The 72089-nt window shown below is 46.6% G+C and overlaps 2 protein-coding genes and 1 non-coding gene across 3 annotated transcripts in view; 2 read left to right on the top strand and 1 right to left on the bottom strand.

Moving 5' to 3' along the window:
* Positions 1-30682: 30682 nt before the first annotated feature.
* On the top strand, positions 30683-53410 carry LOC130360471 (keratin-associated protein 10-4-like). Its single transcript, XM_056562961.1, has 9 exons — positions 30683-30803; positions 32113-32253; positions 32359-32502; positions 34635-34781; positions 34869-35009; positions 35160-35306; positions 52402-52566; positions 52793-52927; positions 53085-53410. Exons 1-9 carry the CDS (start codon positions 30683-30685, stop codon positions 53408-53410), a joined length of 1467 nt encoding a protein of 488 aa, XP_056418936.1.
* A 12085-nt stretch (positions 53411-65495) lies between these two features.
* LOC130360470 (vomeronasal type-2 receptor 26-like) overlaps positions 65496-72089 on the top strand; it is a 24158-nt gene continuing 17564 nt past the window's right edge. Inside the window, exons 1-2 of the mRNA XM_056562960.1 lie at positions 65496-65614; positions 70049-70340. Of these exons, the coding sequence (XP_056418935.1) occupies positions 65496-65614; positions 70049-70340 (411 nt within the window). The remainder of the gene's footprint in view (positions 65615-70048; positions 70341-72089) is intronic.
* Positions 71755-71841, bottom strand: TRNAY-GUA (transfer RNA tyrosine (anticodon GUA)). Its single transcript is given in 2 exon segments — positions 71755-71790; positions 71805-71841. It is a non-coding gene; the product is annotated as a tRNA-Tyr (tRNA).

Below are 72089 nucleotides of genomic sequence, written 5' to 3'. Positions count from 1 at the left end.
AGGGTGGAACACCTGTAATATAAGGGCCAGTCACCAGACTGTAGAGGGGGGAACACCTGTAATATAATGGCCAGCCACCAGACTGTAGAGAGGGAACAACTGTAATATAAGGGCCAGTCACCAGACTGTAGAGGGGGGGACACCTGTAATATAATGGCCAGTCACCAGACTGTAGAGGGGGAACACCTGTAATATAATGGCCAGTCATCAGACTGTAGAGGGGGGAACACCTGTAATATAATGGCCAGCCACCAGACTGTAGAGGGGGAACACCTGTAATATAATGGCCAGCCACCAGACTGTAGAGGGGGAACACCTGTAATATAATGACCAGCCACCAGACTGTAGAGGGGGAACACCTGTAATATAATGGCCAGTCACCAGACAGTAGAGGGGGAACACCTGTAATATAATGGCCAGCCACCAGACTGTAGAGAGGGAACACCTGTAATATAATGGCCAGTCACTAGACTGTAGAGGGGGAACACCTGTAATATAATGGCCAGCCACCAGACTGTAGAGGGGGAACACCTGTAATATAATGGCCAGTCACCAGACAGTAGAGAGGGTACACCTGTAATATAATGGCCAGTCACCAGACTGTAGAGGGGGGAACACCTGTAATATAATGGCCAGTCACCAGACTGTAGAGGGTGGAACACCTGTAATATAATGGCCAGCCCCCAGACTGTAGAGGGGGAACACCTGTAATATAATGGCCAGTCATCAGACTGTAGAGGGGGGAACACCTGTAATATAATGGCCAGTCACCAGACTGTTGAGGGGGAACACCTGTAATATAATGGCCAGCCACCAGACTGTAGAGGGGGGAACACCTGTAATATAATGGCCAGCCACCAGACTGTAGAGGGGGAACACCTGTAATATAATGGCCAGCCACCAGACTGTAGAGGGGGAACACCTGTAATATAATGGCCAGTCATCAGACTGTAGAGGGGGGAACACCTGTAATATAAGGGCCAGCCACCAGACTGTAGAGGGGGAACACCTGTAATATAATGGCCAGCCACCAGACTGTAGAGGGGGAAACACCTGTAATATAATGGCCAGCCACCAGACTGTAGAGGGGGAACACCTGTAATATAAGGGCCAGTCACCAGACTGTTGAGGGGGAACACCTGTAATATAATGGCCAGCCACCAGACTGTAGAGGGGGGAACACCTGTAATATAATGGCCAGCCACCAGACTGTAGAGGAGGAACACCTGTAATATAATGGCCGTCTTCTTCCCCGGGATCCACGCTCTCCATCGCCGCCATCACGTCGCTCCGCATGCCGCTCCTATTGGATGAGGGGGACGGCGTGCGCGACGACGTGATGACGAAGGAGAGCGCCGGCCATGCAGGGGATCCCGGCACGGAGCAGACACCGAGGAGGCAGGTAAGGTCCCTCACGGTGTCCTGTACGCTGTTCGGGACGCCATGATTTCACTGCGGCGGACCCGAACAGCCCGACTGAGCAGCCGGGTTAGTGTCACTTTCCCTTCAGATGCGGCGGTCAGCTTTGATCGCCACGTCTGAAGGGTTAATACAGGCCATCACCGCGATCGGTGATGTCCTGTATTAGCCGTGAGTCCCGGCCGTTGATGGCCGCAGGTACCGCCGCGATAGGTGTGTATTCGCCGTATAAGACGCAGCAACTTCCCCCCCCCAGAAGAAAAAGTGCGTTTTATACTGCGAAAAATACGGTAATGTTTATGTTCCCGCACAGTAAACTGCGTAAACGTTAAACTGATATGATGTAATGTGATTATATGATGAGAATTTTTTTTTAATAAAAAGCGATCAAAAAGTCCCATCAAAGAAAAAACGGTCACGATAATAACTAGAGATAACGGCGTAAAAAATTATCCTCATACCGCCGCTTATACGGAAAAGTAAAAACGTTATAGGGCTCAGAAGAGAATTTTATGAATACTAATGTTGTTTAAAAAAATTAGCAAGTAGAACAATAATAGAAAAACGATATAAATCGAGGATCGCTTTAATCGCATTGAGCTACGGAATATAGAAGATGCCTCATTGTTACCATAAACTGCGCTGCGCAAAATCCAAAACCCCCAAAAAGTTGCAAAACTGCGATTTTCCTATCAATACCCGCTCATGAATAATAATTATTTGGTTTTGCGGTAGATGTTATGGTAAAATAAGTACAATTATTAAAAAACGCAAAAATTATTAACGCAAAAATGAAAAGGTGATAAAAATGGAGTCATTGCAAGTCTATGGGAGGGGGTGTGATGGCTGCCATGCCCCCTCCCATAGACTTGCAGTGAGGGGGCGTGGCATGATGGTACAAGGGGAGTACAACCCCCGCAGCCCGCACCCACGTTCATAACAAAATGTTCTGAATACTGCAGCGTACTATGTAACACCAGTAACACGTGTGACCGACCCCTTAGACACTTTCAGTCAGTATATCTGCTATTACAGCATTCTTAAAGGGACAGTGACCAAATCTGCACTTACCTACCCAAAAGCTGTACATTTATAACCCACATTTGATAACTGGATTTTTCTGTAAAGTTTTACGTTGTTTTCTTGTTCAGTCAATGATTTCTTCTCTTTAGTTGATGCACAGGACACGTGCCCAGCAGTGAAGAACCAGAACTGTGCCGGTCCTGGGGTCGATGAGTGTAAGAATGACAGCCAGTGCCCCGCACCCCGAAAATGCTGCTGCTCTGACTGCGGGTGGAAATGTGTCATTCCTGTAGAAGGTGGGAAGATATGATTACACACTGTCCTTCACTGACCAATGTCACCAGCACCATGTCCTTCACGACCAATGTCACCAGCCCCTTGTCCTTCACCGACCAATGTCACCAGCACCGCGTCCTTCACCGACCAATGTCACCAGCACCATTTCATTCACCGACCAATGTCACCAGCACAATGTCCTTCACCGACCAATGTCACCAGCACAATATTCTTCACTGACCAATGTCACCAGCACCATGTCCTTCACCGACCAATGTCACCAGCACCATGTCCTTCACCGACCAATGTCACCAGGACCATGTCCTTCACTGACCAATGTCACCAGCACCATGTCCTTCACTGACCAATGTCACAGCGCCATATCCTTCACTGACCAATGTCACCAGCACCATGTCCTTCATTGATCCAATGTCACCAGCACCATGTTCTTCACCGACCAATGTCACCAGCACAATGTCCTTCACCGACCAATGTCACCAGCACCATGTCCTTCATTGACCAATGTCACCAGCACAATATTCTACACCGACCAATATCACCAGCACCATGTCCTTCACCGACCAATGTCACCAGCACCATGTCCTTCACTGACCAATGTCACCAGCACCATGTCCTTCACTGACCAATGTCACAGCGCCATATCCTTCACTGACCAATGTCACCAGCACCATGTCCTTCATTGATCCAATGTCACCAGCACCATGTTCTTCACCGACCAATGTCACCAGCACCATGTCCTTCACCGACCAATGTCACCAGCACCATGTCCTTCATTGATCCAATGTCACCAGCACCATGTCCTTCACTGACCAATGTCACCAGCACCATGTCCTTCACCGACCAATGTCACCACCACCATGTCCTACACCGACCAATGTCACCAGCACCATGTCCTTCATCGACCAATGTCACCAGCACCAGGGAATCGGATGTCTTAAATTCGGTATCTCGCAGGATTTATTAAATCTAGACACATGGGAGGAAATCTCCCCCGGCCCTGAGTCTGAGCTGCAGATAATCCCAATACTATTTTCACCTGTACAAATTGTAGTAAATTTTCTGCACGGGGGTGACCACAAAATCCCCCCAAAATCTTTTAGAGATGCACAACTAGAAAACACATTGAAATGACTGAATTCATAAACGTTTGAGAAGGGAATCTACAACATGTACATAGACTGCTCAATAAACTAAAGGTCTCCCTGCGATAACACGTCCTGATCTGAATGAACTAATCGTGTGAAATCCTTTCCTCTTTACATAGATGAATGTGACAACAAAATCACCAAAAATTATCAATGGAAATCATTAACCCATGGAGGTCTGGATATGGAGTCACCCTCAAAATCACAGTGGAAAACCCCACTACAGGCTGATCCAACTGTGGAATGCCTCGGGGGGTGTAGGGTAGTTGGGGTGTTGTTGTAGTATATGGGGGGGTTAATTTAACCTTTGTCACTCGTGACACCAGGGTGTGGGTTAAAACTCTGCGGTAATGCTGGGCCTATCGCCACCCTTCCCAAGAGCGATAGGTGAGTGTAGAAAAACGGATTGTCCACAACCGCTGCTGAACTGAAAAACTTGTAGAAACTTTACTGAAGATTTTCTGTACATGCAGTAACAGTCCAGATAACAGAGTCTATATACAGCACGGCAGTGACTGACAGTCGGTTGGGACCGGTAAGTTCTCTTTGGAGTAGGAGAATTGGATTGCATAGATCCACTGGATTTAGGGGTTGGTTTAGGTCCAGTGACCTTGCGAAGATTTCGGGGAATCTTAATAACTCACAATTTGGATAATGGCCGAGGCCGCAAGGCTTTGGCCTAGTGGTTGCCGATGACAGCTGCGCAGATCCTACCTCATCAGCAGCCCACGAGGAAAGAGAGAGATTAATGGCCGCAGCTCCCTTATACGGGCAGGGGCTGAATCGTTTTAGATTGGTCCATGTCAGCTGTCACTCACCATTACATAGGATTGTGGGTGATCACCTGACTAGAACCACCAAAGGTCCTTTAGCTGGGAACCAAGTGACATGACCCACAGGTCCTGCGACACTAACAAGGTAGGCATCTTAAATATACATATTTACACTTTTATTTACACGAATTTTAGCTAACTGAGGGGTGACGAGGGGTTAACTAAAGAAGACGACCCCCAATATTCCTAGGGACTCTGACTTTAGGGACCTCACCACAAGGTACAGAATGAAATACGGTACCGGGACACCACACAACTTTATGTAATGTCCTTAAAACAAGTCCTAATGAGACTCAGTAGTGTGTGTGGCCTCCACGTGCCCGTATGACCTCCCTACAACGCCTGGGCATGCTCCTGATGAGGTGGAGGATGGTCTCCTGAGGGATGTCCTCCCAGACCTGGACTAAAGCATCCGCCAACTCCTGGACAGTCTGTGGTGGATGGAGAGAGACGTCCCAGATGTGCTCAATCGGATTCAGGGAAACGGGCGGCCAGTCCATAGCATCAATGCCTTCCTCTTGTAGGAACGGCTGAAATACTCCAGACACATGAGGTCTAGTATTGTCTTATATTAGGAGGAACCCAGGGCCAACCGCACCAGCATATGGTCTCACAAGGGGTCTGAGGATCTCATCTCGGTACCTAATGGCAGTCAGGCTACCTCTGGCAAGCACATGGAGGGTTGTGCGGCCCCCCAAAGAAATGCCACCCCACACCATTACTGACCCACTGCAAAACAGGTCATGCTGGAGGATGTTGCAGGCAGCAGAACGTTCTCCACGGCGTCTCCAGACTCAGTCACGTCTGTCACATGTGCTCAGTGTGAACCTGCTTCCATCTGTGAAGAGCACAGGGTGCCAGTGGTGAATTTGACAATCTTGGTTGTCACGATGCCGGCTGGCAGGTAGTGGATCCTCTGTGCCAGAGAGGGATAGACGTGGACCGTGCTAGTGGACCGGTTCTAAGCCACTACTGGTTTTCACCAGAGCCCGCCGCAAAGCGGGATGGTCTTGCTGCGGCGGTAGTGACCAGGTCGTATCCACTAGCAACGGCTCACCTCTCTGGCTGCTGAAGATAGGCGAGGTACAAGGGAGTAGGCAGAAGCAAAGTCGGACGTAGCAGAAGGTCGGGGGCAGGCGGCAAGGTTCGTAGTCAGGGGAGATAGCAAAGTTCTGGTACACAGGGTATAAACACACAAAACGCTTTCACTAGGCTCTAGGGCAACAAGATCCGGCAAGGAAGTGCAAGGGAGGAGACTAGATATAGCCAGGAAACAGATGGGAACCAATTAAGCTAATTGGGCCAGGCACCAATCATTGGTGCACTGGCCCTTTAAGTCTCAGGGAGCTGGCGCGCGCGCGCCCTAGAGAGCGGAGCCGCGCGCGCCAGCACATGACCGCAGGAGACGGGAACGGGTAAGTGACCTGGGATGCGATTCGCGAGCGGGCGCGTCCCGCTGTGCGAATCGCATCCCCAACGGCCATGACAGGGCAGCGCTCCCGGTCAGCGCTGACCGGGGAGCTGCAGGGAGAAAGGCGCCGTGAGCGCTCCGGGGAGGAGCGGGGACCCGGAGCGCTAGGCGTAACAGTACCCCCCCCCTTAGGTCTCCCCTTCTCTTTATCGGGTAACTGCCTCCCCTGGGATGAGGACACCGGGAAAGGATGGAGGGATTCCTCAACGGCAGGCAGAACCGCAGGAGTAGGAATGGGGAGAGAGGGCAGAGGGCGAGACCTGGCACGGGGCAGTGTGACACCAGGACGAGGGCCATGAGGGGACACAGAAGCTTGCCTGGGAGGGGGGGAGGGGCATTTCCTGTGGCAGGCAGAGTCCTTAATGACCTTAGGGGGACCGGATACAGGAGGAACCACAGAGTTACGGCAAGGGATACTGGGAACCGGTTTTAGACAGTTCTTGGCACAAGAGGACCCCCAACTCTTGATCTCCCCAGTGGACCAATCCAGGGTTGGGGAATGAAGTTGAAGCCAGGGAAGTCCAAGGAGAATTTCCGAGGTGCAATTGGGGAGGACCAAAAGTTCAATCCTCTCGTGATGAGATCCGATGCTCATAAGAAGGGGCTCCGTGCGGAAACGTATGGTACAGTCCAACCTGGCTCCGTTGACCGCGGAGATGCGGAGTGGCTTGACAAGACGGGTCACCGGAATATGGAATTTATTCACAAAGGACTCCCGAATAAAATTTCCAGAAGCTCCAGAGTCCAGACAGGCCACGGCTGAGAGGGGAGAGCTGGCTGAAGTGGAAATCCGAACAGGTACCGTGAGACGTGGAGAAGCCGACTTGGCATCAAGAGACGCCACACCCACGAGAGCTGAGTGTGAGCGTGCGTTTCCCAGACGTGGAGGACGGATTGGGCAATCCACCAGAAAATGTTCAGTACTGGCACAGTACAAACAAAGATTCTCTTCCTTACGGCGATTCCTCTCTTCCAGGGTCAGGCGAGACCGATCCACTTGCATGGCCTCCTCGGCGGGAGGCCTAGGCGCAGATTGCAGTGGAGACTGTGGGAGAGGTGGCCAGAGATCTAAGTCTTTTTCCTGGCGGAGCTCTTGATGCCTCTCAGAAAAACGCATGTCAATGCGAGTGGCTAGATGAATGAGTTCATGCAGGCTAGCAGGAGTCTCTCGTGCGGCCAGAACATCTTTAATGTTGCTGGATAGGCCTTTTTTAAAGGTCGCGCAGAGAGCCTCATTATTCCAGGAAAGTTCAGAAGCAAGAGTACGGAATTGTATGGCGTACTCGCCAACGGAGGAATTACCCTGGACCAGGTTCAGCAGGGCAGTCTCAGCAGAAGAGGCTCGGGCAGGTTCCTCAAAGACACTTCGAATTTCCGAGAAGAAGGAGTGTACAGAGGCAGTGACGGGGTCATCACGGTCCCAGAGCGGTGTGGCCCATGACAGGGCTTTTCCAGACAGAAGGCTGACTACGAAAGCCACCTTAGACCTTTCAGTAGGAAACTGATCCGACATCATCTCCAGATGCAGGGAACATTGGGAAAGAAAGCCACGGCAAAACTTAGAGTCCCCATTAAATTTGTCCGGCAAAGACAGGCGGAGGCTAGGAGTGGCCACTCGCTGCGGAAGAGGTGCAGGAGCTGGCGGAGGAGATGGTTGCTGCTGCTGTAGCTGAGACTGAATCTGCTGTAGCTGCGACTGGAGTTGCTGAGTCATGGTGGTCAAGTACGACAGCTGGTGATCTTGTTGGGCAATCTGTCGGGCTTGCTGGGCGACCAGTGTGGGGAGGTCGGCGACAACAGGCAGAGGAACTTCAGCGGGATCCATGGCCGGATCTACTGTCACGATGCCGGCTGGCAGGTAGTGGATCCTCTGTGCCAGAGAGGGATAGACGTGGACCGTGCTAGTGGACCGGTTCTAAGCCACTACTGGTTTTCACCAGAGCCCGCCGCAAAGCGGGATGGTCTTGCTGCGGCGGTAGTGACCAGGTCGTATCCACTAGCAACGGCTCACCTCTCTGGCTGCTGAAGATAGGCGAGGTACAAGGGAGTAGGCAGAAGCAAAGTCGGACGTAGCAGAAGGTCGGGGGCAGGCGGCAAGGTTCGTAGTCAGGGGAGATAGCAAAGTTCTGGTACACAGGGTATAAACACACAAAACGCTTTCACTAGGCTCTAGGGCAACAAGATCCGGCAAGGAAGTGCAAGGGAGGAGACTAGATATAGCCAGGAAACAGATGGGAACCAATTAAGCTAATTGGGCCAGGCACCAATCATTGGTGCACTGGCCCTTTAAGTCTCAGGGAGCTGGCGCGCGCGCGCCCTAGAGAGCGGAGCCGCGCGCGCCAGCACATGACCGCAGGAGACGGGAACGGGTAAGTGACCTGGGATGCGATTCGCGAGCGGGCGCGTCCCGCTGTGCGAATCGCATCCCCAACGGCCATGACAGGGCAGCGCTCCCGGTCAGCGCTGACCGGGGAGCTGCAGGGAGAAAGGCGCCGTGAGCGCTCCGGGGAGGAGCGGGGACCCGGAGCGCTAGGCGTAACATTGGTGTTCTCTGGCAAATGCCAAACGTCCTGCACGGTGTTGGGCTGTAAGCACAACCCCCACCTGTGGATGTCGGGCCCTCATACCAACCTCATGGAGTCTGTTTCTGACCGTTTGAGTGGACACATGCACATTTGTGTCCTACTGGAGGTATTTGCAGGGCTCTGGCAGTGCTCCTCCTGCTCCTCCTTGCACAAAGGCGGAGGTAGCGGTCCTGCTGCTGGGTTGTTGCCTCCTACGGCCTTCTCCACGTCTCCTGATGTACTGGCCTGTCTCCTGGTAGCACCTCCATGCTCTGGACGCTACGCTGACAGACACAGCAAACCTTATTGCCACAGCTCGCATTGATGTGCCATCCTGGTAGGATTTATGCTGTACAAACGCTGGTAGGATTTATGCTGTACAAACGCTGGTAGGATTAATGCTGTACACACGCTTGTAGGATTTATGCTGTACACACGCTGGTTGGATTTATGCTGTACACACGCTTGTAGGATTTATGCTGTACACACGCTGGTAGGATTTATGCTGTACACACGCTGGTTGGATTCATGCTGTACACACGCTGGTAGGATTCATGCTGTACACACGCTGGTAGGATTCATGCTGTACACACGCTGGTAGGATTCATGCTGTACACACGCTGGTAGGATTTATGCTGTACACACGCTGGTAGGATTCATGCTGTACACACGCTGGTAGGATTCATGCTGTACACACGCTGGTAGGATTTATGCTGTACATAACGCTGGTAGGATTCATGCTGTACACACGCTGGTAGGATTTATGCTGTACATACACTGGTTGGATTTATGCTATACATACGCTGTTTGGATTTATGCTGTACATACGCTGGTTAGATTTGTGCTGTACACACGCTGGTAGGATTTATGCTGTACATAACGCTGGTAGGATTCATGCTGTACACACGCTGGTAGGATTCATGCTGTACACACGCTGGTAGGATTTATGCTGTACGTACGCTGGTTGGATTTATGCTGTACATACGCTGGTTAGATTTGTGCCGTACACACTCTGGTAGGATTTATGCTGTACACACGCTGGTTGGATTTATGCTGTACATACGCTGGTTAGATTTGTGCCGTACACACGCTGGTAGGATTTATGCTGTACATACGTCTGTAGGATTCTGCTGTACACACGCTTGTGGGATTTATGCTGTACACATGCTATAGATTCTCATTATTCATACGCTTGTAGATTTTATACTGTACACACGCTCATAGGATTCATGCGGTACTTGTAGGACAAACGCTCGTAGAGTTATATTGTATACACACTTGTAGAGTCATACTGTATATACGCTTGTAGGGTTTATACTGTACATAAGCTTGTATAAATTATACGGTACACTCACTTGTAGGATTTATAACCGTACACTCGCTCGTAGGACTTATATTGTACTCACGCTCATGCACGTTTGTAGGATTCATGCTGGTAACATTTATATGGTACACACGCTTGTACATCCTTGTAGGATTCATTAGCTTCTTATTGTCCATACGCTTGTCAGATTTATACTATACACACGCTCGTAGGATTCATGCTGTACTTGTTGGGCGCATCCTGTACATACGCTTGCAGGGTCATATTGTCTACACACTTGTGGAGTTTATACTGTACACACGCTTGTAGGGTCATACCATACACACGCTTGTAGGGTTCATACAGTACACACATTTTTAGAATTTATGCTGTACACTCGCTTATAGGATTCATACTGTACACTCGCTTGTAGGATTATATTGTACATTCGCCTTTAGGATTCATTCTGTACACTTGCTTGTATGATTCATACTGCACTCACGCTTGTGCATTTTGGAGGGTGCATGCTTGTAGCATTTATACTATACACATGTTTGTACATGCCTGTAGGATTATGCTGTGTACATACAGGACTCTGCTGTACACACCTGTAGGGTTTTCTGCCGTACACACACTGGTAGGATATCCTGTACACACGCTTGTTGGATTGATACTTTACACACGTTAGGATTATACAATACATTCGCTTGTAGCATTTATACTGTACACTCGCTCGTAGGTTTACGCTGTATACACGCTTGTACACGCTTGCAGGGTTCATACTACACACGCTCTTGTAGGAGTCATGTTGTACACTCATAGGAATCATACTATGTACACGCTCATCCAAGTTATACTGTACGCACGTTCATAGTATTACATTGTCCTCGCGCTCGTAGGATTAATACTGAACATGCACTCATAAGAATTGTGCTGCACACCCACTCGCAGGACTTGTATCGTGCATGTTTGTAGGGTTATATTACATGTGTGCTCGTGGGAATCATGCTGCGCGTGCACTCGTGTCATGTGTTCTGTACATGCGCTTGCGGTATTTGTGAAGTTCGCACACTCGCAGCGTTTGTGCAGCACACATGCTCATACAGCGCATGGGGTGTGGCCCTGTACGCAGGTATGTGGTCATAATAGTTACTACATGCATGCATATTCTCTGTCAACGGTTGTGGTTAGCCACATATGCGTTCGCTGGTGGTGCATACGCGTATATAATTGGCCCGAGTATAGGTTCATCAAGTTGGTGGTACAGCCACGCATAGCGGTTTTACGACAGTTTCGCACATAGTCGTTCTGTACACATCTGTATATAGGCAGGGGGATACATGGTAGTTGTTGTTGCTGACACGTCTTCAGAGCGACAATTACACGACGCACAGGCGGTGTTTACCCATTAAACCGTTCACGGTGCAGACGGGGTACGTTGCATTATTGTTGTTACTGACATGCCTTCAGAACGACATTGCCACTACACACAGGCGGTCTTTACCCATTAAGCCCGCCACTTTGCAGAAAGGGTACATTGCATTATTGTTGTTACTGACACGCCTTCAGCACAACAATAACATGACACATAGGTGGTGTATACCCATTATGCCTGCCACGTCTGCAGGGGGATACATTGAAGTTGTTGTTACTGACACGTCTCCAGAGCAACGACATTATGACACATAGGTGGCGTATACCTGTTATGCCTGCCACGTCTGCAGGAGGGGTACGTCGCATAATTGCTGTTACCGACACGCCTTCAGAACAGCAATAACACCACACATAGGTGATGTATACCCATTATACCTGCCACGTCAGCAGGGGGATACATTGCATAGTTGTTGCTGACACGACTTCAGAGCAACAGCATTATGACAGGCGGTGATATACTCATTATTCCTGAGCATATCATATAGTAGAGAGATCGCCTCACATCAGTACTTTCTAGTTATTGTACAGTGGGATAGACACTGTATGAATAAATTCAGGTGTTGCATCATACGTCAGTGTTTCATGTAGTTGTATACTGGTACTAGGCACATGTGTGGATTAGTTGCTCTGTGCATCTGGTCATATAGTTTGTTCAGTGTATATGCTCACCCATGCAGTTCGTTCTAGCCACTCGTTCATAGTTTGTTTAGTACATACGCTCAAAGCTTATACATACACTCATATAGTTGATCTAGACCAGTCACGTCTACAGGTCAGTCTGGATACAACCTGACAAGACACAAGGGTGGCGATAATGTCTTTGTATACGCTGTGTTCTTTCAGCAATTGGGTTATGCTACAGGGATAGCATGATGTTTTCATTGTTAATTGCCACGTCTATAGGTATGTCATGGTTACGACCTGTTTTGGTTCAGGGTGACGGTCATACTGTTAGTTGCAGATTTAGTTGAGTCTTTCCCGTTTTGGCCTATCACGTCTATAGGTCAGTTCAGTTGCGACCTGACACGACTTCAGGTCGGCGGTAACGTCTTCACGTGTCCATTTACTTAGCATTGGGGATATAGCTTGGTTCGGTGCGGTTGGTTTGGTTTGTCTTGGCTTAGATTGACGATGATAGTAGTCACATGTTGGGTGAGTCTCATTATCATGTTGCTGCATTAGGGGTCGCATTGCCGTTCACGTCCACAGATTGGTTACAGTGGTAACCTGACACAGGTTTAAGTTGGTGATTACGTAGTCTTTGTGTATACACATTGTTAGCACTCGGAGTTGTATATACGGGTATAGGGTTGTTCTCTATCGAGACTTTTCACGCCCACAGCTCACAGAGAGCTTCCAACACGTAGCCTCGAATACTTACGTGATATTTTCATTGATACCTAGTGGATGTCTCACTTGCCATTTTATTCTACTTGCATTCATCGGGTTTTGCCATCAAAATATATTTGTCAGGTATCCAGCATGACATCGCGTGGTTTCCTCTGACAGGGCGCCATTGTTTGCATTCCATTCCATGCCATCAAATCTACCTTGAAGAGTGTACGAAGAGGGAGGTTGCGAGCCCTCTAGCAGCTGACCTAGTTGGGTGGTCAGCTGACGCGCAGGTAGTTCCCCATCGGGACACCAGGACAGCTCATCGTTAGAGGCCAGTTGTCATGGTTTCCTAAGTTTAGGGGAATCACATACAGATACATGGCCGTAGTTACAATAGCTTTGTAGGGATGTAAATAATTACATGTTGGAAAGAGACGGACGATGCTTTTGAGACGTTGGTTTGTAAATGTACTTTCATGCAATTCTAGGGTTTCGCCCTCTTTTCCTATTCTATACGCAGCAGTTATGGCACACCTCAGACTGCTTGGTTAGTTAGGGGTTGGTATTCAGCAGTAGTAGGGTAGGTAGGTACGCTTCTCGGGCAGGAACTACGACCACAAATATTTTTTTTAATCAACTGGTGCCCAAAAGTTTAACAGATTTGTAAATGACTTCTATTAGAAAATCTTAATCCTTCCAGTACTTATGAGCTGCTGTATGCTCCACAGGAAGTTCTTTTCTTTTTGAATTTCCTTTCTGTCTGACCTATACCAGTGTTCCCAACCAGAGAGCCTCCAGCTGTTGCAAAACTACAACTCCCAGCATGCCCGGACAGCCAACGGCTGTCCGGGCATACTGGGAGTTGTAGTTTTGCAACAGCTGAAGGCACCCCTGTTTGGGAAACACTGACCTGTACTATATACTACTATATAGTCCAACATGCTGGGAGTTGTAGTTTTGCAACAGCTGGAGGCACCCCTGGTTGGGAAACACTGACCTGTACTATATACTACTATATAGTCCAACATGCTGGGAGTTGTAGTTTTGCAACAGCTGGAGGCACCCCTGGTTGGGAAACACTGACCTGTACTATATACTACTATATAGTCCAACATGCTGGGAGTTGTAGTTTTGCAACAGCTGGAGCCACCCCTGGTTGGGAAACACTGACCTACTGTCTGATCACAGTGCTCTCTGCTGACACTTCTGTCCATTTTAAGAACTGTCCAGAGTAAAAAAAAATTTCCCTTGGGATTTGTTCCTACTCTGGACAGTTCCTAAAATGGACAGAGGTGTCAGCAGAGAGCACTGTGGTCAGACAGTAGATCAGTGTTTCCCAACCAGGGGTGCCTCCAGCTGTTGCAAAACTGCAACTCCCAGCATGTTGGACTATATAGTAGTATATAGAATAGGTCAGTGTTTCCCAACCAGGGGTGCCTCCAGCTGTTGCAAAACTACAACTCCCAGCATGTTGGACTATATAGTAGTATATAGTACAGGTCAGTGTTTCCCAACCAGGGGTGCCTCCAGCTGTTGCAAAACTACAACTCCCAGCATGTTGGACTATATAGTAGTATATAGAATAGGTCAGTGTTTCCCAACCAGGGGTGCCTCCAGATGTTGCAAAACTACAACTCCCAGCATGTTGGACTATATAGTAGTATATAGAATAGGTCCGTGTTTTCCAACCAGGGGTGCCTCCAGCTGTTGCAAAACTACAACTCCCAGCATGTTGGACTATATAGTAGTATATAGAATAGGTCAGTGTTTCCCAACCAGGGGTGCCTCCAGCTGTTGCAAAACTACAACTCCCAGCATGTTGGACTATATAGTAGTATATAGAATAGGTCAGTGTTTTCCAACCAGGGGTGCCTCCAGCTGTTGCAAAACTACAACTCCCAGCATGTTGGACTATATAGTAGTATATAGAATAGGTCAGTGTTTCCCAACCAGGGGTGCCTCCAGCTGTTGCAAAACTACAACTCCCAGCCGTTGGCTGTCCGGGCACGCTGGGAGTTGTAGTTTTGCAACAGCTGGAGGCTCTCTGGTTGAGAACACTGGTATAGGTCAGACAGAAAGGAAATTCAAAAAGAAAATAACTTTCTGTGGATCATACAGCAGCTAATAAGTACAGGAAGGATTGAGATTTTTTAATAGAAGTCATTTACAAATCTGTTTAACTTTCTGGCACCAGTTGATTAGAAAAAATATATATATATTTTCCAGTGGAGCACCCCTTTAATCCATAAACTACTCTAGACCTCCAGGGAGATTGGCATTAAAGGGGCGTTCCAGCCTAAAGGACCTATTCCCTTTTCACGGGAAGTGTCTAATCATGGGAGGGGGGGGGGGGACAGTTCTTAAAATGGACAGAGATGTCAGCAGAGAGCACTGTGGTCATGATGTCAGCAGAGAGCTCTGTGGTCATGATGTCAGCAGAGAGCTCTGTGCTCGTGATGTCAGCAGAGAGCTCTGTGGTCATGATGTCAGCAGAGAGCTCTGTGCTCGTTATGTCAGCAGAGAGCTCTGTGCTCGTGATCTCAGCAGAGAGCTCTGTGGTCATGATGTCAGCAGAGAGCTCTGTGTTCCAAAAAGAAAATAATTTCCTCTGTAGTAATCAGCAGCTAATAAGTACAGGAAGGATTCATATTTTTTTAATAGAAGTAATTTGCTAATCTGTTCAACTTTCTGGAACCAGTTGATAAAAAAAAAAAAAAAAAAAAAAAAAAAGTTTTCCACCGGAGTACCCCTTTAACTCTATCACTACTCCAGACTACCAGGGAAGTTGGCATTAATCTTTCTTCTACCCTAGACCACCAGGGACGCTCCTACTACTTCCTTCAATAATTTAGACCACCAAGAGAACAGGGATTCACTTTTTCACTACTCTACTAGGGTCGCCACCTTTCTTGCAAAAAAAAATACCGGCCATGCTGATTTGCATAATTAATTATATATTCGTGACATCACAGGGGGAAATACACACACACAGGGGAAATGTTCTCCTATTCTGACCCCTCTAACTTTTTTTATTTTTCCTTTTCCCTTTTTGCGCCCCAATCTGTAGTTTTTACCATTTTTGTTTTGATGGGACTTTTTGATCCCTATTATATATTACATTCGAGAGTTGCAATTAGTTACTAACTACAACTCCCAGCATGCCCTGATACAGCCTGTGGCTAAGCAGCTGCCCCCAAACGGAAACTACAACTCCCAGCATGTTGGACTATATAGTAGTATATAGTATAGGCCAGTGTTTCCCAACCAGGGGTGCCTCCAGCTGTTGCAAAACTGCCGTTGGCTGTCCGGGCATGCTGGGAGTTGTAGTTTTGCAACAGCTTGAGGCTCTCTGGTTGGGGAACACTGGATACTATAGGTTATGGTGCAACATTCCGGGAGTTGGAGGATTGGTTGGATAAATACCGGCCATTGCATTGCCGGTATTTTTAATATATAAATACTATCAGGGTGGCCGAAATACCGGCCAGGTGGGGACCCTGTACACCACACATCTAGATTTAGTAGGTAAGAAAGACAGACTTATCCATCCTCTAGTCTAGATCTCCAAGAAAGCTAGAACCCTCCACTGTTCGGGGCCCCCAGGATGGCCAACATTGACCCCTCATGTTACCGTCCGGCCCTTTTACTGTACATGTGTTCCAGTGAAAGTTGGCCGGTGTCCGGCACGAGATCGGACCTGCAGAGGAGAGAACTATCCACTGTGTCAGAGTGATATCGATTGTCCTGGGATTCAGAAATGCTGCAACACCTGCGGAAAGACCTGTGCGGACCCAGAACCAGGTGAGCCCAGTCTTCTGTTCTCCAGCCAGTCTGTTGCTGACTCTTAGCCTGTCTGTTGCTGAATCTTAGCCTGTCTGTTGCTGACTCTTAGCTAGTCTGTTGCTGACTCTTAGCCTGTTTGTTGCTGACTCTTAGCCTGTCTGTTGCTGACTCTTAGCCTGTCTGTTGCTGACTCTTAGCCTGTCTGTTGCTGATTCTTAGCCAGTCTGTTGCTGACTCTTAGCCTGTCTGTTCTGACTCTTAGCCTCTCTGTTGCTGACTCTTAGCCTGTCTGTTGCTGATTCTTAGCCTGTCTGTTTCTGACTCTTAGCCTCTCTGTTGCTGACTCTAAGCCTGTCTGTTGCTGATTCTTAGCCTGTCTGTTGCTGACTCTTAGCCTGTCTGTTGCTGACTCTTAGCCTGTCTGTTGCTGACTCTTGGCCTGTCTGTTGCTGACTCTTATTTTACATCTGCGGAACAGAACCCCCAGGTGTGTGCCCTGTGTCAGAGGTCCCAGATGTCCACCAACTCCAGTGTTCATCTGTAACGTGCAGCAGTAATGAAGACTGCGGTCCCCAATGGCGGTGCTGTCTGACTGAGGAGAACCAGAAATGTATGAAGCCCCAGCCGGGTAAGGAAGAGCCTAAAACTTGAACCTAGACATAATAGTTAAGGGGTTAATATGGAGCGTGTCTATTTCTTGCTCTGGCAGCAGCTGCAGCCCCTCCTGTTAAGTGGCGGTGTTGCCCGTTGCGATGACAAGGCCCAGGCCAATCAGAAAGTGTCGACACCCTCCTGAGCCGGTCCATTTATCCTGCGCGCTGTCTCCATTTCCTTAACTGGGAAATAGAATATTCCTTGTCTCTTGCTTGTGTTTGTTATTCTCCTGTGTATCTTGTGTTTGTTATTCTCCTGTGTATATTATGTTTGTTATTCTCCTGTGTATATTATGTTTGTTATTCTCCTGTGTATCTTGTGTTTGTTATTCTCCTGTGTATCTTGTGTTTGTTATTCTCCTATGTATCTTGTGTTTGTTATTCTCCTGTGTATCTTGTGTTTGTTATTCTCCTGTGTATCTTGTGTTTGTTATTCTCCTGTGTATCTTGTGTTTGTTATTCTCCTGTGTATCTTGTGTGTGTTATTCTCCTGTGTATCTTGTGTGTGTTATTCTCCTGTGTATCTTGTGTTTGTTATTCTCCTGTGTATCTTGTGTTTGTTATTCTCCTGTGTATCTTGTGTTTGTTATTCTCCTATGTATCTTGTGTTTGTTATTCTCCTCTGTATCTTGTGTTTGTTATTCTCCTGTGTATCTTGTGTTTGTTATTCTCCTGTGTATCTTGTGTTTGTTATTCTCCTGTGTATCTTGTGTTTGTTATTCTCCTGTGTATCTTGTGTTTGTTATTCTCCTGTGTATCTTGTGTTTGTTATTCTCCTGTGTATCTTGTGTTTGTTATTCTCCTGTGTATCTTGTGTGTGTTATTCTCCTGTGTATCTTGTGTTTGTTATTCTCCTGTGTATCTTGTGTTTGTTATTCTCCTGTGTATCTTGTGTTTGTTATTCTCCTGTGTATCTTGTGTTTGTTATTCTCCTGTGTATCTTGTGTTTGTTATTCTCCTGTGTATCTTGTGTTTGTTATTCTCCTGTCTATCTTGTGTTTGTTATTCTCCTGTGTATCTTGTGTTTGTTATTCTCCTGTGTATCTTGTGTTTGTTATTCTCCTGTGTATCTTGTGTTTGTTATTCTCCTGTGTATCTTGTGTTTGTTATTCTCCTGTGTATCTTGTGTTTGTTATTCTCCTGTGTATCTCGTGTTTGTTATTCTCCTGTGTATCTCGTGTTTGTTATTCTCCTGTGTATCTCGTGTTTGTTATTCTCCTTTGTATCTCGTGTTTGTTATTCTCCTGTGTATATTGTGTTTGTTATTCTCCTGTGTATCTTGTGTTTGTTATTCTCCTGTGTATCTTGTGTTTGTTATTCTCCTGTGTATCTTGTGTTTGTTATTCTCCTGTGTATCTTGTGTTTGTTATTCTCCTCTGTATCTTGTGTTTGTTATTCTCCTGTCTATCTTGTGTTTGTTATTCTCCTGTGTATCTTGTGTTTGTTATTCTCCTGTGTATCTTGTGTTTGTTATTCTCCTGTGTATCTTGTGTGTGTTATTCTCCTGTGTATCTTGTGTTTGTTATTCTCCTGTGTATCTTGTGTTTGTTATTCTCCTGTGTATCTTGTGTGTGTTATTCTCCTGTGTATCTTGTGTTTGTTATTCTCCTGTGTATCTTGTGTTTGTTATTCTCCTGTGTATCTCGTGTTTGTTATTCTCCTGTGTATCTTGTGTTTGTTATTCTCCTGTGTATCTCGTGTTTGTTATTCTCCTTTGTATCTCGTGTTTGTTATTCTCCTGTGTATATTGTGTTTGTTATTCTCCTGTGTATCTTGTGTTTGTTATTCTCCTGTGTATCTTGTGTTTGTTATTCTCCTCTGTATCTTGTGTTTGTTATTCTCCTGTGTATCTTGTGTTTGTTATTCTCCTGTGTATCTTGTGTTTGTTATTCTCCTGTGTATATTGTGTTTGTTATTCTCCTGTGTATATTATGTTTGTTATTCTCCTGTGTATATTATGTTTGTTATTCTCCTTTGTATCTCGTGTTTGTTATTCTCCTGTGTATCTTGTGTTTGTTATTCTCCTGTGTATCTTGTGTTTGTTATTCTCCTGTGTATCTTGTGTTTGTTATTCTCCTGTGTATCTTGTGTGTGTTATTCTCCTGTGTATCTTGCGTTTGTTATTCTCCTGTGTATCTTGTGTTTGTTATTCTCCTGTGTATCTTGTGTTTATTATTCTCCTGTGTATCTTGTGTTTGTTATTCTCCTGTGTATCTTGTGTTTGTTATTCTCCTGTGTATATTATGTTTGTTATTCTCCTGTGTATCTTGTGTTTGTTATTCTCCTGTGTACCTTGTGTTTGTTATTCTCCTGTGTATCTCGTGTTTGTTATTCTCCTGTGTATCTTGTGTTTGTTATTCTCCTGTATATCTTGTGTTTGTTATTCTCCTGTTTATCTTGTGTTTGTTATTCTCCTGTGTATCTTGTGTGTGTTATTCTCCTGTGTATATTATGTTTGTTATTCTCCTGTGTATCTTGTGTTTGTTATTCTCCTGTGTATCTTGTGTTTGTTATTCTCCTGTGTATCTTGTGTTTGTTATTCTCCTGTGTATATTATGTTTGTTATTCTCCTGTGTATCTTGTGTTTGTTATTCTCCTGTGTATATTGTGTTTGTTATTCTCCTGTGTATCTTGTGTTTGTTATTCTCCTGTGTATCTCGTGTTTGTTATTCTCCTCTGTATCTCGTGTTTGTTATTCTCCTGTGTATATTATGTTTGTTATTCTCCTGTGTATCTTGTGTTTGTTATTCTCCTGTGTATATTATGTTTGTTATTCTCCTGTGTATCTTATGTTTGTTATTCTCCTGTGTATCTTGTGTTTGTTATTCTCCTGTGTATCTTGTGTTTGTTATTCTCCTGTGTATATTATGTTTGTTATTCTCCTGTGTATCTTATGTTTGTTATTCTCCTGTGTATATTATGTTTGTTATTCTCCTGTGTATCTTGTGTTTGTTATTCTCCTGTGTATCTTGTGTTTGTTATTCTCCTGTGTATCTTGTGTTTGTTATTCTCCTGTCTATCTCGTGTTTGTTATTCTCCTGTGTATCTTGTGTTTGTTATTCTCCTCTGTATCTTGTGTTTGTTATTCTCCTGTGTATCTTGTGTTTGTTATTCTCCTGTGTATCTTATGTTTGTTATTCTCCTGTGTATCTTGTGTTTGTTATTCTCCTGTGTATCTTGTGTTTGTTATTCTCCTGTGTATCTTGTGTTTGTTATTCTCCTGTGTATCTTGTGTTTGTTATTCTCCTGTGTATCTTGTGTTTGTTATTCTCCTGTGTATCTTGTGTGTGTTATTCTCCTGTGTATATTATGTTTGTTATTCTCCTGTGTATCTTGTGTTTGTTATTCTCCTGTGTATCTTGTGTTTGTTATTCTCCTGTGTATCTTGTGTTTGTTATTCTCCTGTCTATCTCGTGTTTGTTATTCTCCTGTCTATCTCGTGTTTGTTATTCTCCTGTGTATCTTGTGTTTTTTTATTCTCCTGTGTATCTTGTGTTTGTTATTCTCCTATGTATCTTATGTTTGTTATTCTCATGTGTATCTTGTGTTTGTTATTCTCCTGTGTATCTTGTGTTTGTTATTCTCCTGTGTATCTCGTGTTTGTTATTCTCCTGTGTATCTCGTGTTTGTTATTCTCCTGTGTATCTTGTGTTTGTTATTCTCCTGTGTATCTTGTGTTTGTTATTCTCCTGTGTATCTTGTGTTTGTTATTCTCCTGTGTATCTTGTGTTTGTTATTCTCCTGTGTATCTTGTGTTTGTTATTCTCCTGTGTATCTTGTGTTTGTTATTCTCCTGTGTATCTTGTGTTTGTTATTCTCCTGTGTATCTTGTGTTTGTTATTCTCCTGTGTATCTTGTGTTTGTTATTCTCCTGTGTATCTTGTGTTTGTTATTCTCCTGTGTATCTTGTGTATTCTCTTGGCTCATTCTCTGACTACTCCAATGCATCCTGACTTTGTACCGCTCCGCTCTCTCTGTAACAACCTTGGCATGAAGTAGGAAACAAAGTTGTGGTCATGCAATGGAGTCTTCTGGTCACCCGGCTACATTCACAGACACTTCCTTCTCCCCTTTTCATGGCTCTCAATCGTGTTACCTATCATAGTTGTGCCTCTTGGTTAGCACTGGGGACCTAGGTTCAAATCCCACCAAGGACAACATTCACAAGGAGTCCATATGTTCTCCCTCAGAAGATCCGAGAGACGTCGAGTCAAGGCAGGGGCGTACCTAGAGCATTTTGCACCCGTGGCGGACCCCTTATTTGGCACCCCCCCCCCTGCCACCACACACATGCACCCACCTTTATTACACCCCCTCCCTCCCCCCAGGGGCAGACTAACAACACTCGGGGCCCCCGGACCAAAAAAAAAAGGCAAGGGCTCCTACTAGTCTCTGCAGCTCGTCAATCTTCTGCCACTCCCCTATTCCACCCAAATCCCGCACACAATAATTTATATATGTAAGAAACACTTTAACGTAGGTACATTTCCATGACCAATAATACTGGTATACAAGGAGCAAATATATACCACCACACAATAATTGGATAATACCGCCATAATGTACTGAATAAAACCCCTACATACAGACCAGTAAACTATAAAGAATCTGTATACAATAAAAGTGATTATACAGGACCATATGGCGGTAGATATCAGCTGTACACAGGATGTGTATACCATATAAGTGATTACAGTTGCATTTTGGGACTTACAATTACGTCTTTTCTGATCAGCGGCGTCCTCTTTCCTTTTCTTCTCTGTCCGGATAAGACATCTGCAGGAAAAACATGTCAGACTCTGCATATATTCAGTGCCGTCCCCTCCTCTACAATCTTCCCATCTATAGGCCCACAAACTGTAATAATGCCCTCCTTGGTGTCCTGCACAGTAAAAGGGCAGGTAGGTAGCCAGGAAACCCCCTCTTTCCCATAAGTAAATGCAGAGTTACACACCCCCTCTTTCCCATAGGTATATGCAGACTTACACTCCCCCCCTCTTTCCCATAGGTATATGCAGAGCTACCCCCCCTCTTTCCCATGACTATATGCAGAGCTACCCCCCCCCCCTCTTTCCCATAGGGGAATGGACAGAAGATCTTTGCTCATAAAGTCTATTTGGCCACTGCCTGTTATACAGATGTATAGAGGGTGGAGTGTAGCTCTGTATAAGTATATGCAGAGTTACACTATATACCTATGGGGAAGGGGGGGTGGAGCTCTGCATATACTTATGGGAAAGAGGGGGGTAGCTCTGCACATACCTATGGGAAAGAGGGGGGGGTAGCTCTGCATATACCTATGGGGAAGAGGGGGGGTGTAGCTCTGCATATACCTATGGGGAAGAGGGGGGTGTAGCTCTGCATATACCTATGGGGAAGAGGGGGGGTGTAGCTCTGCATATACCTATGGGGAAGAGGGGGGGTGTAGCTCTGCATATACCTATACAGAGCTACACCCCACCCTCTATACATCTATATAATAATAAAATAATAAATGTAAAAAAAGTGGTTCTGTTTCACAGTGATCTCACCAGCAGAATAGTGAGTACAGCTCTGGAGTATAATACAATACTCTGGGTCCTAAGGCAGTGTTTGCCAACCCAGGCACCTCCAGCTATTGCAAAACTACAACTCCCAGCATGCCTAGACAGCCAGAGGCTCTCCAGGCATGCTGGCAGTTGTAGTGTTGCAACAGCTGGAGCCTCCCTGGTTGATAAACACTGGGTTAGGCCTTAAGGCAGTGTTTGCCAACCCGGGCACCTCCAGCTGTTGCAAAACTACAACTCCCAGCATGCCTAGACAGCCAAAGGCTCTCCGGGCATGCTGGCAGTTGTAGTTTTGCAACAGCTGGAGGTACCCTGGTTGGGAAACACTGGCTTAGGCCCTAAGGCAGTGTTTGCCAAACTGGGTGCCTCCAGCTGTTGCAAAACTACAACTCACAGCATGCCCGGACAGCCAAAGGGGTTGAAGGGGGAGGTAGAAGAGGGGCAGGCAGGTGGGGGGGGTTACCTATATGGTGGTGGGTGATGGGAGGGAGGCCATGCAGGTGGGGAGCTGGTTACCTGTACGGCCATAGTAGCGGGAGGCCTGGCGCTGCAACATTCTGCTGGAGGGCGCATGCTCATCTCCAGCGCGCTCCTCTCTGCCGGCACCACGTCTCACTTCTCTTAGGCAGCCACAGCAGTTCTGTAGGGCTGCACGCCGCAGGCTGCCTGGGAGGTAAGGAAAGGGGGGGCGTGGGGGTTGGGGGCGGACACAGAGCGCGGGCGGGCGCAAAGTGTTAAAAAAAAAAATAATATTTTATTTTGCGGTGGCGGGTCAGTCCGCCCCTGGCACCCCCCTTGAGACCGGCACCCGGGGCGCCACTGAGTCAAGGAAGTGACATGGTCTGGGTAGTTTAGATGAGGAGACTCCATTGTAGTCATGTAGATCAGGGAACACTTCACATTCTCCTGAACGTCTCCATCTTCTCCTCCTCAGAGGTGCTCAGCATCTGTCCTTCCTTCAGTCCTGAGGTCTGTAAAATGGTAAAAGACGCAATCGATAAATGTCAGAACGACAGCGACTGTGAAAGTCCTCAGAAATGCTGCTGCTCCAACTGTGGCAGGACCTGCCTGGCTCCGGTGCAAGGTAACACATGACACAACGGTCCTGATTACTAAGAGTGAAGAGCAGTTTTATTTGTTTCTGTTTTTTTTCCCAATAGGTATTTTTCACGGTATTTACAAATTTTTCCCTACATTTAGCTTTTTTTCACAACTGATCTGAGCTGTCGGGTTTTCCAGAGCTGAACTCCACTACATTTTATGTGGAAACCTTAGTAAATATGCTGGGGACACGCCCATTTAGTTGAGGATATACCCATTTTTCGGGGCACATGCTTTTTGTTGGGACCATGCCCTTCTTGCCGTGGACTCGCCCCTTTCCCTATCAGACATGCCCCTTTTTTATATGAGCGCCGTTCATCACAAAACCCTCATCACGTTTTTTGGTACTGAAACTTTAAAGGGGGACTCCTGTCTGATTGCAGGGGTCCCACCACTGGGGACCCCCGCAATCTCGGCTGTGGAACCCCAGACATCCTGTGCACAGAGCAAACTTTGCTCCCTACCATATGACTGGCCATATGGGGCGGAGGCTCGTGACATCAAGGTCACGCCCCGCTCGTGACATCACAGTCACGCCCCCTCCCATAGACTTACATGGAGGGGGTGTGGCCATGAAGTCACGAGCCTCCGGCAAAGCATCTGACTTACTAAACGAACGCCAGGTGCCGCAGGGAGATGGCGGGGGTCTACACTGCTATAATAGTAGCCATGTAAAACTTCATTATAACTTTAAGAGTTCCTGCCATGACCTTAATAATTTTATAATGCCCCCAGGTCACTGCCCCATCATGATAATCCACCCCCGGCCTTTATTTTTATTATTTGTTAGTTTTCTACCTTGATATTGCTCGGTATTTTCTGCTTAGTCTCAGTCAGATTCACAGACTGGGAAGGGGCGTTCCCCAGCAGGCGTGACATCATCTGAAGCCATACAGGGGAGAACTTCCTCCCTCACTCTGCTACACACAGCCCAGAGCAGTTCAGTGTGAGATGAGCTATGATTGGCTCTGTGCTCTGAACTCTACAGTGTGCCAGCTCTGCCCAGCAGCTGCAAAAAAATCCAGCACAATATTTAGCACAATGGAAGTTTTTACCAACCAGGGTGCCTGCAGCTGTTGCAAAACTACAACTCCCAGTGCCCAGACAGCCTAAGGCCTGGTTTGTAAAACCTGCTCTACAGTCTAGATCAGCTCAAATGGAAAGGAAGCGGAAATATTCATCTCTATATACTCTATAGACTGTAAATACTCTATATACTCTATACACTTTATACACTCTATATACTCTATACACACTTTATATGTATACTCTATACACTCTATACACTTTAAATAGTTTATACACTCTATATACTCTATACACTCTAAATACTTTATACACTCTGTATACTCTATAAACTCTATATTCTCTATATACTCTATACACTATGTACTCTATACACACTTTATATATACTCTATACACTCTATACACTCTAAATACTCTAAATACTCTATGCACACTATATATATATATACCCTATATACTGTGAGACTCATGCAGGTTTGGTGGTGCAGGTACATTTCTCCCAGGTCCCTTTCCTATGTGAGGTAACTCCAGAGCCTCTCACCTGCCAGGTGATTATTAAAGGGGTACTCTGCTCCTCAACGTTTGGAATAAACTGTTCCAAACACTGGAGCCGTGACTCTATAGCCCCACCCCCTCAATGCAAGTCTATGGGCCCATTCCTCATAGGAGAAGCCCAAAGAGCTTACTATGATCTTGAACCAGAGGCAGCCCAGGACTTTGATAAACACAAAGTAGAGATCCTGGTGTAACCCTAGCGGTCAGCGCCCAGAGAGTCCACCAGTGGGCATACAACATGGATAACCACCCCGTTCCCAGATGTTTGACCTCATCACTCTGACAGGAACCAGATATTTTATCAGCACCTGAGGGGGTTCAACGTGTTGTTATGGACCGATACCTAAGGGCTCTACCCCAGCATTAAGGAAGTGGGTAAGCCACGGAGATCCTAAAACCGCAGACCAGCTGCTGAACCTTGTTGAATGGTATTCGGCGGCGGAGGAGCTGTTGAGTAACACCCAGTCCCAACCCTCAACCATCCGGACGGCAAACGTTCCTGGTAAGACTATTCTGGGGTTTATGGGAAGAATGTAAAGACTGTACATGAGAAGTATGAGACTGTGGGCTTGGGAAAGCCTAGAATGCTGGACTATGGACTGAGTCAGAAGTGGATCCATAAGTGAGAAGTGGAAGTCCTTCCTTTATATGTCCTGTTCCTTTTGAATACACTTCTGGCTTTAGCTCAAAAACTGCCAGAAAAAAAAACAAGTGGAAACTTGGCCTTATAGGTCCTTCTATCAGTCATCCAGACACGTTCACTGTAAGGTGTGCACGGGGATACTGGTCAATACCAAACTGCTGTTGCTTCTATTTCATCTCCTTATGGTTCCATGTGTCACAAGGTGGGGATAGTCCCCGCCTTAATGCATGATGTTATACCTGGTAGAGATTTTCCATATTTTTGGAAATTGTGGGAATACAATCTGGTGATTAAAGAGGGTACACCTGATAGGCCTTTGGATAGGGGATAAGATGTCTGACCGTGGGGGTCCCGCCACTGAGGACCCCCGCAATTTTGCATGCGGCACCCACCTGTTTCTTGCCCGGAAGCGCTGGAGGGTCTCGGTCGCGACCACTGGAACGGAAGTCTGTGACGTCAGGACTCTGCCCCCGTATGACGTCACGCCCCATCCCCTCAATGCAAGTTTATGAAAAGAATTTCCTCTGTAGCATACAGCTGCTAAAAAGTACTGGAAGGGTAAAGATATTTTAATAGAAGTAATTTACAAATCTGTTAGACTTTCTGTCACCAGTTGATTTAAAAAAAAAAGTTTTCCACCGGAGTACCCCTTTAAGCCATGGGCCTCTTGAGAGCTCCCCAGTGGAGGATGTAGTTGGGGTGTCTGCAGAAAGGCCTTTAACCTTTCCCTTTTCTGTTATGACAGGGCATTTAGGAGAACCACAACCAGAGACAGAAACTCAAGGGATCCCTCAACAATGTATACCCGATTAGAGGTCAGAAAAGATGACAAAGTGAGCAGTTAAAGGACCCCTCACTAGCTTGAGCCAGAGAAAATGTAAAAGTAATAAATGGGGTACATGTGGAGCCTGGGGCTAGGCTTGCTTTCCCATATGTTCCTGGAAAATGATTTATTGTACCAGATCAATAAAAAAGGGGAGAATACCGTACAGCAGCTGGTGGTCCCAAAGGCTTTTAGAAGATCTTGAACATTGTAGGGGTTCAGAAAACTACAGAGACAATGTTGCTTAGATTCTTCTGGCCTGGTGTACATCATGATATAAAAGAGTATTGTGAATCATGCCCAGAGTGTCACATGTCTGCCCCTAGGCTTCATTTTTGCAGCCCCCTAGTTCCCTTACCAATCATTTAGGTACCATTTGAATGGATTGGGATGGATTTAGTTGGTCCCCTTGTAAGGTCAGCCCGTGGTCACAAACATATTTTAGTCATAATGGTGTAAAGACTCATGGCAGTGGGCAGGTAACACACGGAGGTAGTGGATCTGCTGGACCTGTGTGGATGGAGACTAGAGCCATGGCAGGGAGCGGAGTCTAAGGTGCCGCTGGTTTTCACCAGAGCCTACTGCAAAGCAGGATGGTCTTGCTGCGGCAGGCGGCACCCAGGTCGCTACCCCCGGCATGACTCGACCACACAGGGGGCTGATGAGGTTCGAGGCACAGGAGGGATACAACAACTCGTGGTCTGGATAGCAGTAGGTCAGGGCAGGCAGCACAGGAGTGTAGTCTAGAACCTAGCAGGAGGTCAATAGGCAGGCAGCAGAGGAGCAGGGTCAGGTCACTGAACAAAGGGTCTGGAATACAGATGAACAGGAACACAGGAATGCAACAAGGATCTGAAAGGAAAAGATGGGAGGTGCAGGAACTTATAACAGAGGTGCAGGTGGAAACAATAATTAAGGGCATACTGGCCCTTTAAATCTTAGAGCTCCAGGGTCGGGGCTGTGAGAGCAAAGAGGGAGCAACAGAGAGCGGAGGTGAGAGTCGGGCCGGGATTCGCATGCGGGCGCGTCCCACAATGCAAATCCCTGCCCCGCCGGCTGGGGTGCGCAGAATAGGAAAGCGTTCACGGCCAGCGTGCCTGGCCAGCATGTCTGGCCGGAGCGCAGGACATAACAGTACCCCCCCCCCCACCCACCTTTTGTCTCCCCCTCTCTTTAGAACTCAAAAAGTTCCGGAGTAGGTCACAGTCCAGGATATTTTCCTCCGCGTCTCAAGATATTTCCTTTGGACCAAATCCCTTCCAGTCAACCAAATAGAATTGTCTCCCTCGCACAGTTATAGTGGCTAAAATTTCTTCGACCTCATAAACATCCGAAGAACCAGTGACGGGCGTGGGAGCAGTATTCTTTTGTTAGTAACGGTTGATCACAAGAAGTTTGAGGGACACATGGAACGAATTTGGGATACATAAAGAAGGTAGAAGTCGTTTATAGGAGAGAAGATTCATTTTTCGCATCACCTTGAACGGACCCAGGTAGCGAGGACCAAACTTGTAGCTGGGAATCTTGAAACTGATGTATTTGGAGGAAAGCCAAAGTTTGTCACCGGGAGAGAAGGACGGAGGAGGTCTTCTTTTATTATCTGCCTGGGTTTTCATACTAGAGGAGGCTTGAAACAAAAAATGCAGAGTTTGTTGCCAAATGGAAGAGAAGTCTCGGACAAGTTCATCAACAGCTACCACACCAGAGGAAACTGGAACAGGGAGAGGAGTACGAAAACGATTACCATAAACAATAAAAAAATGGAGAAGTCCTCGTGGACTCAAAATCCTTATGATCGTAGGAAAATTCTGCCCAAGGTAGAAGGTCGACACAATCGTCCTGACAAGCATAAACAAAATGATGAAGATAAGTCTCCAGAATTTGATTTACCCTCTCCACCTTACCATTGGACTGAGGGAGGTAGGCAGAGGAATAGTCCAGATTGATGTCAAGATTGGAACAGAGAGCATGCCAGAACTTGGAAATGAACTGCACTGCACGATCCGAGACGATATGATTCGGAAGGCCATGAAGATGAAAAATATGTTGAAAAAACTGCTTCGCCAGCTGTGGAGCAGATGGAAAACTTGGTAGCAGAATGAAATGAGCCATCTTGGAAAATCGATCAACCACCACTCAAATGACCGTGTTATTATGGGAAGGAGGCAGATCGGTCATAAAGTCCATAGCTGTGTGAGACCAGGGAGTCGCCGGAATGGGTAGAGGCTGTAAGAGTCCCGCAGGCTTCTGCCAAGGAGTTTTGTCACGGGGACAGATGACACAGAATTGGACAAAATCGGTGACATCGCGTTCAAGATGCGGCCACCAGTAGTGCCTGGAGATTAATTGAAGTGTCTTACATATTCCTGGGTGACCAGGCAGCAAAGAAGAATGCCCCATTTCAAGACTCTACGCCTCAGTTGAACAGGTTCAAAGGATTTTCCAGGGGGAACTTGCAGAAGATTGGCAGGAGCTGCGGAGATCAACCGCTCCGGAGGAATGATATGCCTCGGCGTGGAGTCCAATTCTGCGACATCGGAAGACCTGGAAAGATCATTGGCTCTGACGTTCTTGTTAGCAGAATGGAAGTGAATGAAGAAATAAAATCTAGAAATGAAAAGAGACCATGTAGCCTGGCGAGGGTTCAATTGCTGAGCCGACTGGAGATATAGGAGATTCTTATGGTCTGAATAGATGCTGACCGGATGAGAAGAACCTTCCACTGAATGTTACAACTCTTCCAAGGCTAGCTTTATAGCAAGAAGTTCATGATCTACAATAGAATAGTTCCTTTCTGCAGGAGAGAAAGCCTTAGAAATGAAACCACAAGTTACAATCTTGCCCTTGGAGTTTTTCTGGGTAAGAACGGCACCGGCTCCTACAGATGAAGCATCTACCTCCAAAGCAAAGGGTTTCTCAGGATCAGGTCTTGAAAGCAAGGAAGCAGTGGCAAATGCAGACTTTAAGCGAGTGAAAGCCTCTTCAGCCTCAGGAGGCAAAATCTTGAGGTTAGAGTTCTTCTTAGTGAGGGCCACAATCGGAGCGACCACAGAAGAGAAATGAGGGATGAAATGACGGTAATAATTGGCGAAACCCAAAAAGTGTTGAATGGCACGTAGACCAATAGGATGAGGCCAATCCAAAACCGCAGTCAGTTTAGACCTTTATGAGAAACAATGTAACCGAGAACAGAAGGCTTGATCTCTCAAATATGCACTTCTCCAGTTTGGTGTAAAGATGATTCTCCCGGATGCTCCTCCAAGTTGGGTGAGTAGATCAAGATGTCATCAAGATAAACGACAACACAGGTGTAGAATAGATCTCCGAAGATATCGTTGACGAATTCCTGCAAGACAGCTGGGGCATTACAGAGACCGAAAGGCATCACGAGATACTCCAAATGCCCATCACGGGTATTGAAGGCAATCTTCCATTTGTCCCCCTCGCAGATATGAATAAGGTTGTATGCTCCTCGCAAATCCAACTTAGAGAAGACCTTGGCACCCCATAGATGATCAAAAAGTTCAGAAATCAGAGGAAGAGGATAGCGATTTTTGATCGTGATCTTGTTAAGACCCCTGTAGTCAATATATGGACGAAGAGAACCATCCTTCTTCCCCACAAAGAAGAATCCAGCTCCGGCAGGAGAGGAGGACTTTAGGATAAATCCCTTTTGGAGGTTCTCTTGGATATATTTTGCCATGGCTTGTGTCTCAGTAACAGATAATGGATAAATTCTTCTTCGAGGAGGCGTGGTACCAGGCTGATAATCAATGGGGCAGTCGTAAGGACGATGTGGTGGTAAGGTCTCAGGCTGCTTTTCGCAGAATAGATCTGAATAGTCTTGGTATGGAGAAGGCAGACCAGGCAAAAGAGGAAGAGAAGAGACAGGTTTTTACTGGACTGGCATAAGGCAGTGATTTTGGCAAAACTGTCCCCAACATGTGATTTCATCAGATTTCCAGTCAAGTTGTGGAGAATGACTTTGGAGCCATGGAAGACCGAGAAGAAGCTCAGAAGTACAGTGTGGAAGCACAAAGAACTCAATCTTTTCCTTGTGCAAGACCCCCACTTGCATGACAAGAGGCTCAGTGCGGAATAGCACCGTACAGTCCAGATTTTGTCCATTGACAGAAGAAATATACAAGGGCTTAGCAAGCCGGGCCACTGGAAGTTGATGTTTATGAACCAAGGAAGCATCAATGAAGTCACTAGCGGAACCAGAGTCTAAAAATGCAGAAGCGAAGAATGAAGACTTGGCAGAAGTAAAGATTTGAACAGGTATGGTCAATCGAGGAGAGAAAGCATTCCCACCTAGGGATGCCTCCCCCACGTGCCCTAGGTGCGAGCATTTCCCGGATGCTGTGGACATATAGAACAGTCTTTGAGCAAGTTCTTCGGACTGGCACAATATAGGCACAAATTCTCATTGCGTCGTTGGGATCTTTCCAGCTGCATTAAGCGAGAACAGTCCACTTGCATAGCCTCTTCGGCAAGAGGCAAAGAAAACTGTAGAGGTGGACGTTGGAACACGGGTGCAAAGCGAGGATATCGCTGTGTTCAGGTAATACAGTACCATGTACCTGTAGTGGGACATCACAATACTCTATACACTCTATATACTCTATACACTCTATATACTCTATGAACACTATATACTATATACACTCTATATACTCTATACACTCTATATACTCTATGAACACTATATACTATATATACTCTATATACTCTATACATTCTATATACTCTATGAACACTATATACTATATATACTCTATACACTGTACTGAATTTAAGTCCCACCTGCATTTCCTGACTTTTGTCTCGGCCAGGCGGCTGCAGGACCAGAAGGAGGCCCCCTGGTGGCCAAACACTCTGGGATTAATTTTAACACATAAAGTTACAAAATTGTATTAAGAAGTATATTAGAAAAGTAATTTAATAATATATTGCATTTTATTGATGGCACCTTTTAAGTTTGAGGGGGGGGGGGCATTTCTTGAACAAGGTGGGTCTGTGAGGAGAATGTGGGCTCATCAGAAGGAGACACATACAGTACAGTGGAGCGTTCTGAGGGTCCTTCGTTATCTGGAGTCTTCAGAGCTGGGGTTTGAATACTTTTATATTGTATCTTCCATGTCCATCTTTTTCAGTAAAACCAGGACGATGCCCCCAGATAAGGTCAAAGTGCACAGACACAAACCCCCAGCCGAGGTGTCAGAACGATAGTGACTGTCCCAGTAATAAGAAGTGCTGCGATATCTGTGGGAGGAGCTGCTGGGCTCCCGATCCTGGTAACACTTCATCCCCGGGGCTCAGGGTACTTAGTGGAGTTTCTTTTGTCTTTCTTTCCTTGATTCTTGTGCTCTCATTCCATGTACGGCTGGGCTTCTCTGAAGAGCCTTTTGGATCCTGCCCCGTGACCAAGGACGTTGCGAAGCCTCCTTGCTCTGCAGTGCTCTGTAGCCGAGATGCGGATTGTGCGGCTGATGAAAAGTGCTGCGTTTCTGACAACAGCCAAAAATGTGTCCAACCTTACCCAGGTACCTACCACCCAGCTCTGCCCATCATCGGTAGAAATTTCTCTAGGTCTATCCCTAATACTAAATATTGAAACGCATTAATAAAAATGTGGTTGGTGGCACCAAATGGTTACTACTTAAAGGAGTACTGTGGTGCTAAACAATTAAAGGGGTACTCTGGCAAAAAACATCTTAGTCCCTATCCAAAGTATAGGGGATAAGATGTCTGATCGCAGGGGTCCCGCCTCTGGGGACCTCACAATCCGTAACACGGAAGCTTGAGGTGGACTTACATTGAGGGGGCGTGACTGACCCCCGCATCGCCCACACAGCTTTTGAAACTAAATGCTCCGAACGCTGGCCAGTGGAGTACCCCTTTAATATGCTATCCAAAGGATAAGGGACAAGTGTCTGATCGTGGCAGTCTCACCGCCGCGATCAGACGCTTATTCCTTATCCTTTGGATAGGGGATTAATTGTTTAGCACCACTGTAGTCCTTTAAGTATTATCCTTTTGGTACCACCAACCACGATCGCAGACTGAGGACCCCTGCATGAAGCTGTGGTCAACATGCCCCCTCCATGTATCTCTATGGGAGAGCCTGAGATACACGAGCACTGTATCTCCGGCTCTCCCATAGAGATACATGGAGGGGGCGTGTCTTCCATCGCTTCCTGCAAAAGTCGACACAGCTCCGGTTATAAGCAGGAGTAGGGCACCAGGAAGGAGATTGCAGGGGGTCCCATCTCATGTAGATGTGTAGGGTGGGCTTTGGTCCAATCACCGGACGGGAACAGTGGGGAATCTGCCTATACTCCTCCTTGTTATCCTTGTCCGGTCCCATTCCCTGATGGAATTTGATGGACATGTCTGTTTTTTATCTGTACTATGTTATTGCCCAAAAGGATATGGCTCCTGGTTGGTCTCATCAGCTTTCTCTTTCTCTCAATGTTAGATAAAGCAGCTGGGATGGGATAGTCTGTATAAGACAAATCAGATTGTGGACAGGGAAGACAGCATCCAAGTCTTTAGGGAGGGCAGATCACACATGCTGTATAGTAGTGTAAGCCGGGAGGGAATAATACATGGGCGGTCTGTAGGGAAAGAAGGACAGATCACACGGGCTGGGCTGCCATGTGAACGGGGATCAGAGTCTCACCTCACAATAGAGGGGCTAGTCTCGCATGCGTATCATCCTCCTATTCACTGCCTATCCAACGCCAGAGAAAGCTGAACTCCAGCAGCTCTATAGACAATAAATGGTGTGTGTGTGAAATTCGCCACTCCATCTCAAGGTAAAACTCGGGTCTCTGTTCTCAAGATTGCGGTGGGTCCAAGCAGTCAGACCCACGACCTCCCCCCTATTCCCAAGCGTTAGACAAAGCAGCTGGGACAGGGTAGATTGTAGACAACAAATCAGAGTGTGGAGAGGGAGGATTAAAGCCAAGTCTTCAGAGAGAAAAGGAGAGCGCTCCATAGTGTGAAATCGCCTTCAGGGAATCTAGTATAATAACTAGGAACTCTTACCATCGGTGGTTGCGTGACCCCACACACAACAATGGTAAGTGTGGAGGGGTAATGATGTCCGGTCTGCAGCCTTCCCAATCACAGAGCTAAAATGGAGAAAGGACTTCCAAGGGATGAATGGCTTTGAACGGCGCTGATCCGGAGCAGGAAGTAAAAATAGCAGGTTTATTTGGATTTCCCACAATGCAACATGTTTCACCACACCTGGGTAATAGGGCAATAGGCCTGATGAAGCCACCCAGGTGGGGTGAAACGGGTTGCATTGTGGGAAATCCAAATAAACCTGCTGTTTTTACTTCCTGCTCCTGCTCCTGGTCAGCGCCGTTCAAAGCCATTCATCACTTGGAAGTCCTTTCTCCATTTTAAGTCTTCAGGGAGGGCAGATCACACATGCTGTATTGTAATGAGAATAAATTACACATGGGCAGTCTGCAGGGAGGGAAAGAATGAGGATTGTATCCTGAAACTTAGTGCTAAATGTCTTAGCTCCAAGTTATCAAAGCCTTTACCATCAATAGTTAATTGTCATTTTGCTTCCCCCACCTAAATCTGGAGGATGGTGCGCCAAGGCTTTTTTTCTGGTAACCTGTCGCCAAGCATTTAATTATGTAAATCCCTTCCATAGTTGTGCAGAGCGCCTGCCCCCGATTTAACCCGGTAGGGTGTTCATCCGGTAAAGTGAGGGATGACTGCATCTTCGATGTTCAGTGTCCAAGAAACAAAAAATGCTGCTGCACGGCCTGTGGACGGAAGTGTGTGACCCCAGCACAGGGTGAGTACCTCCAGCGTAGCCCTACGGGAGGCGCCATCACTTCCCCTTTTTATCACTTTTTATGGTTTTCTCTTTATTTTTGAACAGTGAAGTCGGGAAGATGCCCCAACATACCATACATGTGTCTCCCATCCCCTCCCGATCCAATGTGTGAGACTGATACGGACTGCCCCGGAGAGGAGAAATGCTGTAATATATGTGGGTTCACCTGTCACGCCCCGGAACCAGGTAGGGCCTATGGGTAGTTTGCCTATAAAATCACCAAAATGTAATCTTTGTCCAGAAAGAAGAGATCTGTTTATGTCCAAGATTTTATCTAATACCCCCCCCCCCCCCACCCCAGTGTATTCATTCCCGATTTGTGACTTATGACCCTAGAGCCACTGGGTGTGTGTCCGGCCTCACAAGTCAAGGAAAAGATGTTGGATTGTCCATCCATTCGCTGTACCACTGACGATGACTGCGGCAACAGGAAAAAGTGCTGCCTGTCCGTAGATGGGAAAAGCTGCACGCTGCCTGTAGAGGGTGAGTTATTACTATGGAGTGTATGGAAAGTGGTATTGGAGCTAAAGTGTCCTTGGATAGGCCAACCATCTCATGTGTATGGTGTCTCCCAACTGAATGGTTGCATAGCTGGCTTACAACATGCTGGATTATTGTGTTCTGTGTGAAATCAGCTGCTTCCAGAGGTTTCTGGCAACAGCTTTCTCCCTTCTCTCCAATGAGCCAAGCATGTGTTACGCCGAGCGCTCCGGGTCCCCGCTCCTCCCCGGAGCGCTCGCTTCACTCTCCCCGCGGCAGCGCCCCGGTCACGTCCTCTGACCCGGGGTGCTGCGATTCCGCTGCCAGCCGGGATGCGATTCGCGATGCGGGTAGCGCCCGCTCGCGATGCGCACCCCGGCTCCCCTACCTGACTCGCTCTCCGTCTGTTCTGTCCCGGCGCGCGCGGCCCCGCTCCCTAGGGCGCGCGCGCGCCGGGTCTCCGCGATTTAAAGGGCCACTGCGCCGCTGATTGGCGCAGTGGTTCCAATTAGTGTTTACACCTGTGCACTTCCCTATATCACCTCACTTCCCCTTCACTCCCTCGCCGGATCTTGTTGCCTTAGTGCCAGTGAAAGCGTTCCTTGTGTGTTCCTTGCCTGTGTTTCCAGACCTTCTGCCGTTGCCCCTGACTACGATCCTTGCTGCCTGCCCCGACCTTCTGCTACGTCCGACCTTGCTTTTGCCTACTCCCTTGTACCGCGCCTATCTTCAGCAGCCAGAGAGGTGAGCCGTTGCTAGTGGATACGACCTGGTCACTACCGCCGCAGCAAGACCATCCCGCTTTGCGGCGGGCTCTGGTGAAAACCAGTAGTGGCTTAGAACCGGTCCACTAGCACGGTCCACGCCAATCCCTCTCTGGCACAGAGGATCCACTACCTGCCAGCCGGCATCGTGACAGTAGATCCGGCCATGGATCCCGCTGAAGTTCCTCTGCCAGTTGTCGCTGACCTCACCACGGTGGTCGCCCAGCAGTCACAACAGATAGCGCAACAAGGCCAACAGCTGTCTCAACTGACCGTTATGCTACAACAGTTACTACCACAGCTTCAGCAGTCATCTCCTCCGCCAGCTCCTGCACCTCCTCCGCAGCGAGTGGCCGCTCCTGGGATACGCTTATCCTTGCCGGATAAATTTGATGGGGACTCTAAGTTTTGCCGTGGCTTTCTTTCCCAATGTTCCCTGCATCTGGAGATGATGTCGGACCTGTTTCCCACTGAAAGGTCTAAGGTGGCTTTCGTAGTCAGCCTTCTGTCCGGAAAAGCCCTGTCATGGGCCACACCGCTCTGGGACCGCAATGACCCCGTCACTGCCTCTGTACACTCCTTCTTCTCGGAAATCCGAAGTGTCTTTGAGGAACCTGCCCGAGCCTCTTCTGCTGAGACTGCCCTGTTGAACCTGGTCCAGGGTAATTCTTCCGTTGGCGAGTATGCCGTACAATTCCGTACTCTTGCTTCAGAATTGTCCTGGAATAATGAGGCCCTCTGCGCGACCTTCAAAAAAGGCCTATCCAGCAACATTAAAGATGTTCTGGCCGCACGAGAAATTCCTGCTAATCTACATGAACTTATTCACCTAGCCACTCGCATTGACATGCGTTTTTCCGAAAGGCGTCAGGAACTCCGCCAAGATATGGACTCTGTTCGCACGAGGCGTTTCTCCTCCTCGGCTCCTCTCTCCTCTGGTCCCCTGCAATCTGTTCCTGTGCCTCCCGCCGTGGAGGCTATGCAGGTCGACCGGTCTCGCCTGACACCTCAAGAGAGGACACGACGCCGTATGGAGAACCTCTGCCTGTACTGTGCTAGTACCGAACACTTCCTGAGAGATTGTCCTATCCGTCCTCCCCGCCTGGAAAGACGTACGCTGACTCTGCACAAAGGTGAGACAGTCCTTGATGTCTACTCTGCTTCTCCACGTCTTACTGTGCCTGTGCGGATGTCTGCCTCTGCCTTCTCCTTCTCTACAGTGGCCTTCTTGGACTCTGGATCTGCAGGAAATTTTATTTTGGCCTCTCTCGTCAACAGGTTCAACATTCCGGTGACCAGTCTCGCCAGACCCCTCTACATCAATTGTGTAAATAATGAAAGATTGGACTGTACCATACGTTTCCGCACGGAGCCCCTTCTTATGAGCATCGGATCTCATCATGAGAGGATTGAACTTTTGGTCCTCCCCAATTGCACCTCGGAAATTCTCCTTGGACTTCCCTGGCTTCAACTTCATTCCCCTACCCTGGATTGGTCCACTGGGGAGATCAAGAGTTGGGGGTCCTCTTGTTCCAAGAACTGTCTAAAACCGGTCCCCAGTAACCCTTGCCGTAACTCTGTGGTTCCTCCAGTAACCGGTCTCCCTAAGGCCTATATGGACTTCGCGGATGTTTTCTGCAAAAAACAAGCTGAGACTCTACCTCCTCACAGGCCTTATGATTGCCCTATCGACCTCCTCCCGGGCACTACTCCACCCCGGGGCAGAATTTATCCTCTCTCTGCCCCAGAGACTCTTGCCATGTCCGAATACGTCCAGGAGAATCTAAAAAAGGGCTTTATCCGTAAATCCTCCTCTCCTGCCGGAGCCGGATTTTTCTTTGTGTCCAAAAAAGATGGCTCCTTACGTCCTTGCATTGACTACCGCGGTCTTAATAAAATCACGGTTAAGAACCGCTACCCCTTACCCCTCATCTCTGAACTCTTTGATCGCCTCCAAGGTGCCCACATCTTCACTAAATTGGACTTAAGAGGCGCCTATAACCTCATTCGCATCAGAGAGGGGGACGAGTGGAAAACGGCATTTAACACCAGAGATGGACACTTTGAGTATCTGGTCATGCCCTTTGGATTGTGCAACGCCCCTGCCGTCTTCCAAGACTTTGTCAATGAAATTTTTCGTGATCTGTTATACTCCTGTGTTGTTGTCTATCTGGACGATATCCTAATTTTTTCTGCCAATCTAGAAGAACACCGCCAGCATGTCCGTATGGTTCTTCAGAGACTTCGTGACAACCAACTCTATGCCAAAATTGAGAAATGTCTGTTTGAATGCCAATCTCTTCCTTTTCTAGGATATTTGGTCTCTGGCCAGGGACTACAGATGGATCCAGACAAACTCTCTGCCGTCTTAGATTGGCCACGCCCCTCCGGACTCCGTGCTATCCAACGCTTTTTGGGGTTCGCCAATTATTACAGGCAATTTATTCCACATTTTTCTACCATTGTGGCTCCTATCGTGGCTTTAACCAAAAAAAATGCTGATCCCAAGTCCTGGCCTCCTCAAGCAGAAGACGCCTTTAAACGACTCAAGTCTGCCTTTTCTTCGGCTCCCGTCCTCTCCAGACCTGACCCTTCCAAACCCTTCCTATTGGAGGTTGATGCCTCCTCAGTGGGAGCTGGAGCTGTTCTTCTACAAAAAAATTCTTCCGGGCATGCTGTCACTTGTGGTTTTTTCTCTAGGACCTTCTCTCCAGCGGAGAGGAACTACTCCATCGGGGATCAAGAGCTTCTAGCCATTAAATTAGCACTTGAGGAATGGAGGCATCTGCTGGAGGGATCAAGTTCTCCTGTTATTATCTACACCGACCACAAGAACCTCTCCTACCTCCAGTCTGCCCAACGGCTGAATCCTCGCCAGGCCCGGTGGTCTCTGTTCTTTGCCCGATTTAATTTTGAGATTCACTTTCGTCCTGCCGATAAGAACATTAGGGCCGATGCTCTCTCTCGTTCCTCGGATGCCTCAGAAGTTGAACTCTCTCCGCAACACATCATTCCACCTGACTGCCTGATCTCCACTTCTCCTGCCTCCATCAGGCAGACTCCTCCAGGAAAGACCTTTGTTTCTCCTCGCCAACGCCTCAGAATCCTCAAATGGGGTCACTCCTCCCATCTCGCAGGTCATGCGGGTATCAAGAAATCTGTGCAACTCATCTCCCGCTTCTATTGGTGGCCGACTCTGGAGACGGATGTTGTGGACTTTGTGCGAGCCTGCACTATCTGTGCCCGGGATAAGACTCCTCGCCAGAAGCCCGCTGGTTTTCTTCATCCTCTGCCTGTCCCCGAACAGCCTTGGTCTCTGATTGGTATGGATTTTATTACTGATTTACCCCCTTCCCGTGGCAACACTGTTATTTGGGTGGTCGTTGATCGATTTTCCAAAATGGCACATTTCATCCCTCTTCCTGGTCTTCCTTCTGCGCCTCAGTTGGCTAAACAATTTTTTGTACACATTTTTCGTCTTCACGGGTTGCCTACGCAGATTGTCTCGGATAGAGGCGTCCAATTCGTGTCTAAATTCTGGAGGGCTCTCTGTAAACAACTCAAGATTAAATTAAATTTTTCTTCTGCATATCATCCCCAGTCCAATGGACAAGTAGAAAGGATTAACCAGATCTTGGGTGATTATTTGCGACATTTTGTTTCCTCCCGCCAGGATGACTGGGCAGATCTCCTCCCATGGGCCGAATTCTCGTATAACTTCAGGGTCTCTGAGTCTTCCTCCAAATCCCCATTTTTCGTGGTGTACGGCCGTCACCCTCTTCCCCCCCTCCCTACTCCCTTGCCCTCTGGTCTGCCCGCTGTGGATGAAATTTCTCGTGACCTTTCCATCATATGGAGAGAGACCCAAAATTCTCTCTTACAGGCTTCATCACGCATGAAGAAGTTCGCGGATAAAAAAAGAAGAGCTCCCCCCGTTTTTTCCCCTGGAGACAAGGTATGGCTCTCCGCTAAATATGTCCGCTTCCGTGTCCCTAGCTACAAGTTGGGACCACGCTATCTTGGTCCTTTCAAAATTTTGTGTCAAATTAATCCTGTCTCTTATAAACTTCTTCTTCCTCCCTCTCTCCGTATCCCTAATGCCTTTCACGTCTCTCTTCTCAAACCACTCATCCTCAACCGTTTTTCTCCCAAATCTGTTCCTCCCACTCCTGTTTCCGGCTCCTCGGACATCTTCTCGGTCAAAGAAATTTTAGCTGCCAAAAAGGTCAGAGGGAGAAATTTTTTTTTAGTGGACTGGGAGGGTTGTGGTCCTGAAGAGAGATCCTGGGAACCTGAGGACAACATCCTAGACAAAAGTCTGCTCCTCAGGTTCTCAGGCTCTAAGAAGAGGGGGAGACCCAAGGGGGGGGGTACTGTTACGCCGAGCGCTCCGGGTCCCCGCTCCTCCCCGGAGCGCTCGCTTCACTCTCCCCGCGGCAGCGCCCCGGTCACGTCCTCTGACCCGGGGCGCTGCGATTCCGCTGCCAGCCGGGATGCGATTCGCGATGCGGGTAGCGCCCGCTCGCGATGCGCACCCCGGCTCCCCTACCTGACTCGCTCTCCGTCTGTTCTGTCCCGGCGCGCGCGGCCCCGCTCCCTAGGGCGCGCGCGCGCCGGGTCTCTGCGATTTAAAGGGCCACTGCGCCGCTGATTGGCGCAGTGGTTCCAATTAGTGTTTACACCTGTGCACTTCCCTATATCACCTCACTTCCCCTTCACTCCCTCGCCGGATCTTGTTGCCTTAGTGCCAGTGAAAGCGTTCCTTGTGTGTTCCTTGCCTGTGTTTCCAGACCTTCTGCCGTTGCCCCTGACTACGATCCTTGCTGCCTGCCCCGACCTTCTGCTACGTCCGACCTTGCTTTTGCCTACTCCCTTGTACCGCGCCTATCTTCAGCAGCCAGAGAGGTGAGCCGTTGCTAGTGGATACGACCTGGTCACTACCGCCGCAGCAAGACCATCCCGCTTTGCGGCGGGCTCTGGTGAAAACCAGTAGTGGCTTAGAACCGGTCCACTAGCACGGTCCACGCCAATCCCTCTCTGGCACAGAGGATCCACTACCTGCCAGCCGGCATCGTGACAGTATGTCTGTGTATTGGGGGGTGGATAGGCAATGGCTATGGTCATCCATGGGTCAGCTTTTATTTTGTAATCCTGTGGAGTCCTCAGACGTCCTGACAGTCCTTGTGGGTCTTTGCCCCACTTCATCCAGGCTTAGACTGGATCCGGTGAATCCATTGGAGGGCCTTCATATAAAGAATGTAAAGATGGCAGCACTCTACAGTAGCAAAGTCTTTATTGTAGTGATCGTTGCATATAAGATGTCCACAGGCAGAGACAGTAAAGACAGGGGTGTTAAGACGGGACAGACTGTTTCACGCGACACGCATGTAATAGCATGATGTCGGCCATTTTGTGTATAATCTAAGTAGGCCACAATTCTGATGTTTCATGGCTACAAAAAGGGCCAGCTTGAGAGAATGCTTCTTGTCTTCTTAGATATTTATGGCTATTTAGATAAGACTGATAAGGGCTGGTTATGCTCTCTAGACGACACTACTACAATTCACCCAAAGGGAAAGGGGGTTGAGATAAGAAACTGTGAAATAATTATGTCTCATCCGAATGAACATTAGTTCTTTATATATATATATATATAGAGAGAGAGAGAGAGAGAGAGAGAGAGAGAGAGAGAGAGAGAGAGAAAGAGTATACAAAAAAAGAGGATTGCAGCAGCACACATTGGTCAAAAAATTGAGGCTCTTAGCACACTTTTTGATCAAAACGTGTCCCCCATCCACCACAGGGAGGTGGCCTCATTCAGGATGGGACCCTAGCACAAATTCTGAGCCTAACGCTCAACTGTCCACTCACCTCTGCTGGGCATATAGCCTCTGACTGGGTGACATGCTGGATCCATTTAAAACTCCACCTGTGAAAACGGGGGAGGGGTGCACAGCTAAAGAGGGTGCCATTTCCCCCTGAATTGTACATACAAGAAAAAGGAAAGATAGCCAGCACAACAGCCAAATACACGGGTGCACACTGCCATATATATATATATATATATATATATATATAAAATCAGTGAATAGGAAAGGAAGGGATAGCACAGAGGCGGGTCTGAAAAAGCCGTCAGCTATGGTGGTGCTGGGAAAGTCTAAAACATAGGAAAAATCTATGTGCATAGAAGATAAGCTTAGAAGCAAAGTACCCACACTCACCATTAGATTAGCGACAACCGGCTCCTAAGGATATTTGCTGCAACGGGCGCTCAGGAGTGAGGCGATAACCGGTTATTTCGCGCTATATGCGCTTCATCCGGCCTCCGGCCTCATATAGCGCGAAATAACCATTAATCACCTCACTCCTGAGCGCCCGTTACAGCATGGTCCCCGTTCCGCTGGTCTAACCATCATATATCCTTAGGAGCCGGTTGTCGCTAATCTAATCTATGCACACATATATATATATATATATATATATATATATATATATATATATGGTAATCAGTAGGATATATGATATTGTCATATACTGTTAGTATTGTAAAGGACATCAGTATATATCTATTATCTTATATATGCTTCTCATAGGGAGCATTGCATTCCTAAGACCTGTTGGATAGGTCTCAAGTATAGACTTTGAGAATGAGTCTTTGTTAAGGGATAGTTTGCCAGACTAACAATCAATTACCAAGACTAGACAAACAGAGAGATTCACACATCTGTGTGAAAGAGACCTCCATGGGACTCTTATCTCTCCAATAAATTTGAATGTCTAGTAGACTCCAAGACGTCTATGAGAATCCAGGTTTAGATTAATTATAGATGTAAAAAATAATCCCTGTTTGTTTATTATGGCTCCATACGTCAAGTGTGGAATGGGGGTTTAAGACCAGTTATTGACAGTTAACTCTTAATGGTAATGATGCTAATTGTGTATGCAATAGCACCCCATAGCAGATGGGTAGGTGACATTACACCGACAGGAAAGGCATTATGGGTGATATGCTCAATGCATTCTGGGTAGTATAGTGATGTCATAGTCATTACCATATGTACACGCCCAATCTTCATTCATTGGGGAATTCCAATTTAGGAGGGTGTGTCTAACTAATTAAAAAGTCTGGTAAACCAGATGTGAGGAACTGTAGACTGTGAACTGTGCTGTAGGCTGAGGGCTGTACTCTAGAGAACACACAAAGAGGTCTTCCACTGAAAGAGGTCCACAAGATGGAAGCCATGAAAGCCATGTGAGATCCCAGAAGCCAGACTGATCACATAGTACCACACCAAATGCTATCCATGACGACGAGATGGACCGTTCAGTGTTCCTAGGATCAGAAGTGAGGTTCTTACATAGACTTGGTAAGAGACACAAAAATGGTATTCCATTTAATTAAGAGCAGTTTGAATAATTTGGATGGAATGATACCATTTAGATAGGTGAATAAATTAATTAAATAAAATAATGAATTATCTCCATATTGAGATTATAGTTTTAGGACATTGTGATACTTCATTCTATCTGCAGAAGAATCAGGACTCATAATCTTTCAAAGCATTAAATAATTGCTTAGATATTGATAGAATTCCTACTCGCCAAACTAAGTGTAATAAATATATTTCCCACACAGGAAACTTGTTTCAAGTTCTTCCTCCTAAAATATAGAGCAAGATCATATATCTCTGCTATCAGTCTTTTATTTTTTTTATAAATATTTTTATTTTAATAATTACAAAAATACATTGTGCAAATCCGATAAAACAACATCGCCATTGTACAAATCAAATAAAACAACATCACCAATCGGAAGAAAAGCAGAAGCCATAAAAGCCAAATTAATACTTGATTACATAGTGTGTCTAATCAACATCCACCCCCCCCCCCAACCCACTGGCACCGAGAAGAGCAAAGAGAAAAAAAAAAAAAAAAAGGGAAAGAAAAAAGGGGGAAGAGCTTTTTAAGTCTACCATAAATTCAAAATTTTTCGACATTCTCTTTGCCCACCCCTACTCATCCATCTAAACTCCTTATTTTTCATGGTTTTCAGACCTTCCTTCCATTCCTCTATTTGCAATTCTTTAGGGGATATCCAATTCCTTAATATAATCAGTCTGGCGAAAAATAAAATCCGATGTAATAGGCACTCAAATTTGCCCATCTTACCAATAGCTCCCAGCAGTATAAACTCTATCGTACGAGGTACCTTCACAGGGATTTTACTTTCTACCTCTTTTATTACAGATTCCCAGAAATCAGATATCTTCTCACACGACCAAAAACTATGTAGATAATCCGCCTCTTCCAAACCACATTTGACACACTGTGAGGTGATTCTCACCCCTATCCTATGTAAATGAAGCGCGGAATAGTGGGTCCTGTGTAATATCTTAAATTGTGTAATTTTATGTTCCATATTACGAGAAACCTTACTTTTATTTTGGGCCATAATGTCCCAGTCTTCCTCAGACACGGTACCCACTATTCCGGACCATTTGTCTTTAATTCTGTCGATCCCTCCTTACTCCAATAATGTTATTTAATTTCTTATACAAAATTGAAATTCCTTTTTTTTTAAAGTGCTCTATTTGAGTTAATGCTTCTATGAAATTGTGTTTCTGTGCTACATATATTTCCTTATCTATCGTGTTATGGACTGCGTGACTAACCTGCCAATAGTACAGCCAATCATTATCACTAATATCATACCCCCTTTTTATGTGCTCAAATGAAAGGAGTTGTCCTTTATCAAATAGTTGTTCTAGTCATTTTATACCCTTACTATCCCAAAAAGTTGACTCACAATTCACCAATTCTTTAAATTTATTGTTACCCCATAGGGGTGTGAACCCAAAACTATTTCCGACATGTAATTATCCCTTTAATCTTTCCCATATTTTCCTATATTTATACCATAACATCGTGTTGTTTGACCCACTCTCCTCATAATCATCTAATTCCAACACCTCATATATGTTCTCTTTCTCCTTATCTACTACAATCTTCTCCAGATATCTAGAATTTCTCCAATTCACGATTCGTACCAACTGCGCGCCCATGTAATAAACAAAGAAATTGGGCATGTCCAATCCCCCCCTATCTCCAGGGGCCATAAAATATCTGTACTTCAGACAAACCCTTTTTCTTCCCCATAACAATCTACCCAGTATCACTTCTATCTTCCGAAACCAGCATTTGCCAATCCACACTGGCGAGGCAGCAAGAAAAAAAAGGATCTGTGGGAGGACCACCATTTTTATTATCGCCATCCTTTCTCACATAGAGAAAGGCATTTTAATCCATACTTCTACTCTCTTCGCTAAACTATTCAAAAGGGGCCGTATATTGTTGCTCACAAACCTATCATTTGTGGCTGCTATTTTTACTCCCAGATACAGGAAACATTCTTTTTTTTTGAACACGGATAGTCTTCCCACCGTCTCCCCCATATCTTCATCCAGGGGGAGCATAGTAGATTTACTCCAATTTATCTCCAACCCAGATAAAGGGGCAAATGCCTCGAACATTTTAATGATACGGTGTATTTTTTCTTGTGGGTTAGTTACAAAGAGGAGGATATCATCTGCAAATAGCAGGATCTTACTCTTCTCTCCGTTTACTCCAAATCCCTCATAAACATCATTATCTCTTATCCAAGCCGCTAAGGGTTCAATATAAATTAAAAATAAGAAGGGTGAGAGGGGGCAGCCCTGCCTTGTTCCTCTACTTAGTTTGAATGGGTAGGAGGGAATTCCATCCATCACTACACTCGCCTCGGGGTTAGTGTATAGTAGCTGAATATAACTCAAAAACCTCGGGCCCACCCCAACCCTCTTCAAAACTTCCCAGAGGTATCCCCACTCCACCCTGTCAAAAGCTTTAGTAGCATCCAATGACAGAATGGAGCGGGGGCCCCGGGATCCACTCTGGATTGCTTCATACACCTGATGAATATTGTCATGAACAGTTCTTCCTGACCTAAACCCTCCCTGGTCATTGCCCACCACTACCTCCACTACTTTTTCCAATCTCTTTGCCAGTGCTTTCGCTATTATCTTTATATCTGTATTAAGCAAGGAGATAGGACGATATGAGCCCAAATCTAAGGGATCCTTATCTTTTTCCCTAATGAGTCTAATATTAGCCTCACACACAGATTTAGGGAGAACCCCCCCCCCCCCCCTCCAGGATTTATTAATGAGACCCAGCAGTTTTGGAAGTAGCAGAGTTGAGTATATCCTATATATCTGGAAAGGAATGCCGTCAGACCCGGGAGATGTATTCCCTTGGATTGATGCCAATGCCTCCTCCAATTCCTAGAGATTGGAGAAAAAAGAGCTAACCATTTGGGCTATTTCTTCTCTATCTGTGGTTATGCTACCATCCTCCCTCCTCAGAGCCATAATACCACATTCGTCGCCTTGATTTTTAAGTAATCTTGACAGTGTCTTATTTGGTTTCCCTTTCTCAAAGAAGTTAAATTGCCCACTGAAGAATAGTTTATTTTGTGCCTTTTTAAGTAGATATTCTTTATATTCCTCTTGAGCTGCCTTCAGTTCTAACAGCTGTTCCCCCCCCCCACTATCCTCTTCTATCCCTGCTTCTAATGTTGCCACTTTACTATTCAGTACTGTTTCTTCCTGTGAGAATTCTTTTTTTTTTTTATTGATTCGCCCTATATATAGGCCCCTCAAATATGCCTTCATAGTATCCCATACCACCTGAGGATTTGCGGACTTATGATTAATCTCCCAGAATGCCTCTATTTCCTGTCTAAACCAGTCCTGATCGCCCACTAATTCAATCCAGTGGGGGTTGAGCCGAAAGCCCAACCTTTTCCCACCCATTACCTTGCCTCCAATTTCCACCACCACTGGGCAATGGTCCGATAGGGTTTTAGCTCTATACTGCACCCTGCTGGTCCAGGTCATTGCATTCTTGTCACACAGGCATAAGTCAATTCAGGAAGCAGTGTTATATGAGGTACTAAAACATGAATACTGTCTTACTCCTGGGTTTAGTTTCCGCCACCCATCAACCCAATTCATCTCTCCACAGTATTTCGTCAATGCTGTTTCGTTCCCCCCTACATTCCTGCCTAATTTGTATCTGTCCATACTAGGGTCCATTACATTGTTCAAATCTCCAACTATCCATAATGCCGAATGTGTCTTACTTTCGCTATAGCTCACAAGGTCCCTCAGAACATCCACCCTAAAAGGTGGAGGAATATAAACAAAAGCCAAAATGACTGCCCTATCTTCCCATATTCCATAAAGAAATACATATCAACCATACTTATCTACTTTTGCATTCTTAGTCTCAAATGGTGCCCTCCTGTGAACATATACTGACACTCCCACGGAGTAGGAAGAGAATCTGGAGTGGTATTCTTCTTTGGCCCACTTCCTTGGAAGTATCTGCTCATCTCTTGACCTATGGGTCTCAACTAAATATATGATCGCAGGAAGGCACCTCCGAATATAATCAAAAATTGTACACTTTTTAATGCTATCCGACATACCTCGTACGTTCCAGGCTAATAGTTTAAGCATAAATATATTTGCCTAAGAGAAAAAAGAAAAGAGAGAAGAAGGAAAGAGAGAGAGAGAAGAAGAGAAAAAAAGAAAAAAAAAGGAAAAACAAACCCTCTTTTGATCATCCCGTGTCATCCCTCCCTCCTTTCCCTTACCCTTCCCCCCCCCACACTCCCCATCTCCCCATAATGCACCGTATTTCTACTATGCACTCCTATCCTAGTGACACCCCAGAGAACCCTCGACCCCTCCCCCCCCGAGACGTAACATTATTACTCAACTAATACTTCCGACCCCTAATGCCACAGTAGTGCCTTATATTAGATGCCTTCTTTATCCATCCAATCTGAGACTTCTTGTGGGGTTCCAAATATTGTTACCTTTCCCTTATGCTCAACCCGGAGTCTCGTTGGAAACAGCAGAGAGAAGGGCACCCCCGCGTTCTTTAGCCGCCTTTTTATCTCCCGAAAGGATGCCCTTTTCCTCTGGGTCTCCCAGGAGAAATCCGGATATAGAAGAATATTCTGTCCATTATATTGTAGGTCCCTCATCTCTCTTGCCCTCCTAAGGATAGTATCCCTGTCCTGGGAGGTATCTAACTTAATTAGGATTGTCCTAGGGGGACCCCCCGGAGGTGGAATACGCCTTTGTACCCGATGAGCTCTTTCAATCCCAAACATTGGGATAAGATGCCCTTCCCCTATCCCCTCCTTCAACCACCCACTAAGGAACTGTATGGCAGAGTCCCGTCCCCCCCCCCTCCACCCCCTCAGGAAACCCCACCATCCTTATATTACAACGTCTGGATCTATCCTCAAGGTCAGTGAGCTTATCTTTAACGGTCAAGTCATTAACCTCCTCCTCCAAAATCTTAATCCTATTTTCTGTTTTAGGGGCTTCTTCCTCCAGTCTGGAAATCCTATCTCTCATTTTAGTCATATCGTGTCTTATCAGAGATACCTCGGTAGATACCACACCCAGTTGTTTATTTATCTCCTCAATTGCACAATTAGATTTTTTCACCCCTCCCAAGATCTCCTCCAACATCTGAGTTCCCATAGGGGGCACGGACTGCCCCTCCTCAGTTTCTTCCACCTCCAAAACCGAGTACCTAGAGCCTGTTTTGCTAGGGGAGAGATCCTTCTGGGTTCTAGTTTTTATACCCACAGCTGGAGACTTCCATATTTTATCCAATTTACCCATAGCCCCCATAGTCTTTTTGTGGCGAGCTACCCCCTGATCTTCTGGGGTTCACCTTGGGGGCCATTTCTCCTGCTTTGTTTTTTATATTTATGAGGAGTACGTATCACACCAGGGTGCCACCTATTGTCTTAGCAACTTTATGCACCGTGGGCCCCACCCACTCAGTAATTTATATCCAATTATTTACAACATACAAGGGAGAGGATTCATAGTCCCACACAACTCTGGAGTACGCTTTGAGCAGAGAGTATCACAGCCTGGTCTAGCAGTTTACAGCTACAGCATACTAATAAAAAATAAAATCGTTAGCGTATTCACACTCCCCCTAATAGACAGTCCGATATCCCCCCAGAGTCACTGAGCTTAGTGGGTCCAGGGAGAGGGTCCAATTCCATGGAAGAGGGGGTCTGCTAGGACAAAGTTGTTCAATTTAGTCCATAAGTCCAGGTTACTCCTGTATAAGAGAGAGAGAGAGAGAGAGAGGGAGGGATAAGTCCTCTAGAGACATCAGTTTAGCAGTAGTACAGGCCATAGATGTATCTGCATGGCCATAATTATACCGCCCATACTCCTCAAAGTCCATGCATATGGAAGGAAGTGACGGCGGCATGAGCTAGGGCCGCGCTCTCCGGGGCTCCGGCCCCGCCCCCTGAGCCCTCGGGACGGACACGGAGCTGATGCCGACCTTGGGATGCCGGGATACCCACAGAGTGACGCCGCCGGTGCTGCTTGTCGGCCTGGATGCCCTGCGAGAGCTGGGGGCGCTGGACTCAGCCGCAGGAGGAGGGAGGAGTGAGAGGAGGATGACGCGGCCCGTTGCTGGACAGGACAGGAGGCGGTGGTGGGGGGCGGAGGTATTCCCCCCCCCCCCCCCACGTGTGCGGTGGAGGGAGACACCGGAGACGAGGTGAGAGAGAGGGACTTTCGCGGCCATTAACAGAGAGGAGTCTCGGGCCTGCTCCGGAAGCCCATATATTGTGGCACCTGTCCTGCAGCGCGGTGTAGCGGTGTGGAGGTGGTGAGGGGTACTTGTGGTGTCCTGCTACTCCTTGCTGGGACTAGATCAGGCCGGAACAGATCCCTTTTTTGGTGGAAAGGAAAGAGGAATTGAGAAAAAGACCTGAGGCTACACGTGATAATTATCTTAATAGCCGCTAAGCTGGTGAGTTATTGCTTCTTTTTGGGGAACAGGACACTTAAGTAGACAGTTCCCCTGGATGGAGGAGTCTAATATGGGGATAAACTGCTGTTTACGGATTTCCTTCAATAGGTGAAACCCACTATTAATACTTCGGCAATATTGTGAACAGCAGCAGTCCCCAGCACTGGTCCCATGTGGAATAGAGATTACTGGATGCCGGACTCCCCTCCTGGCCACTCTCTTTAGTGACTTGGTGAGTGATAGCCGTGGCAATGGATATGGCCGGGTCCCCCCCTTGTCCCCCATGTGGTGGTCCCTTGGTTGCTACACACGGGAAGGGAGTTACAATATTCCTAACTATGGTGGAAGGGATGCTCCTGTCCTGCTTATGTGGGCTAAGCCCTAATGGATAACCGGGGACTTGGGGAACTGAACTTACTGAGCGTTGTGGGACTGGCGCCCCCCTCCCTCCTCCGTTTAAGCATCTTTTGCTCTTAACTATGGAAATTCCTTGCTATCAGTCTTAATGTCTTACCAAGATCATGTACAGAAAATAGTCCAGAATGGGGTGGAAGTATATCATAGGTCTTCCATGTTTATATCCTTAGATGGATTTGCCCATTATGGAGTCATGTGATTTGTAGTTGGTTAGAAGGGGGCGGAGTATATTTAGCATTCCATATTGATGTCTATGATTAGATATTTCCCATCTTGATATCATGAGGTTCCTCTCGATAGAGTGATATGTAACCTTCTTCTTATATGATATTCCTAACCTAGTAGCTTTTGTTTTATTGTAACAAGTTACTTACTACTCACATGTATTGTTCTATTATATGTAGTCAATTAACAAGCTTGTAATGTTTACTAATATATCTAATTGATATTCATTTGCATATATCATTGTGTTTGTTACTCATTTATGTTTATAATCTTATAACCAATAAATCTGCATACTAATATAATACCTGTGTATTATTGTATATTGCAAAACTACATCCTTAAGCGTTAGATATCAACAAGTTCTTTTTATGACATTGAGGAAATAGTCGGACTCAGATGTGAATTGTATTGATTTGCTTTGTCTACAATTCACCAGATCATAATTTTGATATTTTTGATAAATTTAATAATTTAAAATTTTTCATAATTAAGATTTTTATGACCATAATTCATAATAATTGAGTTATTACCACATGACAATGTGGGCAGGGTATATGTGATATGTGTGCGGGAAATATGTAGGCGGGGAGTATGTGGGCGGAGTATATGTGGGTGAGGTATATGTCGGCGGGGTATATGTGGGCAGGATATATGTGGGCAGGGTATATGTGATATGTGGGCAGAGAATATGTAGGCGGGGAGTATGTGGGCGGGGTATATGTGGGTGGGGTATATGTAGGCAGGGTATATATGGGCAGGGTATATGTAGGCAGGGTATATATAGGCAGGGTATATATGGGCAGGGTATATATAGGCAGGGTATATGTGGGTGGGGTATATGTAGGCAGGGCATATATGGGCAGGGTATATGTAGGCAGGGTATATATAGGCAGGGTATATATGGGCAGGGTATATGTGGGCAGGGTATATATGGGCGGGGTATATGTGGGTGGGGTATATGTGGGTGGGGTATATATGGGCAAGGTATATGTGGGTGGGGTATATGTTGGCAGGGTATATATGGGCAGGGTATATGTGGGCAGGGTATATGTGGGCAGGGTATATGTGGGCAGGATATATATGGGCAGGGTATATGTGGGTGGGGTATATGTTGGCAGGGTATATGTGGGTGGGGTATATGTGGGCAGGGTATATATGGGCAGGGTATATGTGGGTGGGGTATATGTGGGCAGGGTATATATAGGCAGGGTATATGTGGGTGGGGTATATATAGGCAGGGTATATGGGGGTGGGGTATATGTGGGCAGGGTATATGTGGGCAGGGTATATGTGGGCAGGGTATTTGTGGGTGGGGTATATGTGGGCGAGGTATATGTGGGCGGGATATATGTGGGCGAGGTATATGTGGGCGGGGTATATGTGGGCGGGGTATATGAGGGCAGGGTATATGTGGGAGGGGTATATGTGGGCGGGGTATATGTGGGCGGGGTACATGTGGGCGGGGTACATGTGGGCGGGGTACATGTGGGCGGGGTACATGTGGGCGGGGTACATGGGGGCGGGGTACATGGGGGCGGGGTACGGGGGGGCGGGGTATGGGGGGGCGGGGTACGGGGCACATGGGGTGGCGGGGCACATGGGGGTGGCGGGGCACATGGGGGGGCGGGGCACATGGGGGGGCGGGGCACATGGGGGGGCGGGGCACATGGGGGGGCGGGGTATATGTGGACAGAGTATATACTCTTGGAGAAGTGACATGATTGAGCCACCGAGATTGACAATGTGTCATGTGACCCGGGGACGTAGTGACGATTCTCTTTCCGCAGAACTCTCTCCGTCTGGAACGCTCCGGGTGTGTCCGGCGTTCAACACCTCAGCTTGTCTGCCCAACAAATCGTACCCCAATGAATGTCAATGGGACAAGGACTGTCAGTCCTCAAAGAAATGCTGCTGCTCGGCCTGTAGCCTCAAATGCACCATCCCTAAAGAAGGTAAGAGCCGGAACTCCACGTGGTTCCCCTAGTTTAACCTGTTGTACCTACAGTATAGAAAGGATCTCATACACATGGACTCCCTTCTAGACTGACGGGAGTGATGGCCCGGGCTCTGGCAGACTGGAGAAGTGTACGGGTCTGAATAGTCCCTTACTGGATCCGGCCCACACTCCGGGACAGACCTCGTCTAGGGGGGAGGCTTTCACACCTCTTTCTATTGCAGTGAAGCCCGGGCGCTGCCCCAGACAGACTCTGAACCCCCAGGAAATCCTCAAGGCCCCCAAGTGTAAGGAGGACAGAGACTGCCCCGGTGATATGAAGTGTTGTCCCGGCTCCAGATGCTGGAAAACAATTTCAGGTAAAAAGGGTCCAATGGGGATCATGACTGGTGACATTTGGATTTTGGTGTAAAGAGGCAATTGTAGCCATATCAATAAGCCAAATGCATCCTGGCAGGACAAAAGCCCAAAAATTTATCCATAATGATGATTCCGGCCCCCTAAATCTGTCTAAAGGGACACAAGCCAAATGGTGGACAGGGCAGGTAATGCGTGTTGGCTTGGTAGCTCCGAGCACTGGGACCCACACTGCTCACAAGAATAGGGGGATCTCTATACCAAGTGTAAAGGAACGGTCAGTTGACCAATGGTACCCACCCTCCCCATATGAGGAGATTGAGAGTCCACCATCTACACCCCTCCCGCCTCCACTGATTGGAGCAGCAGCCAAGCGAAAATGCAGTCCCTATGCGACCGATGGAGATGGCCGAGTGCTGCACTTGGCTATTTCTGTAAGTCCTGTAGAGATTGAATGGAGCAGCCGCCTGCATGATCCACCATGAGACCCCTACTCTCAGGATTGGTGCCACAGGTCCCAGTGGTCAGGTCCACCACCTAGGCCCCAGTGTAAATCAGTAACAGGGGCCCCATACCCCATCTTTACAACACAGTCGACTTCTTATATTGAGATATATATATATATATAAAAGAGATTGAGCTTTGGGAAGGAGATCTTTAAGGCAGCGGTCTCAAACTGCGGCCCTCTGGATGTCGCAAAACCTCAACTCCCAGCATGCCCGGGCACCAGAAGTCTGTCTGCCTCCTCCAGAGGATGCAAACTGTCCCTGAAAGGTAAATCAAGGCTTCCCTCCCATCTTATTCCTTTAGTGCAGTGGTCTTCAAACTGCCACCCTCTAGATGTCGTAAAACTTTAACTCCCAGCATGCCCGGATACTAAAAGTTTGTCTGCCTACTCCAGAGGATGCCCACTCTCCCCTAAAGGTAACTCAAAGCTTCCTTCTCATCTTATCACTTAGTGCAGTGGTCTTAAAACAGCAGCCCTCCCCATGTCGTAAAACTTCAACTCCCAGCATGCCCGGATAGCCAACCTTTCGGGGACAGTGATTTACCTTTCGGGGACAGTGTGCATCCTCTGGAGGGCCACTGCTTTATGGGGTAAATAAGTAATAAAATAAAACAACCAAACCCAACCTGCAGACAAATGGTCCGGTCAGATCCGGCTAAATAGATACTAGAAACAAAATATAAGTCAATAGGATCCATTGGTGTCCCATTGAGCGTCTGGCTCAGTTTTCTGGCCCCAAACAGTGATGGACGCCCCATATGGAGCCCTTAAATAATTTCTCAGCCAATAGCGATCTCCCCTGATACCCCAAACGCTGAATCAACTGAGCACCAAGTCTAAAATGGGTGACGGGAGAAAGCCGCCGCCCCTATACACCTCTGACCCATCCCCCGAGAACAAAGAACGGACATGTGGAAACCCAACGCGCCGGAGCATTCTTCCAGCAGAATGGGGGGGGGGGGAGGTTGATGGGTCCGGGCGATGGATCTGACCGCTGATTCCCTCGCGATCTCCGGGTCGGCACCACAATGTTCTGTACATGGAAGCTTGGATCTACCATGTTTGTCCCCCTCATTTATGTGTATGGGAGGAGGCTAGTACATAGCGGTCACGCCTCTTCCCATAGACATGAATGGAGAAGGCGTGACAGTTGCCGCCCGTCATCTGGCATGGAGCAGAGTTTGCTCCGTGTAACGGATGACTGTGTACTGCACTGGAGATCCTGGGGGGTACCAGCGGCCGGACCCCCGCGATCAGATATGTTAACCCCTATCCTTTGGGTGGAGTACCCCTTTAATCTAATGTATATGGCCTATTTGAGCCACTTTTACCACCATCACACAGAAATGTAGGGACAGTAACGCCAACATATATTCCATTATACATCCATCACATCTCTGATATGGGGGGCGGGGTCTATGGTCTCCTGAATGTCTACATAATGGATTCACCCATGAAATTTCTTACAGAGCCACCGGGCACCTGCAAGGCACTCAGTGGTACCCGGAACGCCTCCTGCAGCTTCTTTACCTGTACGAGCCATGATGACTGCCACTTACTGACAAAATGCTGCCCAACCAGTAATGGACAGACCTGCATGTTTATGGATTATGGTGATTTTAGATGACATATCTGCCAAAGGGAAGAAATGAGGTGACCCCGGTGACCCCAAGAAATCGGAGTCCATGATGTTCAGGATATCACAGAGAGGAAAGTAACCTCAGTCAGTGCGGATTATTAATAAACATAGAAGGTGATAACGATCTGTGTGACCGGTCATAGAGGAGATGGTCCGACGACGGGTCACGTGACTATAGAACCACCAAAAACTATATATACTACTATATCATCAGGGTGACGGGCTCTGCCCAAGGGTTTGGTATCACATTTCCACTAATACAATGATCGCCCTGCACAAGAGGACCATGAGCTGAAAAAAGCGAGGGAACCACATCCGGGGGTCTTCACATGTGGCCCCCTGATCAGTGGTTGGGAAACACTGTTATAGTTAATGAAGAACGGGATCGCAACAGGTGTGAGGAGTTACTTCTCTATTGGACGTAAAGGGGTACTCCGCTGCTCAGCACTTGGAACAAACTGTTCTGAACGCTGGAGCCGGCAGCTCGTGACATCATAGCCCCACCACCGCATGACGTCACGCCCCACCCCGCCCCCTCAATGAAAGCGTATGGGAGGGGGCCGTGTGAACATAGCCGCAAATAGTACCTGTCACGTCACTCCGGCCACAGGATCTGAGTAAAGCTCCCGGCCAATCCCGTAGCCCGAGACTTGCTCCAAGACGGACGTTGAGGAAGAATTTCAAGAAGTCCAACAGACTTTACAAGGGACTTCAGGAAATGTGTCCCCTGATTGAGTCAGTCTGGCACCAAGTTTCCGGTTACGAAATTGCCCGGGAGCTTTAACCCCTTAAGGACGCAGGGTTTTTCCATTTTTGCATTTTCATTTTTTCCTCATCACCTTCTAAAAATCATAACACTTTCAATTTTGCACTTACAATTCCATATGATGCTTATTTTTTGCGCCACCAATTCTACTTTGCAGTGAAATTAGTCATTTTACCAAAATATCCACGCCACGACAAGATTGAAGAAAAAACGCCATTTTGTAACTTTTGGGGACTTCCGTTTCTACGTAGTACATTTTTCGGTAAAAATGACCCCTTCTCATTATTCTGTAGGTCCATATGGTTATAATGATACCCTACTTATATAGGTGATTTTGTCGCACTTCTGGAAGAAATCATAACTACATGCAGGAAAATGTATACGTTTAAAATTCTCATCTTCTGACCCCTACAACTTTTTAATTTTGCCGCGTACGGGCCGGTATGAGGGCGTTCTTTTTTTGCGCCGTGAAGTTTTTGGCGGTACCATTTTTGTATTGATCGCTTTTAATTCATTTTTTCATGATATAAAAAGTGACCAAAAATACGGTATTTTGGGCTTTGGAATTTTTTTGCGCGTACGCCATTGACCATGCGGTTTAATTAACAATATATTTTTATAGTCCGGACATTTCCACATGCGGCGATACCATATATGTTTATTTTTATTTACACAGGTTTTTTTTTTTTAAATGGGAAAAGGGGGGTGATTCTTAATTTTATTAGGGAAGGGGTTAAAAGATCTTTATTAACTTTTTTTTCACACTTTTTTTTTGCAGTGTTATAGCTCCCCCTGGTGGCCATTACACTGCACACACTGATCTGCTACACAGATCATTGTCATGCATTGACACGGCAAAGATCAGTGTTATCGGCGGTCGATTGCTCAAGCCTGGATTTCAGGCTTGGAGCAATCAATCGACCATTGGACGCGACGGAGGCAGATGAGGGGACCTCCGCTCGCCTTCTAGCTGATCGCGATAGTCCCAATCAGCCTGACTGAGCTGCCAGGAAGCTTTCACTTTCATTTTAGGCGCGTTGGTCAACTTTGAATGCCGCGTCTAAAAGGTTAATAGCGCGCGGCACAACGATCAGTGCCGCGCACTATTAGCCCAGGGTCCAGACTGTCATTAGCTGCCGGGACCGACCCGGTATGATGCGGGGTCACGCCGTGGACCAGGACCGGGTGCAGGGACCGGGCGCAGGGCGTACAGGTACGCCCTGCATCCTAAAGAGGTTAAAGGGGTACTCCGGTGGCAAACATTTATTTTTTTCAAATCAACTGGTGCCGGAAAGTTAAACAGATTTGTAAATTATTTATATGTAAAAATCTTAATCTTTCCAGTACTTATCAGCAGCTGTATGCTCCACAGGAAGTTGTGTAGTTCTTTTCTGCCTTACCACTGTGCTCTCTGCTGACACCTCTCTCTGTGTCAGGAACTGTCCAGAGGAGGAGGAAATCCAATGTAGCAAAAAATGAAAAGTGAAATTTATTGACTCATGTCACAGCAAGCTTCGCTTGCTGTGACATGAGTCAATAGATTTCTCTTTTCATATTTTTTTTTTGCTACATTGGAGTGTTGCGCAATTGCTGTATATCTGGATGGATGGACTTTGATTAAGTTCAGGGCGCTGGTGCCCACATTCTAAATACAGTACAATCTCCCAATAGCAGACACTCAGGGGGAATAAAAAAGTGTCCACTATTGAGAAATGTCCCCTATTGAAAGATGTCCCCAATTGAGAGATGTCCCCAATTGAGAGATGTCCTCTTTTGGGAAAAAAGGCTCCAAAATCATTCTAAATGACTGAATACTGATCTTAACTCACTCCAGAGTGTAAATACCTTTAAAAAGCTCCACAGGAAGTTGTGTATTTCTTTCCAGTCTGACCACAGTGCTCTCTGCTGCCACCTCTGTCCGTGTCAGGAACTATCCAAAGCAGGAGCAGATCCCTATAGCAAACCTCTCCTGTTCCTGACATGGACAGAGGTGGCAGCAGAGAGCACTCTGCTCAGACCGGAAAAAAAACTACACAACTTCCTGTGAAGCATACAGCAGCTGATAAGTGCTGGAAGGGATAAGATTTTTAAATAGAAGTAATTTAAAAATCTGTATACATTTCTGGAGCCAGTTGATTTGAGAAAAAAAATGGGTTTCCACTGGAGTACCCCCTAAGTTGATATGCCAATGAGAAGCCTTCGAGAGTACCAATGAGAGTACCCCATTAATGGCCAACAATGGTCCAATCCTCCATAGGGAGCTGAATAACCTCTAGTGAAAGCTCTAGTCTAGATTGTAGCCCAATAGATGGATATTTGTTGTGTACAATATCTCCATATTGCCTATACGGCAGAGCAATGCTGAGGACTGTCCTCAGGGACGCCGGAGTCACGATGAGTTATTTGCACGATGAAGTAGACGCAGGAGACGTAGACCGAGGCCACAAGTGGTCAGGAAGCGATTCCCTGTAATCTAAACACAGGTGACAAGTGCGGAGTTAGGATTTAGTCAGCACCTCTGCCGATCCCCTGGTATTAGATATGGAGGAGATTCCATGGCGGCCGTTACATAACGTGTTATTATCCTCCACCGTGAGGGACCGAGAACCTGTCATCACAGACACAACCTGTAATCTCCGATCCTCCGGGAAATCCCAAACCAGTCCCAGGGCCAGATGTTTCCTCATGGGCCCTCGATACCCATATGGAGAAGAGTGCACACGTCTGTCTATATATATAAACATGGATATGGGGGGTGACTGTAGACGGGAGCCTGTTAGTCCATGACTAAGTCTCATATACTCAATAAAACTAGAGGGGGGCAGATTATACCCAGGACTCAAGAAGAAAAATAACCAGATCTGAAGAACGCACCAGGAGCACCCAGGTAAGTAGACGTTCTCTGGGGTCGGAAATTTTTATATCTTGTAATTGCAAATATATAAATATATATAAATATACATTGGGGCAAAAAAGTATTTAGTCAGCCCCCAATTGTACAAGTTCTCCCCCTTATAAAGATGAGGCTGTAATTATCATCATAGGTTATAACCTCAACTATGAGACAGAATGAGAAAAAATCCATAAATCACATTCTCTGATTTATAAAGAATTTATTTACAAATTATGGAGGAAAATAAGTATTTGGTCACCTACAAACAAGTAAGATTTCTGCCTCTCACAGACCTGTAACTTCTTCTATAAGAGTCTCCTCTGTCCTCCACTCGTTACCTGTATAAATAGCTCCTGTGTGAACTTTTTATCAGTATAAAAGACACCTGTCCACAACCTCAAACAGTCACATTCCAAACTCCACTACGGCCAAGACCAAAGAGCTGTCGAAGGACACCAGAAACAAAACTGTAGACCTGCACCAGGCTAGTAAGACTGAATCTGCAATAGGCAAGCAGCTTGGTGTGAAGAAATCAACTTTGGGAGCAATTATTAGAAAATGGAAGACATACAAGACCACTGATAATCTCCCTCCATCTGGGGCTCCAGGCAAGATCTCACCCCGGGGTGTCAAAATGATCACAAGAACGGTGAGCAAAAATCCCAGAACCACACGGGGGACCTAGTGAATGACCTGCAGAGAGCTGGGACCAAAGTAACAAAGGCTGCCATCAGTAACACACTACACCACCAGGGACTCAAATGAGACGTGTTCCCCTGCTTAAGCCAGTACATGTCCGGGCCCATCTGAAGTTTGCTAGAGAGCATTTGGATGATCCAGAAGAGGATTGGGAGAATGTCATATGATCAGATGAAATCAAAGTAAAACTTTTTGGTAAAAACTCAACTCGTCTTGTTTGGAGGAGAAAGAATGCTGAGTTGCATCCAAAGAACCCCATACCTACTGTGAAGCATGGGGGTGGAAACATCACGCTTTGGGGCTGTTTTTCTGCAAAGGGACCAGGACAACTGATCCACGTAAAGGAAAGAATGAATGGGGCCATGTATTGTGAGAATTTGAGTGAAAACCTCCTTCCATCCAAGGGCATTGAAGATGAAACGTGGCTGGGTCTTTCAGCATGACAATGATCCCAAACAAACCCCCCCCCCCCCCCCCCACCACCACCCCCGGGCAACAAAGGAGTGGCTTCGTAAGAAGCATTTCAAGATCCTGGAGTGGCCTAGTCAGTCTTCAGATCTCAACCCCATAGAAAACCTTTGGTGGGAGTTGAAAGCCAGTGTTGCCCAGCGACAGCCCCAAAACATCACTGCTCTAGAGGAGATCTACATGGAGGAATGGGCCAAAATACCAGCAACAGTGTGTGAGAACCTTGTGAAGACAGAAAACATGTGACCTCTGTCATTACCAACAGTGTGTGAAAACCTTGTGAAGACAGAAAACATGTGACCTCTGTCATTACCAACAAAGGGGATATAACAAAGTATTGAGAGGAACTTTTCTTATTCACCAAATTCTTATTTTCCACCATAATTTGCAGATAAATTCTTTAATAATCAGAAAATGTGATTTATGGATTTTTTCTCATTCTGTCTCATAGTTGAGGTTATAACCTATGATGATGATTACAGCCTCATCTTTATAAGGGGGAGAACTTGTACAATTGGGGGCTGACTAAATACTTTTTTGCCCCACTGTATGTATATATATATATATATATTGTAGGGAACAGCTCACACGGTGGGGTCGGCAATGACAGTATTCACACAGGCAGCAGGCTTCAAACGTCCAAGTGCAAACAAAACAAGAAAACCTAATCCTGTCCGGCTCTAACTAAACATCAGGATTCCTCACTATCCTACTGTGGGCCTAATGTCGGGCCCCGAGCAAACTCACAAAATGTCCTTAGAGGAAGGTTCAGACCTGGTAGGTTTGAGCTGCAGTTCTGGCTGTGGCTGCTTCTCATCTCAGTCTCTCCAGCAATCAGCACAGGAAGCCTCACCTGAGAACACCTTAGATTAGAGAAACCCGTAGAGGACTAGGGGTGTGGACTGGAGCACTGACACCTCCAACCTGTCCTCCCGCCTAGAAAATCCAACCCATGTAACTTAAACAAAAGAGCCCCAGCAGACTATGCTCTCCTAAAGTAGCTTAACCTTCTGGATTTCCTTTATCGTGCCTGGCAGAGGAAACCAGGTGAGATATACACCCCATCCACCACTTTACCGTACACTTTACCACAATATATATATGTAACAATTGAGCAGCATTACAATGTAGCAAAAAATGAAAAGTGAAATTTATTGACTCATGTCACAGCAAGCTTCGCTTGCTGTGACATGAGTCAATAAATATCACTTTTCATTTTTTTGCTACATCAGAGTGTCGCGCAATTGTTGTATATCTGGAAGGATGGACTTTGATCAGGTTCGGGGCGCTGGCGCCCTCATTCTAAATATATGTATAACTGTATATACAGATGACCGTTCCGTTGTATAGACACCAGCTGATGTTCTACGGTGAAACTCAAAGGAACTGCTATGGGGTTGAGATCATCAATAAAGGATTTTTTTGCTGATTTTTGGAGACATTGAGCACGGGAAGCAGCGGTGATCCTGGGAGTAATGGTTATGTGTATATATATATATATATTCGTATGTGTATAGACGGGATGGGATGAAGGAGCGCGCACTTACACCTCCTCTGTAGGACAAGACGTGTCGTAAGGACAGAGGAAGAATTGGTCTTGGTGGGTTCGTTATTCGTATGCGGTTCAGATCACATGGCTGACCTTTTATTTTTGAAAGTTTTTAGGAAAAACTAAAATTTCACATGGACATAAGTATTCATACCCTTTGCTGTAACATGGGATATTTATCTCTGGCTCCTCCCATTTCTCTTGATTATCTCTGAGCTGTTTCTCCACCTCGAATGCAGTCACTTGGGGTAAATTCAGCTGATTGGACAAGACACATCCTTGTCTATATATCAGAGCAAACACCCAGCCATGAGGGGGAAAGAACTGCCTGTAGAGATCAGACACAGCCCTATCTATATATCAGAGCAAACACCAAGCCATGAGGGGGGAAATAACTGCCTGTAGAGCTCAGACACAGTCCTGTCTATATAAGGTCTCATAGCTGACAATGTATATCAGAGCAAACACCAAGCCATGAGGTAGAAAGAACTGCCTATAGAGCTCAGAGACAGGACTGTCTATATAAGATCTCACAGCTGACCATGTATATCAGAGCAAACACCAAGCCATGAGGGGGAAATAACTGCCTATAGAGCTCAGACACAGCCCTGTCTATATAAGATCTCACAGCTGACAATGTATATCAGAGCAAACACCAAGCCATGAGGGGGAAATAACTGCCTATAGAGCTCAGAGACAGGACTGTATATATAAGATCTCACAGCTGACAATGTATATCAGAGCAAACAACAAGCCATGAGGGGAAAAGAACTGCCTGTAGAGCTCAGACACAGCCCTGTCTATATAAGATCTCACAGCTGACAATGTATATCAGAGCAAACACCAAGCCATGAGGGCGAAATAACTGCCTGTAGAGCTCAGATACAGCCCTGTCTATATAAGATCTCACAGCTGACAATGTATATCAGAGCAAACACCAAGCCATGAGGTGGAAAGAACTGCCTGTAGAGATCAGACACAGCCCTGTCTATATAAGATCTCACAGCTGACAATATATATTAGAGCAAACACCAAGTCATGAGGAGGAAAGAACTGCCTGTAGAGCTCAGACACAGCCCTGTCTATATAAGGTCTCACAGCTGACAATGTATATCAGAGAAAACACCAAGTCATGAGGTGGAAAGAACTGCCTGTAGAGCTCAGACACAGCCCTGTCTATATAAGGTCTCACAGCTGACAATGTATATCAGAGAAAACACCAAGTCATGAGGTGGAAAGAACTGCCTGTAGAGCTCAGACACAGCCCTGTATGTATAAGGTCTCACATCTGACAGTGTATATCAGAGAAAACACCTAGTCATGAGCGGAAAAGAACTGCCTGTCGAGCTCAGAGACAGGTTTGTGTGGAGCCAATGATCTGGAGAAGGTGACAAAACATTTCTGCTGCACTGAAAGTTCCCAAGAGCTCAGTGGCCTCCATAATTCTTACATGGGAGAAGAAGGAACAACCAGTACTCTATATAGATCTGCCGCCCCACCAAACTAAGTATTCGTGAGAAGGGTCTTAGTAAGAGAGAAGACCAATGGTCACTCTGGCTGAGCTCCAATCCTAAGAGAGATCCGGTGTGCAGATGGAATGAACTTCCGGAAAGGTCCAGAACCATCACTGCAGCCTCCAAAATCTGGGCTTCATGGCAGGAGCCAAAAAGAAAATATGTCCTACATTGATGTATGGTGGTGGCGGCATCAGGCCTGGGGGCAGTGTGTGTGTGTGTGTGTGTTGGGGGGGCTTAACGTCTGGGACAGGGAGACTGGTCAGGGTTGAGGGAAAGCTGAATGGAGCAAAGTACAGAGCTCTAGATCTCAGATTGGGTCAAAGTTTCACCCTCCAACAAGACACTGACCGTAGGCACATGGCCAAGACAACACAGGAGCGACTTAGAGACAACTCTGTGAATGTCCCTGAGTGACCCAATCAGAGCCCGATCCCAATGGAACATCTCTGGAGAGACCTAAAAATGGCTTCACCGACCGACCAATCCAACCTGACAGAGCTGAGAGGATCTACAGACAAGAAATCCCGAAATCCAGGTTTGTAAACCTTATGGCCTCATCCCCAAGAAGACTGGAGGCTGAAATCACTACCAAAGGGGCTTCAACTAGGTCTTAGTAAAGGGTATGAATACTTATGTCACATGTTATAGTAAAGGGTCTGAATACTTATGTTACATGGTATAGTAAAGGGTATTAATACTTATGTCATATGTCATAGTAAACGGTATGAGTACTTATATCACATGTCATAGTAGATGGTATGAGTACTTATGTCACTGTGAGATTATATATTTTTCCTTTTCAATAAATTACATTTCCTACTACAAAGAACCCAACAACTTAAAGAAAAACGCAACATATTAGACCCACTGTCACAGATATCTGCCATAAGGCAACGCTGTTCATGTCATCAAAAGGCATCCATGGTCCCAGAAAGTCTTGGGTGTGCGGCCACCATGAACTTTTATCAGAGTGTCAGTGGTGACCAGAAAGATGTCGTCAACGTAGCGGAAGTACATGTAACAATTCTGTGTTATACAGAGTGCTGAGTTCTTTCAACATAAATCAGCATTACGTCATGTCCCATATCGGTCTTCACTATCTCTAGGTAAAATATGATCCTGAAATCATTGTTTTTTACGAATTCAAGAACATATGATTTTGAGCTGGTTCTCCTCTAGTGTTCAGTCCGTTTGGTCTTGTCTAGTGTTCAATCCGTTGTGGAGAATCGTTAGTGTTTGGGTGTGCAGGCTGTGAACATCTATTGTGGTTTATAATGTATTGGGATAAGTCACCACTAATGTTACTGTATTGTGAAAATGTGTTGTGTCCATTAGGAATATATACCAGTCTGTAGATCAGAATACAGAGTCAGATTCTATGGGGTGGGGGAGGAGGCCGTACATAGATAGCTTTAGCTGTTGTCCAAACAAGAAGCCCCCACTACTGACCTACAAATGTGAAACACAACATGGCCGCACATCCACAACTTGTACAATGATCCTATGGCTTCAAAAACTAACAGGTTCTTATTGTATCTTTTGATCAAAATGTGTAGGCCCACCGCTATGTCAAGGCCACCTGATAAGAGTGGGGCCCTAAAACCAACAGTGGTGTAGTGCCGGGCGGGGACTACCACCACTGTGACACCAAAACCACAGGGGTCTGTTTTTCTATTTGTGCTCTACATTTGTAGGGTGTCCACCCATCATAGCCAGCACTCCACCCATTTGGCCCAGGCATTTTTAATCAGCAGTAGACTCCTTATGGGTTTCCTGCTAGCATTCTCCAGCCCTCAGACAGGGAGCACATGGTCGGTGTTCATACTGGTGTTGTGCTCGGTGGCGACCAATGTTGTTGTTGTGTATAATCTTTAGGGTGGTGTGACCCAGAGCCGGGGGCTTAGTCGGGCAGCAGTGGGGCTGCCTGGCCGCTGGGTCATTCCCCCTATGGGCATGGTGTTGTAGTGGCGGTGGTCGCTACACTAGTGTTAGGTGAGGGACCCACTCTGATCAGGTGGTCTTGACGTGGCGAGTGGGCTTGTACGTTTTGATTAAATGGTACAAGAACAACCTGTTAGTTTCTGAAATTCTGCTGAGAAGCCATAGGATCATAGGACAAGTTGTGGACGTGCGGCCATGTTTTTGGTCATGTTTCTGTTACTCTTTGTGTTTTACCACTCTATTGATATATTTGTACGTAGTGATTGAGTCGGCCCTAAGACCTTTTTCTTCCAAACACCCGTTTCTCTGATCTTTCTTGCAGGCAGACCTTTGCTTCATTTCTCTGACCTCTGCCTGTACGGTCAGGTTATCTTATCGCTGGCAGGGATTGGAGAAGATCGTCATTGTTTGGACAAGGTGCCGCACCATGTATAATAGACGGCTCCCAGCATCTCCACCTTCTGAGGCCCCCATATTATGACCACCATGATGTACTGAGACGAGCACCAATGACCGGACTCCTCCTTTTCCTTCTGTCCTTACCGCTCTCCGTGGAGCAAGTCCCCAGCTGTAGACTGAGAGGGTGGGAGATGGACCCCTTCACCCAGCACGGAGATGTTGTCATCGGGGGAATCTTCCTCGTCTACTCCGGCTATGACTTCTCACAACCGAGCTTCCTCGACTGGCCTCAGCCGGTGTCCTGTACGGGGTAAGAGATTGTACGGAGACTGATTGGTTGGATTGTAGGTTCATGGACTGGATCACGTGAAAACATTGACCCCAGATTTATAGGGTACAATGACTTATAGGACATGGTGCATGGAGGTGCCTGAAGCTTTACAGAAAGAGGCAGGAAATCCAACATCAGGCTTTGCCTTTCCTTTTCCTGGTCATTTTTGGGACCTCTCAGCTCCAGAGGTGGCAACCAACTCCTCACTTAGTTCCACCAACATAGTTGAGGGTTTGTCACAATGTATAAGTAGAGTTAACCCCTTCATGACCCAGCCCATTTTCACCTTCATGACCTGGGCATTTTTTGAAAATCTGACCACTGTCACTTTAAACATTAATAACTCTGGGATGCTTTTACTTATCATTCTGATTCCAAGATAGTTTTTTCGTGACATATTCTACTTTATGTTATTGGTAAAATTTCACTGATATTTGTATCCTTTCTTGGTAAAAAATCTAAAAATTTCATGAAAATTTTGAAAATTTAGCATTTTTCTAACTTTGAAAGTCTCTGCTTGAAAGGAAAATGGATATTCCAAATGAATTACATATTGATTCACATATACAATATGTCTACTTTGTGTTTGCATAAAAAAATTTACAAGTTTTTACTTTTGGAAGACACCAGAGGCTTCAAAGTTCCGCAGCAATTTTCCAATTTTTCTCAAGATTTTCAAAATCTTAATTTTTCAGTGCCCAGTTCAGGTTGGAAGTGGATTTTAAGGGTCTTCATATTAGAAATACCCCATAAATGACCCCATTATAAAAACTGCACCCCCCAAAGTATTCAAAATGACATTCAGTAAGTGTTTTAACCCTTTAGGTGTTTCACAGGAATAGCAGCAAAGTGAAGGAGAAAATTCTAAATCTTCATTTTTTACACTCGCATTTTCTTGTAGACCCAATTTTTGGATTTTTACAAGGGGTAAAAGGAGAGAAATCACCCTAAAATTTGTAACCCAATTTCTCTCGAGTAAGGAAATACCTCATATGCGTATGTAAAGTGTTCGGCGGGCGCAGTAGAGGGCTCAGAAGGGAAGGAGCGACAATGGGATTTTGGAGAGTGAGTTTTTCTGAAAGGGTTTTTGGGGGGCATGTCACATTTAGGAAGCCCCTATGGTGCCAGAACAGTGGACCCCCCCCCCACATGTGACCCCCATTTTGGAAACTATACCCCTCATGGAATTTAATAAGGGGTGCAGTGAGCATTTACACCCCACTGGCGTTTGACAGATATTTGAAACAGTGGACTGTGCAAATCAAAAATTTTATTTTTCATTTTCACAGACCACTGTTCCAAAAATCTGTCATACACCAGTGGGGTGTAAATGCTCACTGCACCCCTTATTACATTCCGTGAGGGGTGTAGTTTCCAAAATGGGGTCACATATGGATATTTATTGTTTTGCGTTTGTCAGAACTGCTGTAACAATCAGCCACCCCTGTGCAAATCGCCTGAAATGTACATGGTGCACTCTCCCTTCTGGGCCTTGTTGTGCGCCCCCAGAGCACTTTGCGCCCACATATGGGGTATCTCCGTAGTCGGGAGAAATTGCGTTACAAATTTTGGGGGTCTTTTTTCCCTTTTACCTCTTGTGAAAATGAAAAGTATAGGGCAACACCAGCATGTCAGTGTAAAAAATTTATTTTTTTACACTAACATGCTGGTGTAGACCCCAACTTCACCTTTTCATAAGGGGTTAAAGAAGAAAAAGCCCCCCAAAATTTGTAAAGCAATTTCTCCCGAGTACGGCGATACCCCATATGTGTCCCAAAACTGTTGCCCTGAAATACGACAGGGCTCCAAAGTGAAAGAGCGCCATGCTCATTTGAGGCCTGAATTAGGGATTTGCATAGGGGTGGACATAGGGGTATTCTATGCCAATGATTCCCAAACAGGGTGCCTCCAGCTGTTGCAAAACTCCCAGCATGCCTGGACAGTCAATGGCTGTCCGGCAATACTGGGAGTTATTATTTTGCAACAGCTGGAGGCTCCGTTTTGGAAACAGTAGCGTACATTCACCCTGTACATTCACATTGGGGGGAGGGGGCAAACATCCAGCTGTTGCAAACTCCGAGCATGCCCTTTGGCTGTCCGTGCATGCTGGGAGTTGTAGTTTTGCAACAGCTGGAGGAACGCTGGTTTGGAAACACTAAGTTAAGTAATAAACTTTCAAGTGTTTTGCAACCAAACTTAGTGTTTCCAAACCAGTGTGCCTCCAGCTGTTGCAAAACTACAACTCCCAGCATGCATGGTCTGTCAGTGCATGCTGGGAGTTATAGTTTTGCAACAATTGCAACAGCTGGAGGCACTGAGGTAGGAAACGGACAATGTTTCCCAACTAGTGCGCCTCCAGTTGTTGCAAAACTACAACTCCCAGTATGCCCAGACTGCCCAGGCATGCTGGAAGTTGTAGTTCGGCAATATCTGAAGGATCAGATGTTGCCGAACTACAACTTCCAGCATGCTTGGGCAGTCTGGGCATGCTGGGAGTTGTAGTTTTGCAACATCTGGAGGTCCAAAGTTTGGAGACCACTGTATAATGGTCTCCAATCTGTGCTCTTCCAGATGTTAGAGAACTACAACTCCCAGCATGCCTGGACAGACTGAGCATGCTGAGATTTGTAGTTTTGCAACATCTGGAAGAGCACAGATTGGAGACCATTATACAGTGGTCTCCAAACTTTGGACCTCCAGATGTTGCAAAACTACAACTCCCAGCATGCCCAGAAAGCCAAAGGCTGTCTGGGCATGCTGGGAGTTGCAGTTTTGAAACTCTCAGAGGCAGCAGTGAGATCGCTTTACGGCGATCTCACTGCTGCCAATGAAGATGCCGCACTGCTGCCGGAAACTCACCTCCGGGACACCGCTCCGACGGGTAAGTGACGCCGGGGGACGGGTCAGGGACACTTAGCAGAGCGGTGTGTGTCCTGATCCCTGTGATCCCGACTCACACACCGCGCTGCTAAGTATTCTGAAAGCGAAACGCTGCTATCAGCTAGTCAGATTTGACCAGCTGATAGCAGCGATCGCTGGGGGGGGTGGGGGATGAAACCCCCCGTGGTCGCACGGTAAGATGGCTGGATATCAGTGATAGCCACCATCTTTCCGGGCGCTGTGGGATGCCGCGAGTAGCGGCAGTAATGTTCATGACGTACCTGTATGTCATGGGTCGGGAAGGGGTTAAAGAGGTACTCCCCTGGAAGACATATTTTTTTTAAATCAACTGGTGGCAGAAAGTTAAACAAATTTGTAAATTACTTCTACTTAAAAATCTTAATCCTTCCAGTACTTATCAGCTGCTGTGTTCTCCAGAAGAGGTTCTTTTTCTTTTTGAATTTCCTTTCTGTTTGTCCACATTGCTCTCTGCTGACACCTCTGTCTGTATCACGAACTGTCCAGAGAAGGAGCAAATCCCCATAGAAAACCTCTCCTGCTCTGGACAGTTCCTGACATGGACAGAGGTGTCAGCAGAGAGCACTGTGGTCAGACAGAAAATAAATTCAAAAAGAAGCAACAGCAGCTGATAAGTACTGGAAGGATTAAGATTTTTAAATAGAAATGATTCACAAATCTGTTCAACTTTCTTGCCCCAGTTGATCTAATTGCAGGGGGTATAAGACTTCCCCTTTAAGAACTAGGATGGACATTTATGTAGCCAGGTTTAGCTCCAGAGCATTGTCTACATCAGTGGTCTCAAACTGTGGCCCTCTAGATGTCGCAAAACTTCAACTCCGAGCATGCCCGGACAGCCAACGGCTTCAAGGAAAGCCTTGATTTACCTTTCGGGGACAATGTGCATCCTCTGGAGGAGGCAGACAGACCTTTGGTGTCTAGGCATTTTTGTAGTTGAAGTTTTGTGACATCTGGAGGGCCACAGTTTGAGACCACTGGTCTACATAGTGTTATTTTATACTGGGTTCCTCAAAACACCAACAGGAAGAGAATTACAGTCCGCCCTACTATGTCCACCCCTACTCCAAGTTTCTGGGGTATGTTAACTAGAGATGAGCGAACTTACAGTAAATTCGATTCGTCACGAACTTCTCGGCTCGGCAGTTGATAACTTTTTCTGCATAAATTAGTTCCGTTTTCAGGTGCTCCCGTGGGCTGGAAAAGGTGGATACAGTCCTAGGAGACTCTTTCCTAGGAATGTATCCACCTTTTCCAGCCACCGGAGCACCTGAAGGCTGAACTAATTTACGCAGGAAAAGTCATCAACTGCCGAGCCGAGAAGTTCGTGACAAATCGAATTTACTGTAAGTTCGCTCATCTCTAATGTTAACCCATACATTTCCATGGTGTTGATGGGGCGGCAGATCCACCCGGTTCTGGCATCTAGTTATGGTCACATAGGATGTAACGATCAGTATATGATCCATTCGTCCTCCATCTTGATGTCTCCTTCAGGTTCCACATCCGATATTACAGAGATGTTCTCGGCCTTATATTCGCTGTCAATGAAGTTAACGATTCTCCGGACCTTCTGCCTAACGTCACCGTCGGCTTCAGCCTGGTCCACTCCTGTATGTCTGAGCTGAGGGCCATCGGAGGGGCCATGTCCCTGATGTCTGGGGCTGGAGACCCCGTGCCGTGTTATGACTGCCGTACAACCTCCATGATGGTCGGGATCGTCGGAGATATGGCCTCGGCTCTGTCCCTTCCTATAGCTCGAATCTTGGGGGTCCACTCCTACCCACAGGTAAGACAATCTGTTCTTGGTTTTAGTCACTTTCATGACTTTTATCCTGATATCATGTGTGAATGGAGATCACATACACTCCTTAAAGGGGTACTCTTCCCCAAGACCTCTTATCCCCAATTCAAAGGGAATGTCACCCCAGACATCAGTTCCGTGCTGAATGACTGGCGATGCGGGGTAGAGGTTCGTGACATCACGGTCACGCCCCGCTCGTGACATCACTGCCACGCCCTCTCAATGCAAGTCTATGGGAGGGGGCATGATGGCTATCAGGCCCCCTCCCATAGACTTGCATTGAGGGAGCGTGACCATGACATCACAGGTGGGGCGTGGCCATAATGTCACGAGTCTCTGACGCTGCAGCCAATGCTCTAAACAAACGCCGGGTGCAGCAGGGAGATCGGGGGGTCCCAGCAATGGGTCCCCCGGGTTAAGATGTCTGGAGGCAGAGTACCCCTTTAAACAAAAATCTGTAATCAGTGCCACCTAAACTAACCTGTTGGTACAGACAGGAAGTGCAGGGGACACTGATGACAATGGTACTTACCTTGTCCTGTTCCATGCTGTCGTTCTCCGGCAATCCTCTTCAGTATCTTCAGCTCCGGACCCGACTTGGAGCATGGGCAGAGCTTAGTGACGTCCCCAATGCTGGCTGCTAGTACCAGGACCCAACAGAGAACGGCAACAGTGACATAACTAAGCTCGGCCTACGTTCCAAGTCGGGCCCGGATCTGAAGATAAAGGGCCTGGATGGAACCAGGTAAGTACCGTTGTCATCAGTGTCACCAGCACTTTCTGTCTGTAGCGACAGGTAAGTGCAGGTGACACTGATGACAGATTTCCTTTAAAATTGCTAATGCAACACCAAGAAGGACAATGACACGTATGGGCAGGGAAAGGGTGAAATCCTGCACCCGCCCACAACCCCTGTCCCTTCTTATGGTGTATCTGCCCTAACTGACAGATCCAAAAGCACAGAAACGGTCCCTGCCTATCTACGTGCTGGGACTTCAATGTAAAAATAACAAACTACAAAAACACAGTAACAGGTCAGGGGGGGTGGGCATGGTGGCTGCAGGAAGAACAAGACACTGGTGTAGAGCACCGTTGTCTCTGTGGTGCAATCGGTTAGTGCGTTAGGCTGTCAACCGAAAGGTTGGTGGTTCAAGCCCACCCAGGGACGAGGTCCCCTTTTTGATTTGGTTGCACGTCACAGCTAAAGGTGGTTCTTTGGCGAGCCTTAGATGTGCTCTCAACTGAAAGCTTGGTCTCTGTGCCTGTTTTAAAGTCCCAATGTTGACGGGAGACCTCTCTGGAAAGGGTGTTTCTAGTGTTAAGAGTAGGGGTCAGCGGAAGTGTGTGTGTTTCAGCAGCTTGAAACATCCCAAATGAAAACATACCCCCCAAAAAAATGTCCTTCGAGCCGGAATCGAACCAGCGACCTAAGGATTGCCGATTGTTCTACTACAGTCCTCCGCTCTACCAGCTGAGCTATCGAAGGATTGGCAAAGCCGGGTGTGTGCAACTCTTTGGCTTGGCTAAGAGTGCCATGAGCATTAGCTACAAAGATGTTTGAAAAAGTCATAACGTTTTTGGAGGATGCGGGCATCGATCCCGCTACCTCTCGCATGCTAAGCGAGCATGGGCCCAGCACGCTTCCGCTGCGCCACTCTGCTACTGTCTTTAAACATTTAGGACATGTCAAACATTTTTTTTAAGCTGCAGGTACTCACGGCCTATCCAACCATT

This window comes from Hyla sarda, chromosome 3 (genome assembly GCF_029499605.1).
Source record: "Hyla sarda isolate aHylSar1 chromosome 3, aHylSar1.hap1, whole genome shotgun sequence".
Taxonomy (NCBI): Eukaryota; Metazoa; Chordata; class Amphibia; order Anura; family Hylidae; genus Hyla; species Hyla sarda.
Note: the sequence above shows the minus strand (reverse complement) of the source record. Positions and strands in the feature narration are given on the sequence as shown.

Coding starts and splice junctions, on each gene's coding strand:
- LOC130360471 (XM_056562961.1), top strand. CDS start 30,683: ATGGATAAATTCTTCTTCGAGGAGGCGTGGTACCAGGCTGATAATCAA. Junction 32,503..34,634: donor ATGTGTCCAACCTTACCCAG/GTACCTACCACC, acceptor TCCCTTCCATAG/TTGTGCAGAGCGCCTGCCCC. Junction 35,010..35,159: donor CTGTCACGCCCCGGAACCAG/GTAGGGCCTATG, acceptor TTATGACCCTAG/AGCCACTGGGTGTGTGTCCG.